The following is a 72,089-nucleotide window of genomic DNA, read 5'->3' as shown; positions in this document are numbered from 1 at the left end:
CCGTCTCTATTATCCCTGATAGGGATGGTAGATTTGTTTCAAGGTTCTGGCAGACGTTGTAACAAGCATTGGGGACTCGTCTAGACATGAGTACTGCCTATCATCCACAAACTGATGGGCACAGCAAAAGGACGATACAAATGCTTGAAGACATGCTACGAGCATGTGTTATTGATTTCGGAAACAGTTGGCGTCGACACCTACCGTTAGCAGAATTTTCCTACAACAACAGTTATCATTCTAGTATTGAGATGGCGCCGTTTGAGGCACTTTATGGTAGAAAGTGCAGGTCTTCGATTTGTTGGAATGAAGTGGGGGATAGACAGATTACGGGTCCGGAGATAATACAAGAAACTACCGAGAAAATCATCCAAATTCAACAACGATTGAAAACTGCCCAGAGTCGACAAAAAAGCTACGCGGACAGTAAAAGAAAAGATATAGAGTTTCAAATTAGAGAAATGGTCATGCTTAAGGTTTCACCTTGGAAAGGCTTTGTTCGATTTGGTAAACGGGGGAAACTAAATCCAAGGTATATTGGACCATTCAAGATTATAGATCGTGTCGGACCAGTAGCTTACCAATTGGAGCTACCTCAACAACTCGCGGCTGTATATAACACTTTCCACGTCTCGAATTTGAAGAAATGTTTTGCTAAAGAAGATCTCACTATTCCGTTGCACGAAATCCAAATCAATGAAAAACTTCAATTCATTGAAGAACCCGTCGAAATAATGGATCGTGAGGTTAAGAGACTTAAGCAAAAAAAGATACCGATTTTTAAGGTTCGATGGAATGCTCGTAGAGGACCAGAGTTCACCTGGGAGCGTGAAGATCAGATGAAGAAGAAATACCCGCATCTATTTCCAGAAGATTCGTCAACACCTTCAACAGCTTAAAATTTCGGGACAAAATTTATTTAACGGGTAGGTACTGTAGTGACCCGAACTTTTCCATGTTTATATATATTAATTGAGATTGACATTTACATGACTAAATGTTTCCAACGTGTTAAGCAATCAAACTTGTTAAGACTTGATTAAATGAAATAAGTTTCATATAGACAATTGATCACCCAAGTTGACCGGCGATTCACGAACGTTACAAAATTGTAAAAACTACATGTTGTGGTATTTATAGACATATATATATGGTTAACATGAGATTATGATGAGTAAGTATCTCACTAAGTATATTAACAATGTGTGATATACATAAGAAATGAGATTACTAAGTTAAGAAACTCGAAATGATATATATAACGATTATCGTTATGATAACGTCTACTAAATATATATGTATCATATTAAGATATTGATACACTATATTTAACATGATAAAATGATATTTAAATATATCATTAAGTGTGTTAACAATGAACTACATATGTAAAAACAAGACTACTAACTCAAGAATTACGAAACGAGACTTATATGTAACGATTATCGTTGTAACGATATTTTAATGTATATATCATATTAAGAGATATTCATAAATCATAATATCATGATAATATAATAATTTAACATCTCATTTGATATAATAAACATTGGGTTAACAACATTAATTGAGATCGTTAACTTAAAAGTTTCAAAACAACACTTACATGTAACGACTAACGAAGACTTAACGACTCCATTAGAATGTATATACATGTTGTGTTTTGATATGTATTCTTACACTTTTGAAAGACTTCAAGACACATATCAAAGTACTTCTACTTAACAAAAATGCTTAAAATTACATCCTCGTTCAGTTTCATCAACAATTCTACTCGTATGCACCCGTATTCGTACTCGTACAATACACAGCTATTAGATGTATGTACTATTGGTATATACACTCCAATGATCAGATCTTAGCAGCCCATGTGAGTCACCTAACATATGTGGGAACCATCATTTGGGAACTAGCATGAAATATCTCATAAAATTACAAAAATATTAGTAATCATTCATGACTTATTTACATGAAAATAAAATTACATATCCTTTATATCTAATCCATATACCAATGACCAAAAACACCTACAAACACTTTCATTCTTCAATTTTCTTCATCTAATTGATCTATCTCAAGTTCCATCTTCAAGTTCTAAGTGTTCTTCATAAATTCCATAAGTATAGTTTCATAAAAATCAAGAATACTTCCAAGTTTGCAAGTCTACTTCCAAGCTTTCTAATCCATTCCAAGTAATCATCTAAGATCAAGGAACCTTTTTTATTTACAGTAGGTTATCATTCTAATTCAAGGTAGTATTCATATTAAAACTTTGATTCAATTTCTACAACTATAACAATCTTATTTCGAGTGAAAATCTTACTTGAACTGTTTTCGTATCAAGATTCTGCTTCAAGAACTTTCAAGCCATCCAAGGATCCTTTGAAGCTAGATCCATTTTTCACATTTCCAGTAGTTTTATCCAGAAAACTTGAGGTAGTAATGATGTTCATAACATCATTCGATTCATACATATAAAGCTATCTTATTCGTAGGTTTAAACTTGTAATCACTAGAACATAGTTTAGTTAATTCTAAACTTGTTCGCAAACAAAAGTTAATCCTTCTAACTTAACTTTTAAAATCAACTAGACACATGTTCTATATCTATATGATATACTAACTTAATGATTTAAAACCTGGAAACACGATGAACACCATAAAATCGGATATACGCCGTCGTAGTGAAACCGGGGGCTGTTTTGGTTTGGATAATTAAAAACTATGATAAACTTTGATTTAAAAGTTGTTCTTCTAGGAAAATGATTTTTCATATGAACATGAAACTATATCCAAAAATCTTGGTTAAACTCAAAGTGAAAGTATGTGTTTCAAAATGGTCATCAAGATGTTGTTCTTTCGACGGAAATGACTACCTCTTTAGTAATTGACATGTAACTTAAATTTCTGACAATAAACCTATACTTTTTCTTTTTGGATTCTTAAATTAGAGTTCAATATGAAACCATAGCAATTTGATTCACTCAAAACGGATTTAAAATGAAGAAGTTATGGGTAAAACAAGATTGGATATTTTTGATCTTTTTAGCTACGGGAAATGTTTAACAAATCTATACAAATCATATCCTAGCTAACTTATATTATATTATACATGTATTCTAATATATTATGTAATCTTGGGATACCATAGACACGTATGCAAATGTTTTGACATATCATATCGACCCACGTATATATATTATTTGGAACAACCATAGACACTCTATATGCAGTAATGTTGGAGTTAGCTATACAGGGTTGAGGTTGATTTCAAAAATATATATACTTTGAGTTGTGATCTAGCCTAAGACGTGTATACACTGGGTCGTGGATTGATTCAAGATAATATATATCGATTTATTACTGTACATCTAACTGTGGACAACTAGTTGTAGGTTATTAACGAGGACAGCTGACTTAATACGCTCAAATCTTTAAAACATAATAAAAATGGTTGTAATTATATTTTGATCATACTTTGATATATATGTACATATTTGTATAGGTTCGTGAATCGATCCGTGGCCAATTCTTATTTCCGAGGAAGGAAATATCTGTGAAAGTGAGTTATAGTCCCACTTTTAAAATCTAATATTTTTGGGATGAGAATACATGCAGGTTTTATAAATGATTTACAAAATAAACACAAGTACGTGAAACTACATTCTATGGTTGAATTATCGAAATCGAATATGCCCCTTTTTATTAAGTCTGGTAATCTAAGAATTAGGGAACAGACACCCTAATTGGCGCGAATCCTAAAGATAGATCTATTGGACCTAACAAACCCCATCCAAAGTACCAGATGCTTTAGTACTTCGAAATTTATATCATATCCGAAGGGTGTCCCAGAATGATGGGGATATTCTTATATATGCATCTTGTTAATGTCGGTTACCAGGTGTTCATCATATGAATGATTTTTATCTCTATGTATGTGATGTGTATTGAAATATGAAATCTTGTGGTCTATTGTTACGATTTGATATATAGGTTAAACCTATAACTCACCAACATTTTTGTTGACGTTTAAAGTATGTTTATTCTCAGGTGAATACTAAGAGCTTCCGCTGTTGCATACTAAAATATGGACAAGATTTGGAGTCCATGTTTGTATGATATTGTGTAAAAACTGCATTCAAGAAACATATGTCGATTTAATATATTTCTATTGTAAACCATTATGTAATGGTCGTGTATAAACAGTATATTTTAGATTATCATTATTTGATAATCTACGTAATGTTTTTAAAACCTTTATTGATAAAATAAAGGTTATGGTTGTTTTAAAAATGAATGCAGTCTTTGAAAAACGTCTCATATAGAGGTCAAAACCTCGCAACGAAATCAATTAATATGGAACGTTTATAACCAATATGAACGGGAGATTTCAGTCACGACCCCAAAATAGTTGTGGTTAATGTGTACGGGCCTCATAGGGATTCAAAAAAGAGAAGATTTTGGTCGAATCTTGATGATTTATTGAAGCTGCCTAATGTAGCTGGGTGATATGCGACGACTTTAACGAGGTAAGATCAGATTCCGAAAGAAAGAATAGCACATTCATCGAAAGCAGAGCTGCACTTTTTAATAATTTTATCTTTACGAACGGACTAATTGAAATTCCATTACTTGGTAAAAGATTCACTAGAGTAAGCGACGATGGTATGAAATTCAGTAAATTAAACCGTTTTCTCGTGTCAGACACTTTTGAACATATGTGGGATGATTTGAGTGTGCTACCTTTAGATAGGAGATTGTCAGATCACTCTCCTCTCCTGCTTCATAATGGTAGTATAGATTACGGGCCAAAACCGGTATGAGTGTTCAATTCTTGGCTAGATGAGAAGCGTGCTGATGTTGTCATTGCCACAGCATGGAGTAAGAAAGTTAAATCCAACATTCCTGATGTAATATTTCGTTTAAAGCTTAAGAATGTCAAAGATGAGCTCAAAGCTTGGAGTAAAACTTCTTTTGGAAAGATCGATGAAGAAGTTAAAAGTCTTATCGAAATATGTAATAATTGGGAATCAGAAGCTGAGCGAAGAGTGCTTGATGAATCCGAAAGAAAAGAGTGGCTATCTTCTAGAGGTAGGTGGGTCGAAAAAGACAGGAACAAACGGAACATGCTACGTGAAAAGGCTAGGATTAAATGGTCAATCGAAGAGGACTAAAATACTAGTTTCTTTCATTCGGTAATTAATCGCAGGAATAATAAAAACAATATCCGAGGCCTTTATGTTAATGGTTGTTGGAAAGAAGACCCCTCTGAAGTTAAAGAAGAAATATATCGTCACTTCAAAAATTTCTATGAAGATCAAGAACATCGAGGATTCTGTTTTGAAGGATCTGAGACCCGCAAAATATCCCAAGAAGATGCATCAGAATTAGAACGTCCATTCTGTCAGGAGGAAGTTTGGGAAGCGATTAAGGATTGCGAGCCATCAAAAGCCCCGGGGCCTGATGGATTTAATTTTAAGTTTTTCAGGAAATTCTGGGGACTTGTAAAAGATGTTCTGATGGCGACTTTAATATTGGTTCTGGGAATTTGGTGAAATCTCTCCGGGATGTAATGCTTCGTTCATTACCCTCATTCTCAAATTAAAGGATCCCATCTCACTTCGAGATTACCGATCGATCAGTCTGATAGGATGTTATTACAAAATAGTATCCAATATCCTATCAAATCGCTTACGGGGCACTATTGCAAAACTAATAGGTACAGAACATAGTGCATTCATTAAAGGGAGGTCAATCTTAGATAGCATCCTAATTGTGAATGAACTTGTAGATGACGTTAAAAAAAGAAAGTCTAGGTGCTTCATCTTTAAAGCAGATTTTAAGAAAGCTTTTGACAGTGTTCGATGGAAATTTATTTTAGACATCATGGGTAGTATGGGTTTTGGTTCTAAATGGATGAAGTGGATCAATTCCTGCTTTCGATCATGTAGTGACCCGAACTTTTCCATGATTATATATTAAAAGAAATTGATATTTACAAGATTAAATGTTTCCAACATGTTAAGCAATCAAACTTGTTAATACTTGATTATTTGAAATGAGTTTCATATAGACAATTGACCACCCAGTTTGCCTGATGATTCACGAACGTCATAACTTGTGATAATTATATAATCGTTTTATTTTTTTATGATGTAAATTTTTATTATATATATATATATATAAGAAGAAATACAATTAAATCAAAGATGTACAAGTAAAACACTATTTGCTACAGTAAATTTTCGCTTTGCTACAGTAAAATACTATTTGCTACAGTAAACACAATTTACTCGTATTCAATCCGTATTCGTACTCGTACAATACTCAGCCTCTAGACGTATATACTATTGGTATATACACTTCAATGATCAGCTCTTAGCAGTCTTATTGAGTCACCTAAACATGTGGGAACCATCATTTAGCAACTAGCATGAAATATCTAACAAAAATACAAACTAATGGAACCTTATATTCAAGGGTAGGATCACGTTTTTCTTCACCAACCATAACACTTTCATTTTTCAACTTTCATGCATCAAACTTATCTCTCTCTTGTTCTCTCTTGATATACTAAGTGTTCTTCATCACCTTCATCAAAATCTAGCTCAATCTAGCTCATAAATCCTAACCTAGATTAACTTACAAAACAACTACTCAAGAACACACCAAAAACACTTTCAAGTTTACTACCTTACTTCCAATCATGCAAATCCATTTCAAGTGATCATCTAATCTCAAGAAATCTTTCTTATTTACAGTAAGATATCTTTCTAATTCAAGTTAATACTCATATTCAAACTTTGATTCAATTTCTATAACTATAACAATCTTATTTCGTGTGGAAATCTTACTTGAACTTGTTTTCGTGTCATGATTCTGCTTCAAGAACTTTCAAGCCATTCAAGGATCCTTTGAAGCTAAATCTATATTTCTCATTTCCAGTAGGTTTACCTACTAAAATTAAGGTAGTAATGATGTTCATAACATCATTCAATTCATACATATAAAACCATCTTATTCGAAGATTTAAACTTGTAATCACTAGAACATAGTTTAGTTAATTCTAAACTTGTTCGCAAATAAAGTTAATCCCTCTAACTTGACTTTTAAAATCAACTAAACACATGTTCTATATCTATATGATATGCTAACTTAATGATTTAAAACCTCGACACACGATGAACACCGAAAAACCGGACATACGCCGTCGTAGTGAAACCGGGGGCTGTTTTGGGTTAGAAAAATAAAAACAATCTTAATCTTTGAATTGGAAGTTTGTTTTCTGGAAAAATGATACTTCATATGAACATGATACTATATCCAAGAATCATGGTTAAACTCAAAGTGGAAGTATGTTTTTCAAAATGGTCATCAAGATGTCGTTCTTTCGACAGAAATGACTACCTCTTTAGTAAATGACTTGTAACCTATATTTCTGACTATAAACTTATACTTTTTCTGTTTAGTTTCATAAATTACAGTTCATTATGAAACCATAGCAACTTGAATCACTCAAAACGGATTTAAAACGAAGAAATTATGGGTAAAACAAAATTGGAAAATTTTACTTGTTGTACCTACGAAAATTTTACAACAAATCTACACTAATCATATTCTAGCTAACTTATATTTTATTATACATGTATTCTAACATATATTATGTAATCTTGGGATACCATAGACACGTATACAATGTTTTTGACATATCATATCGACTCATCTATATATATTATTTGGAACAACCATAGACACTCTATATGCTGTAATGTTCGAGTTCGCTATACAGGGTTGAGGTTTATTCCAAAAATATATATACTTTGAGTTGTGATCTAGCCTGAGACGTGTATACATTGGGTCGTGGATTGATTCAAGATAATATATATTGATTTATTTCTGTATATCTAACTGTGAATAACTAGTTGTAGGTTACTAACGAGGACTGCTAACTTAACAAACTTAAATCATAAAAACGTAATAAAAAAAATGTTGTGAATATATTTCAATAATACTTTGATATATATGTACACAATTGTTATAGGTTCGTGAATCGACTAGTGGCCAAGTCTTATTTCCAACGAAGGAAAAATCTGTGAAAGTGAGTTATAGTCCCATTTTTACTATCTAATATTTTTGGGATGAGAATACATGCAGTTTTATAAATGTTTTAAAAAATAGACACAAGTACTTGAAACTACATTATATGTTGGATTATGAATACCGAATATCGCCCTTTTTAGCTTGGTAACCTAAGAATTACGGAACAGTAACCCTAATTAATGTGAATCCTAAAGATAGATCTATGGGCCTAACAAACCCCATCCGAGGTACGGATGCTTTAGTACTTCAATTTTTATACAGACGAGAGGATTCTGTTATACAGACGAGAGGATTCTGTTTTGGGGATATTCTATATGCATCTTGTTAATGTCGGTTACCAGGTTTTCATCATATGAATGATTTTACCTTAATGCAGACGAGAGGATTCTGCTTGAGGATTATGTTTATAAAATGAAATCTTGTGGTCTATTATTATTACAATTTGATATATATAGATTAAACCTATAACTCACCAACATTTTGTTGACGTTTTAAGCATGTTTATTCTCAGGTGATTATTAAGAGCTTCCGCTGTTGCATGCTAAATTAAGGACAATTTGGAGTCAGCATGCTTGTATAATATTGTTTAAAAACTACATTCGAAGACTTAAGTTTTTGTGTAATATTATTGTAAACCATTATGTAATGGTCGAGTGAAAATGCTATATTTTAGATTATCATTATTTGATAATCTTCGTAATGTTTTAAACCTTTATCGATAAAATAAAGGTTATGGTTTGTTTTAAAAATTAATGCAGTCTTTGAAAAACATCTCATATAGAGTTCAAAACCTCGCAATGAAACCAATTAATATGAAACGTTTATAATTGATATGAACGGGACATTTCATTTGGTATCCGAGCGTTGGTCTTAGAGAACTAGAAATTTGCATTAGTCTGTCTTATCGAGTTCATTAGGATGCATTAGTGAGTCTGGACTTTGACAGTGTTTACTTGAAAAACGATTGCTTAACATTTTATTGTTGAAAACTATATATTGTTAACATGCAAATATGATGTGATATATTAATCTCTTAACGTGTTTGATATTGTGTGATAGATGTCTACCTCTAATACAAATCCCATCGACTCACCTAATAATAATGAAGAGTCGAATATATATTGGGAAGATTCACAAATTCCCGAAGAGGAACCAGAAGAGGAGGAACCGGAAGAAGAGGAACCGGAAGAGGAGGAACCGGAAGAAGAGGAATCGGAAGAAGAGATTCCGGAGGGGGAAATATTAGGAACCACAGAAAAACAGATAAATAAAAGAAAATCCTCAACCAATGGACCAAAGTTAATAATGGTCAATGATGTTTCCGCCAAGGAAGCAAAATATTGGGAAAATTACCAATTTTCTGATGAATCGGATTTCGATGAGGATTCTGATGATGTTATAGAAATTACCTCGACCCAATTTGAAAAAGCAAAACAAAATAATAGGGGAAAGGGCATCAAAATAGAGAAACCTGATTCCAACCCCGATGAATTTTATATGTATCGTCAACACCCGTATTTCTTAAGTTGTAATAATAACCCGGGAACCTCTAAGCCACCTGGTTTTTCTAAACCATTTGTGAAAACAACGGCTCGTATTAGAGGAACATCATATATCAATAGGAAATTAGCGAAACGAACCAAGTCCGAAGAGGAAGAAATGAGTGAGTCGGAATAAAGAGTTGTAATCATGTTGTGTAATATATGTATTGTAGTGTGCTTGTATTTTCATGTTATATGTAAAAATTTCTTGTATTTTTTGTTAATTATCTTTTACGAATCTAATCCTCATCTATTTTACAGTATAAAAACACACAATGGACGTTAAGGATAGACAACCGAATATTTTTGAAGACCTACCCGGGGACATGATTGATGAAATCTTGTCTAAAGTCGGTCAGAATTCGTCGGCATAATTATTTACGGCAAAATTAGTTTGTAGAACATTTGAAGAACGTTTCAGGCGGGCCTTAGTTTATAAAAGGCTTTCATTTGAAAGATGGGGTATATCACATTGGGGACACTATAAGTTACTCCGTGTTTTCTTTAAAGCATTAAATGCAGGGAACCCAAATGCAATTTTACGCTACGGTTAAGAACCTATTTTGACTCAACATATCCCAACGTAGGACTTCGTGAGTTAGAAAGAGCTTCTTACATGCAACATAAAGAAGCATGTTATGCTTACGGGTTAGTGACGTCCAATCACACCAAAGTGAGAAAAAGAACATCAGATTACAACTTTTAAATAAAACCTTCCCACAAGTAACGGATTTAGTAGTTGGGGTGAGAAACAAGGTTTTTAGATTATTACGGGGCTGTTGGACATTACGAAACCGTTTTCCCTTTGACGACATTACAACATGTTGTCTTGTCAATGGCCACAACAGTTATGTTCCACAAGACCAAGGATGGAAAGTAGTCTTAGTAAAACCAGAATGCATGACTTATTTCTAGACTTATGAATTACGTGTTTTTATTGACTTTGCTGAACGACTTACGTATTAACTAGGATTGTTGTCACAACTATTTTGTATCAAAGTTATTGTGTGCTATATTTCATGCTATATGTATAATAGCAGTATTGTAAGTTTGTAAAATATTGTATAAAAGTTTGAACGCGAAATATTATTATAATCAGTTTTTCATATAGAATTGTAGTAGTTGAATTGTATGTTAACTACTAAGTATGAACTTAACGGGTAGGTACTACCCGAATTAAATATTATAAAATGCTAATATGAAGAAAAAACTTTTATAAATAAGTTAATATTATGCTATGAAATACTATTGACTACTCTTAAAATTCTATATGATTAACTCAATTCTTTTGGCTATTTTTGAAGGAAATGGCTCCGACTACTCGTCAGAATTTGAATATGAGCGAGGAAGATTTCCTTGCATTCCTTGCAGCAAACATATATAGCCGTAGTTCAGGCTGCAATGCAAAACAACAACAATAACTCTGTGTCTAGCAGTGGAGTTAACTCCATAGGAGACCGTGTAGGATGCTCCTACAAGGCTTTCACTGCCTGTAAACCTCTAGAATTTGATGGAACTGAAGGACCAGTCGGACTGAAATGATGGACTGAGAAGGTCGAATTTGTGTTTGCTATAAGCAAATTTGCCGAAGAAGACAGGGTTAAGTACGCCACACATACCTTCACAGGTACTGCGTTAACATGGTGGAACACCTACCGCGAACAGGTGGGACAAGATGCTGCTTACTCACTACCATGGCCAGCATTCAAACACTTAATGAATGAGCAGTATCGTCCCAGAAACGAAGTCAATAAGCTCAAGACAGAGCTTAGAGAATTACAAGCGCAAGTATTCGATATTACCACATACGAACGACGATTCACAGAGTTATGATTATTGTGTCCAAGAGTGTTCGAAGATGAAGAAGAGCAGATCAATGCGTTTGTAAAAGGGTTACCAGAGAGAATTCAGGAGGATGTGAGTGCGAGCGCGCCTACCTCAATGCAAAAGGCAATTCGAATGGCTCACAAACTTATAAATCAGATCCAGGGGAGGATTAAAGAGCAGGCGGCCGAGGAGGGAAAAATGAAACAAGTCAAGAGAAAGTGGAAAGAAAACAGTGAAAAGGGTCACCAACACAACAACAGTAACTATCGCTTCAACAGTCAGCCCAACAATCACAACTACAATCGCACCATTTTTTGCAAAAAACGCAACAACAACCATCTCAACAACAACAACTACTACAACTGTTCCAACAACAATAACAACCACAACAACAATAATCCCAGCAATAACAACAAGGGGCAGAAACCGTGCCAGAGGTGTGAAGGATACCATCCGAATTTGTTATGCACGACATTTTGCACCAAGTGTAAGAGAAATGGTCATAGTGCAATGAAGTGTCAAGTCTACTGAGCAATGACTAACAGGATTAAAAGAACAAATAATGTCGGAACAAATAATGTCGGAACAAATAATGCCGCCATTATTTGTTATGGATGTGGGAAACCGGGCCACTTCAAGACTAACTGCCCGAACCAAGGGAATACTAATGGGCAAGGCCACAGAAGAGTCTTCAATATTAATGCGGCAGAAGCACAGGAAGACCCAGAGCTTGTTACGGGTATGTTTCTTATTGATGAAAAACCTGCTTATGTTTTATTTGATTCGGGTGCAGATAGAAGCTATATGAGTAGAGATTTTTGTACTAAATTGAATTGTCCATTAACGCCTTTGGATAATAAGTTTTTACTCAAATTAGCAAACGGTAAATTTATTACAGCGGATAAAATATGTCAGAACCGAGAAATTAAATTAGTTGGCGAAACGTTTAAGATTAATTTGATACCAGTAGAGTTAGGGAGTTTCGATGTGATAATTGGCATGGATTGGTTGAAAAAGGAGAGAGCTGAGGTTGTATGTTACAAAAACACGATTCACATTATACGTGAAAAAAGAAAACCCTTAATGGTGTACGGAGAAAAGAGCAATGCGAAGTTAAATCTTATTAGTAGCTTGAAGGCGCAAAAACTAATTAGAAAAGGTTGCTATGTCATTTTAGCACACATCAAGGAAGTCAAAACCGAAGAAAAGAACATCAGTGATGTTCCCGTCGCAAAAGAATTTCCCGATGTATTTCCGAAAGAATTACCGGGACTACCTCCACATCGATCCGTTGAATTTCAAATAGATCTTGTACCCGGAGATGCACCAATAGCTCGTGCTCCATACAGACTCGCACCCAGCGAAATGAAGGAATTACAAAGCCAATTACAAGAACTTTTAGAACGTGGTTTCATTCGACCAAGCACATCACCATGGGGAGCTCCTGTTTTGTTTGTCAAGAAGAAAGATGGTACATTTAGATTGTGTATCGACTACCGAGAGTTGAACAAAGTTACCATCAAGAACCGTTATCCACTACCGAGAATCGATGACTTATTCGATCAACTGCAAGGTTCGTCGGTTTATTCGAAGATCGATTTACGTTCTGAGTATCATCAAATGCGGATGAAGGAGGATGATATTCCAAAGACTGCATTTAGAACATGTTATGGTCATTATGAGTTTATAGTTATGCCGTTTGGTTTAACTAACACACCAGCCGTGTTCATGGACCTCATAAACCGATTGTGTGCACCATACCTTGAAAAGTTTGTCATTGTTTTCATCGATGACATACTCATTTACTCAAAGAATGATCAAGAGCACGAAGAACATTTGAGAAGAGTGCTAGAGTTGCTGAGGAAAGAAAAACTGTACGCTAAGTTTTCAAAGTGTGCATTTTGGCTGGAAGAAGTTCAATTCCTCGGTCACATAGTGAACAAAGAAGGTATTCAGGTGGATCCGACAAAGATTGAAACCGTTGAAAAGTGGGAAACCCCAAAAACTCCGAAGCATATACGTCAATTTTTAGGATTGGCTGGTTTCTACAGAAGATTCATCCAAGATTTTTTCAAAATAGCAAAACCCTTGACTGCATTAACGCATAAAGGAAAGAAATTTGAATGGAAGGATGAGCAGGAGAAAGCGTTTCAATTGTTGAAGAAAAAGTTAACTACGGCACCTATATTGTCATTGCCTGAAGGGAATGATGATTTTGTGATATATTGTGACGCCTCAAAGCAAGGCCTCGGTTGTGTGTTAATGCAACGAACAAAGGTAATTGCTTATGCGTCTTGACAATTGAAGATTCATGAGCAGAATTATACGACGCATGATTTGGAATTAGGCGCGGTTGTTTTTGCATTAAAAACTTGGAGGCACTACTTATATGGGGTCAAAAGTATTATATATACCGATCACAAAAGTCTCCAACACATATTTAATCAGAAACAGCTAAACATGAGGCAGCGTAGGTGGATTGAATTGTTAAATGATTACGATTTTGAGATTCGTTACAACCCAGGAAAGGCGAATGTGGTAGCCGACACTTTGAGTAGAAAAGACAGAGAACCTATGCGGGTAAAAGCTATGAATATAATTATTCATACTAACCTTACTACTCAAATAAAGGAGGCGCAACAGGGAGTTTTAAAAGAGGGAAATTTGAAGAATGAAATACCCAAAGGTGTCATACCCCGTCCTAATCCATCTGGACGAAGTCACCAACATCTGGTCCCATTGCGATGATCGACTCCAAATAATGTCTTTAAAATGAGCAAATACACAGCGGAAGGTTTCTTTCATACCTGAGAATAAACATGCTTTCAAGTGTCAACTAAAAGGTTGGTGAGTTCATTAGTTTAACATAAATAATCATTTCATAAATTTAATAGCCCACAAGATTTCATATTTCCATTTCTCATAAACATACGTCCCATGCATAGAGACAAAAATATCATTCATATGGATTGAACACCTGGTAACCGACATTCACAATATACATATAAGAATATCCCCATCATTCCGGGATCCTCCTTCGGACATGATATAAATTTCGAAGTACTAAAGCATCCAGTACTTTGGATGGGGCTTGTTGGGCCCGATAGATCTATCTTTAGGATACGCGTCAATTAGGGTGTCTGTTCCCTAATTCTTAGATTACCAGACTTAATAAAAAGGGGCATATTTGATTTCGATAATTCAACCATAGAATGTAGTTTCATGTACTTGTGTCTATTTTGTAAATCATTTATAAAACCTGCATGTATTCTCATCCCAAAAATATTAGATTTTAAAAGTGGGACTATAACTCACGCATATAAATATTGTAAAACAGTTAATAAAGCATTTGCATGTATTCTCAGCCCAAAAATATAATGAGTAAAAAGGGAGCAAATGAAACTCACCTAATGTATTTTGTAGTAAAAATACATATGACTATATTGAACAATGCAGGGTTGGCCTCGGATTTACGAACCTATATCATGTATATATATTAACACATATCACATTTAATCGACTAAGGTTATTTATATTATATAATGTATTAAAATTAATATCTTTATATATATAAGGTTATATTAAGATATGTTTTTATATAACTACTACTTTATTTGGTAAAATAATATTTATAATAGAAAGTTGTAATATTTTTATAAAAATACGGATACTAATAATAATAATAATAATAATAATAATAATAATAATAGTGTTAATAAAAAAATGATGATAATAATATATAAAAATCTTGATAATGATAATAATAATAATAATAATAATAATAAATAATAAATAATAATAATAATAAAAATAATAATTTTACTAATAATGTTAATCTTAGTAAGATGACAATTTTAATTTATAATAATGATAATAATAATAATAATAATAATGATAATAATAATAGCAAAAATAATAAAAGTGCTACCTTAATGGAACAAGCTTTAAAAAGATAAACACCTCGGCCCGGGCTAGAACCCAAGACCTCTCACAAACCCCAAACACACTCAAACCATTACACTGCCTCAGTTTTTCTGATTTAAAAATCAACTGTTACAATACATGACCCGTTTGTTTATTGCTTCTGTTACAGGCCCAATTATATTAGAAGCTTATTAATCTGTTTGCTCAACCAAGATTTCGGCCCAACCAAAAGTAAATAAAGCAGCCCGACAAGAATCTGTACTCGGCCCAAAAATAAATTTTACATATGGCAGTAAAACAAGTAGTCGGTTTCTTTTCTTCTCTTTTTATTTTCTTTAACTCAGACACGTAAACTCAACCTTTTCTTTTTATTCGAGTTTTAATTCATCACGTCCCAAAAGCAAGAAATGGTACACAGCCATCGTTTAAAAAAAAAAATGAAACAGACAACAAAAGTCATCTTTATCTAGTCGAGCCTCATCATAATCACTTTATAATAAATCATCATTTTACAACCCCCTATGGTCGGCCATTTAGAAGTAACCACTAGTTCCACTTGCATCGATTTAATAATGTTTATTCAATTCATCCATAGACAACGCTCTAAACTATAACCCATTAGTGTCCCACCTTTGAAAATCTTTTACAGAATTAATCATAAAACATTAGTTTCAATAATACTAAACCATCCCTCTTTGTCTTCCTTCGTTGACAATAAAAAAATAAAATAACGAACAGAAGCTGGAAGAAATAAAATATTGCAGCAGGTAGTTGTTTAATGGGTGATGTTGGTTTGATGGGTTTATTGATTAGTGAGTTGTGGTGTGTAAACCGAAGTAGTTTATAAATAATGATGGTTTGTTTCAATGGTGATAACCGATGGTGTTAGGAGGTGGTTAAAGGTGATAAGTAGTTGCGATAGTGGTGGTTTTGAGGTTTGTCCGATTAGCAAAAATAAGGAACAATGGTAGCAGAAATTACTAATTGATCGCGACGAGAAGTCTTCATGGTTACAGCAGTCACGGGATAGTTGTTTTGAATGGTTTTGATTGATATGAAACAAGAACGAGTACAATAGCAGAGAAGAAATCATGGTTTGTGTTAGGGTTGGTTTTGTTATATGTCAAGCTGTAATAGTATTACGATGATGTTCGGTTTGAGGGTACTTCGGTTCTATTATAAACCGAACATGAATTAACAATGAACGAATAAGGTGATAAAGTTGGTGGTGACAAATCAAAGAGGTAGTAGGAAGGAAGTGGGTTTATTCTTGTTGGTAGTTCTCGATGATAGTGATGTTGTGGAGGTGGTGAGAGGGGTGTTTGGTGCCGGTGAAGGTTGTGAGGTGATATGGGTGGTTATGGATTAATGAAGATAGTGAAATTTGTTTGATGGTGTTTGCGTTGGGTTTGGTGATGGTTAACCGAGGTTCTCATTGTTGGTTGTGGGTTAATGGTGAATCAAAATAGAATTAGAATAAGATCATAGCAGTAGGTTGATAAGAAGTAATTTGGTTTGTATAAGTATACTTTTGCATATATAGGTATAATATAGATAGATATATCGATTATGAATTTGCAACAATCAATTATGAATTTGTTAATGGGGGACAAGAAAGAAAGGTGAATTCTCGTTTAATGATTTTAATCACGGATAAGACTATTCTTTATCGACAGAAGTCACGGATAAAGTTAGGGGTCATGAATAAATCAACTGAAAGGATACCTAACAGATTATATAATGCGTATTTATTTATTTATTTATTTTTTATATTTTATTTAATTTAATATTAGTAATTACTAACTATGGTAACATTGTTAATATTAATAATAATAATTATCATAATAATAAATATTACTAACAATGATAGTATTATTAATTATTAATAATAGTGTTTAATAATGATAATAACAACTATAAAATTGATAACAATAAATATCATTTTTGATAATATTAATAATACTAATTATAATAATATTAATGTTATTAATGATAATGATAATATTAGTAATAATAATACTATAACAATTTATATTTATTTTATATGAATACACATTTATTTACAAATAATAGTTCGTGAATCTTCTAGAATGGTCGAAGTTAAATGAATGCAAGAAAACAGTTCAAAAGTTTTTGAGACTCAACATTACAGAATTTACTTATCTTGTCAAAAATAATAAATCATATCGAGAGTTTGATTTAAATTTGATCGGAAATTCCCGGGTCGTCACAGTACCTACCCGTTAAAGAAATTTCGTCCCGAAATTTGAGTGAGGTGGTCATGGCTAACAATAAGAATGTTTTCATGACGAATATGAGTTGGTAAATAGAGTTTTACCATCATTGAGTAATATGAATAAAAAATAATTCGATTATTCGAAGAGTACGAATGAAGCTATCACCAAAGAGTGAAATAGAAAAGTAAAGATTCATCTTAACTTTTGACAGAGTCAGGGATGAATTCCGGAATTCAAGGGATTTAAAGAAAATCTATGAAATCTATAAGATCTGATTCTTCTGAATTTATGGAAATTAAGATCTTTTTAATTAAATGCGATCATTTGTCTCAATTGCTCTGTCAGGTATTTCCATTATAAATGAACTTCTTCTGTTCCATTATTTTCACCATTCCAATACTTTCTTTCTTAGTTCGTACAACCAAAGGATTGTGAAAATGCTTAATCCAATTCTAATCCTTGATATTTTCCTAATTATTATTTCTGTCATCCTTATTTTCAATCTTCCATCAGAAGAATCTGTTTATTTCTACTATTACCTTGGGGTGATACTATTCTTAATTATACCGTGTCTTTATATTGCTATTCGTATTAATATCCATGGTTTGTAATTTCTGCGTTGTTGTTGGATTTTATATTTTCCCTTATATTTCAATGTCCCTGCTTCTGTCTCCTATAATTATTGTCATCCATAGTTAATGCGCTCTCTTATTTGCTGCTATTTATACCCTCTTTCTATTTCGGAGCTTCATGCTTTTGTTTTCTTTTTGCAATTAACGGTCCAGAATTCATAGGTGTGGAGCTTCGAATGATATTAATGTTCTAAACAAGAAAGAACGTAATAGCACGATTTGATTTGTCAAATTACCAGAATCACTGAGAATAGAACTATCAAGAATATAGTTTCTTAATATGTTCAGAAGTTAATCAGAATGAAAGAGTTATGTAACATGGCACATGATGACGTTATGATCTGTGAATCATCACGTTCCATTAGAAACTCAGCATGACTTACTGTAATATAATCATGTTGATCAAGTATCATTATATTATACTAACTCATGCATCAGTTCCCAACATTACTTCAATGACATTCATATTTTAAGTTTGAAAGTTTACAGAATATAGAAACTAATAGTTTCTATATGATGTAACACTGATAACACGAAGAGATAAATGATTTCATATAAGATTAGTTATAAAAATATATTCAGAAATATCGAGGATATTTATAATGAAAGATACGATAATATCTTTTAATATCTAAGATCAGAGGATGATGGAGACTATTGTCCGCAAGGGTTTAGAGTAAGGAGCTAGATATTCACTAAAGACTTCAGCAGACATTGAATCATTTAGATTCTTTGAAGTCAAACTTATTCTTTGTGATTTGTCCACGGCTTCCTTCATAGTTTCGCATAATCTTCTTTTCGGTACTAAATTTTCTATTGAGTGTTTCCAATACTCCATTCTTTATCATCAAACTTTCGACGGTTAAGGTCGTGTACCGTTTTTGCTGTTGTATTCAGCTTTTTTAGAATTTGTGGTATTGATTTGTAGACTGGGTGTTTTTCAGAATTTCAGAATAGAAGATCATAATTCTAAGAGATAAATGTTATATGTTTACATATAACTGTTGATGTAGACATGCTGCGAGATTTCAAAATACTGATTGCTGATTCTCGGTATTTGGTACGACAATTCTCGTTATCAGGTGCAGATGAGTAGATGATAGGATTTCAATGAATATAATAACTTTTCATAAAGTCAAGATCAATGATGTTGCTGGTAAGTTTACTGCTAATGTAGTGAGATATAAACGGTTCTCCGGTAACGATGACGACATGCAAACTTATATATCGAGGTTATAATAAGGCTAATTCGAATGGAAGTCGAAGTTGATTTGTTGAAGCTGTGATAAAATTGGCTAATTTGAAAAAGAGTTGCAATGTTATTTTCGGTAATAACAATGCCAAAGGAGCTAATACAGACACGTGTTAAACTTTTACTTAGGTTCCGGGAGTTTTCAGGTGCATAACTATATGCATAAAATTTTTTCTTCTGTAGATGAAGTGCTGTTGGTTCATCCTCTTGATTGAGGTGTTTTCAAGAATCATGAAAGGTTTGAACGCAGATTGTAATCGTCAAGATACAAATGAGGTTTAAGATGAGATCAAGTGGCAAACTTGAAGAATTTGTTAGTTTCATATGTTATAATCAATATTTTATTTCATTTTAATTGTCCAGTGTTATTAGTCCTCAGTCGATAGTCCACAATTGACAGTCCAATAATTCATATATAGTTTAATATATAATATTCAAATTAATTAATACATATCATGACCCGTGTACATGTCTCAGACTCGATCACAACTCAATATATATATATATATTATTGTAGAATTAACCTCAACCCTGTATAGAGAACTCGATCATTACTTTATATAGAGTGTCTATGGTTATTCCAAATAATATATATAAATGCGTCGATATGATATGTCAAAACCTTGTATACGTGTCCCGATATTTAAAGTGCATAAAATAAATAACAAAAATTAAATAACGATAAATAAAGTGCGTAAAGTAAATAACAGAAATTTAAATGACGATAAATAAAATATAATCAGTTAGCTAGGAACAATTAGCTAGAAACAGTTAGCGTGGATTCTTAACAAAATTTCTCGTAGTTAATTTGTTTGTTTCTAAAAATTTTTTATTTTTTATTTATTTTGTCCAATGTTTTCTTCATTAAGCCACTTGTCGGATTCTAATATGTCAAAATCCAAATATGAAATTGGATGAATATGGTTATTCTGTGGTGAACGGATTTGTATATCGGTGGATGTAAGTAGGATAGTAAATGACTATTGAATCTGATTTGAAGAATGTACAGTGTAACTTATTAATGTGAAATCTAAATATTCCTCGGGTATTACCTACCCGTTAAAATATTTTCATCATTAACAGTTTGTACAAAAGAATTTCTAATTACAATCGTTATGAAAAAATATATATACATATATATTTTCTTCAGACGTAAACATGGATTTAATGAGTCAATGCGATATTAAACTCATTAGGTTTATGGCTAGATATAGAGTACATAATATCTAAAACATTAGAGATTACGTAATCGCCATGAAGGACGAAGATAGTTTATGTAGAATGATTCGTAGAACGATGATTATGTTTGAGGTATAAATTGCGAGGTTAAGACGTGTGATGATGTTGCTGTTGTTGGTACTGGTTATGCTGCTAGTGCTGCTGATGGTGGTAGTGTTGCTGTCGGTGCTACAAGTGTTGTTGGTGCTGAGGTTGGTGATGATGTTGGTGTAGTAAGTATAGCTTGTAAATCACGCACCATTCTTGTCAGGGTTTCTATCCTACCCTCTATCATTTCTATCCATCCACTCATCTGATTCGATAGATCCTGATTATCAATTCGAAGTTCCCTAACTTATTCTAATATTCCCCTTCGATTGGTATTCGGAAGTAGAGGTTGAATATTTTCTGAGATTGCAGTAATGCGACCTTCGAGGTGGAAAACTTTAGCAAGAAGGGTGAATACAGTGTTGCGCATAGGTTCACCGGTGAGTACATCGTTTTCTCCGATATTAGGAGGTAAGTTTGGTTCGCTGTAGGGCTCGCCTTCTTCATTTCCCCATCGAGTGAGTAAGTCTCGGACCCACCCCATCTTCTCCAGAAAGAAAAATAACAAAATGGTTGAGGCACTTCTGGTTCATTGACTTCGGAGTCTGATTCAATATACATCTCGAAATCGCTTCCGGAACTAATGGAATCCAAGCTAAGTGTAGGATCCATCTCTCACGATCAGTTAAAGGGTTTTGATATGAAATGATTTTCGAATATTGAATGATATTCTAATTATATATTGAATATCTATACATACTTCCAAAGATCCCGTGAATTACGGAGAAAATTAAGGAAACGTGTCAGATAAAGTCAACAGTGACAGATACGCTAAGATATGGATTAGTAGATATGCTAAGATATGAATTTTGTCTATACACTATTCATGCAGTCAATGCAATAAAACGTGTCTAGACTAAGAATAATGAGCAGGTAATTTTCTAAGGATGATAAGCAGATGATTTTCCGACAAAAATGATAAGCAAAACTTTTGACATGCAGACACGGTCGAAGTCCAGACTCACTAATGCATCCTAAAGACTATCAGTTAGACACACTAATACAAGACCTAGTTCGCTAAGACCACCGCTCTGATACCACATGTCATACCCCGTCCTAATCCATCTGGACGAAGTCACCAACATCTGGTCCCATTGCGATGATCGACTCCAAATAATGTCTTTAAAATGAGCAAATACACAGCGGAAGGTTTCTTTCATACCTGAGAATATACATGCTTTCAAGTGTCAACTAAAAGGTTGGTGAGTTCATTAGTTTAACATAAATAATCATTTCATAAATTTAATAGCCCACAAGATTTCATATTTCCATTTCTCATAAACATACGTCCCATGCATAGAGACAAAAATATCATTCATATGGATTGAACACCTGGTAACCGACATTCACAATATACATATAAGAATATCCCCATCATTCCGGGATCCTCCTTCGGACATGATATAAATTTCGAAGTACTAAAGCATCCGGTACTTTGGATGGGGCTTGTTGGGCCCGATAGATCTATCTTTAGGATACGCGTCAATTAGGGTGTCTGTTCCCTAATTCTTAGATTACCAGACTTAATAAAAAGGGGCATATTCAATTTCGATAATTCAACCATAGAATGTAGTTTCACGTACTTGTGTCTATTTTGTAAATCATTTATAAAACCTGCATGTATTCTCATCCCAAAAATATTAGATTTTAAAAGTGGGACTATAACTCACGCATATAAATATTGTAAAACAGTTAATAAAGCATTTGCATGTATTCTCAGCCCAAAAATATAATGAGTAAAAAGGGAGCAAATGAAACTCACCTAATGTATTTTTTAGTAAAAATACATATGACTATATTGAACAATGCAGGGTTGGCCTCGGATTCACGAACCTATATCATGTATATATATTAACACATATCACATTTAATCGACTAAGGTTATTTATATTATATAATGTAATAAAATTAATATCTTTATATATATAAGGTTATATTAAGATATGTTTTTATATAACTAGTACTTTATTTGGTAAAATAATATTTATAATAGAAATTTGTAATATTTTCATAAAAATACGGATACTAATAATAATAATAATAGTGTTAATAAAAAAAATGATGATAATAATATATAAAAATCTTGATAATGATAATATTAATAATAATAATAATAAATAATAATAATAATAATAATAATAATAATAATAATAATAATAATAATAATAATAATAATAATAATAATAATAATAATAATAATTTTGCTAATAATGTTAATCTTAGTAAGATGACGATTTTAATTTATAATAATGATAATAATAATAATAATAATAATAATAATAATAATAATAATAATAATAATAATAATAATAATAATAATAATAATAATAATAATAATAATAATAATAATAATAATAATAATAATGATAATAATAATAGCAAAAATAATAAAAGTGCTACCTTAATGGAACAAGCTTTAAAAAGATAAACACCCCGGCCCGGGCTAGAACCCAAGACCTCTCACTAACCCCAAACACACTCAAACAATTACACTGCCTCAGTTTTTCTGATTTAAATCAACTGTTACAATATATGACTCGTTTGTTTGTTGCTTCTGTTACAGGCCCAATTATAATAGAAGCTTATTAATCTGTTTGCTCAACCTAGATTTTGGCCCAACCAAAAGTAAATAAAGCAGCCTGACAAGAATCTGTACTCGGCCCAAAAATAAATTTTACATATGGCAGTAAAACAAGTAGTCGGTTTCTTTTCTTTTCTTTTTATTTTCTTTAACTCAGACACGTAAACTCAACCTTTTCTTTTTATTCGAGTTTTAATTCATCACGTCCCAAAAGCAAGAAATGGTACACAGCCATCGTTTTTTTTTTTAAACGAAACAGACAACAAAAGTCATCTTTATCTAGTCGAGCCTCATCATAATCACTTTATAATAAATCATCATTTTACAACCCCCTATGGTCGGCCATTTAGAAGTAACCACTAGTTACACTTGCATCGATTTAATAATGTTTATTCAATTCATCCATAGACAACGCTCTAAACTATAACCCATTAGTGTCCCACCTTTGAAAATCTTTTACAGAATTAATCACAAAACATTAGTTTCAATAATACTAAACCATCCCTCTTTGTCTTCCTTCGTTGACAATAAAAAAATAAAATAACGAACAGGAGCTAGAAGAAATAAAATATTGCAGCATGTAGTTGTTTAATGGGTGATGTTGGTTTGATGGGTTTATTGATTAGTGAGTTGTGGTGTGTAAACCGAAGTAGTTTATAAATAATGATGGTTTGTTTCAATGGTGATAACCGATGGTGTTAGGAGGTGGTTAAAGGTGATAAGTAGTTGCGATAGTGGTGGTTTTGAGGTTTGTCTGATTAGCAGAAACAAGGAACAATGGTAGCAGAAATTACTAATTGATCACGACGAGAAGTCTTCATGGTTACAGCAGTCACGGGATAGTTGTTTTGAATGGTTTTGATTGATATGAAACAAGAACGAGTACAATAGCAGAGAAGAAATCATGGTTTGTGTTAGGGTTGGTTTTGTTATATATCAAGTTGTAATAGTATTACGATGATGTTCTGTTTGAGGGTACTTCGGTTCTATTATAAATCGAACATGAATTAACAATGAACGAACAAGGTGATATAGTTGGTGGTGACAAATCAAAGAGGTAGTAGGAAGGAAGTGGGTTTATTCTTGTTGGTAGTTCTCGATGATAGTGATGTCGTGGAGGTGGTGAGAGGGGTGTTTGGTGGTGGTGAAGGTTGAGAGGTGATATGGATGGTTATGGATTAATGAAGATAGTGAAATTTGTTTGATGGTGTTTGCGTTGGGTTTGGTGATGGTTAACCGAGGTTCTCATTGTTGGTTGTGGGTTAATGGTGAATCAAAATAGAATTAGAATAAGATCATAGCAGTAGGTTGATAAGAAGTAATTTGATTTGTATAAGTATACTTTTGCATATATAGGTATAATATAGATAGATATATCGATTATGAATTTGCAACAATCAATTATGAATTTGTTAATGGGGGACAAGAAAGAAAGGTGAATTCTCCTTTAATGATTTTAATCACGGATAAGACTATTCTTTGTCGACAGAAGTCACAGATAGAGTTAGGGGTCATGAATAAATCAACTGAAAGGATACCTAACAGATTATATAATGCGTATTTATTTATTTATTTATTTTTTTATATTTTATTTAATTTAATATTAGTAACTACTAACTATGGTAACATTGTTAATATTAATAATAATAATTATCATAATAATAAATATTACTAACAATGATAGTATTATTAATTATTAATAATAGTGTTTAATAATGATAATAACAACTATAAAATTGATAACAATAAATATCATTAATGATAATATTAATAATACTAATTATAATAATATTAATGTTATTAATGATAACGATAATATTGGTAATAATAATACTATAACAATTTATATTTATTTTTGTATGAATACACATTTATTTACAAATAATGGTTCGTGAATCTTCGAGAATGGTCGAAGTTAAATGAATGCAAGAAAACCGTTCAAAAATTTTTGAGACTCAACATTACAGAATTTACTTATCGCGTCAAAAATAATAAATCATATCGAGAGTTTGATTTAAATTTGATCGGAAATTCCCGGGTCGTCACAAAAGGATCGAAAAAACATCTTAAAATTTGGGAAGACGGAACCAGGTATAGGGCTGAAAGAATTTGGGTACCAAATTTTGGAGATGTGAGAGAAATGGGTATTAAGGAAGCACATAAAACCAGATATTCGATACATCCCGGATCGGGGAATATGTACAAAGATCTCAAGAAACACTTTTGGTGGCCGGGTAAGAAAGCCGATATTGCTAAATACGTAGGAGAATGTTTGACGTGTTCTAAGGTCAAAGCTGAACATCAGAAACCATCAGGTCTACTTCAGCAACCTGAAATCTCGGAATGGAAATGGGAAAACATTACCATGGATTTCATTACTAAATTGCCAAGGACTGCAAGTGGTTATGATACTATTTGGGTAATAGTCGATCGTCTCACCAAGTCAGCACACTTTCTGCCAATGAGAGAAGATGATAAAATGGAGAAGTTAGCACGACTATACTTGAAGGAAGTTGTCTCCAGACATGGAATACCATTCTCTATTATCTCTGATAGGGATGGCAGATTTTTCTCAAGGTTTTGGCAAATGTTACAACAAGCATTGGGGACTCGTCTATACATGAGTACTGCCTATCATCCACAAACTGATGGGCAAATTGAAAGGACGATACAGACTCTTGAAGACATGCTACGAGCATGTGTTATTGATTTTGGAAACAGTTGGGATCGACATCTACCGTTAGCAGAATTTTCCTACAACAACAGTTACCATTCGAGTATTGAGATGGCACCGTTTGAGGTACTTTATGGCAGAAAGTGCAAGTCTCCGATTTGTTGGAGTGAAGTGGGGGATAGACAAATTACGGGTCCAGAAATTATCCAAGAAAGTACCGAGAAAATCATTCAAATTCAATAACGGTTAAAAACCACTCAAAGTCGACAAAAGAGCTACGCGGACAGTAAAAGAAAGGATATAGAATTTGAAATTGGTGACATGGTCTTGCTTAAGGTTTCACCTTGGAAAGGCGTTGTTCGATTTGGTAAACGGGGGAAATTAAATCCGAGGTACATTGGACCATTCAAGATTATTGATCGTGTCGGACCAGTAGCTTACCAACTTGAGTTGAAAGGACCCGTCCTAATCCATCCGGACAAAGTCCACATCGATTATGAACGATTCACAACAGTTGATTACATCGCGAGGTACTTGACCTCTATATAATACATTTTACAAACATTGCATTCATTTTTGAAAAGACAATATTTCATTACATCTACGGTTGACGACATGCATACCATTTCATAATATATCTTACTATAATTGACTTAATAATAATCTTGATAAACTCAACGACTCGAATGCAACGTCTTTTGAAATATGTCATGAATGACTCCAATTAATATCTCTAAGATGAGCAAAAGCACAGCGGAAGATTTCTTTCATACCTGAGAATAAACATGCTTTAAAGTGTCAACCAAAAGGTTGGTGAGTTCATTAGTTTATCATAAACAAACATTTCATAATTTTAATAGACCACAAGATTTCATATTTCCAATTCTCATAAATAAACGTCCCATGCATAGAGACAAAAATATCATTCATATGGATTGAACACCTGGTAACCGACATTAACAATATGCATATAGAATATCCCCATCATTCCGGGATCCTCCTTCGGACATGATATAAATTTCGAAGTACTAAAGCATCCGGTACTTTGGATGGGGCTTGTTGGACCCGATAGATCTATCTTTAGGATTCGCGTCAATTAGGGTGTCTGTTCCCTAATTCTTAGATTACCAGACTAAATAAAAAGGGGCATATTCGATTTCGATAATTCAACCATAGAATGTAGTTTCACGTACTTGTGTCTATTTTTTAAATCATTTATAAAAATTGCGCATGTATTCTCAGCCCAAAAATATAAAGGGTAAAAAGGCAAATGAAACTCACCTGACAACTTCAGAAATAAATCACAGAGATGTGACCGAAAATCGGAATGCAAGTAACCGTAGACCCCAACCTAGAGAACATATGTTGGTCAATAAGTGTCTAATAAGCTAGGTCGGTCTATAGGGTTCGTATAGTCTTATTGCTCAAGTCCTACTCATAAATTTAGCAAAATTTAGCAAAAGTCAACAAAAGTCAAATTAAGTCAAATGTAAGTCAAACGCAAGTCAAACACAGTCAACATAGTCAACACCAGTCAACAATCTCATAATATTACTCAAGTTGGTCAAATAGTCAAACATAGGTCAAACTTAAGTTATACATTTTTATTTAGTAAAAACAATATTATTTACATATATGTATATGTAGTAACTTTACAGCTGATTTCGGGTCCCACCAAATCCGATATAATACTTTGGGTCGTGACCGTTGGAAAGTATGTCATCCCACCTTTCTATAGACAGTTTATTTGACAAAGACGGAGTTACAGTTTGAAAGTTATGACCTCGCGAAAACAGTCCTTCAAAACACTAAATGCTGAGTTTTGATGTTGTTAACAGCATTGGATCAGCCCTGATGTTCCATTTTCGTACTCGTTTTAGACCAGTTTAGTCTCGACAAAATCATACATATAACATATCGTTTTAAAGCTTGTCGTAAATACTTTCAATATCAATTAATGGTTTTTATCCAAACTTAACCAATTTCAACTTATGAGTCCGCAAAGTAGGCTCGAGAGTCATTTTTGACACTTTTGTTAAAAATGCTAAAACTTTCGGTTAACGATCCAAATTTGAATCCGGCTGACCTGAGTTAACCAAATTTGTATCACAGCTCAAAAATGACATTTTAGATGTGTTGGTGACTTCCGTTTTCCAAAATTATGCATATGGGTTAATTTATTCACGTTTGACCCGAATAGGTCATAAATCTCTCTTTAAACCAAAATAGACCCAAAACTCATTTTTAAAGCACCAAAACTTGCAGGCATACTTAAATCAACATATAAAATTTGTTTACGCTGACCGTTATCCCTTTTGACATTTTTAGACTCAAACGGGTCAAGTGTCCAAATGGACGGTCCAAGTTCGGGTGTCCATTTTCGCATGCAATTATCTCAAAATCTAGAAACTTTTAAGATACAACACCTATATGAAAACTTAACTACTAATCATGAACTTTTCAAATATAAAATCTACATTTTCCAGAACTTAAGTTAATTAAACATATTGGCCTGTTTAGTTTAGAGTTAACACGTATTGTCACAAATTTTCACGCGCGTCATACAAACATCGGACATAATTCATAACACATAAAACATGGTAACATGGAAAACTCCAGATCAAAAGTAGACTCAAAATCGATTCCAAAAAATCCAGCCAGGGCCTCATACGATGTCTACAAGTCGGGTTTCAGAAGAGGTACATTTATGGTTCGCTAAATCAGTTTCTGACTGCGCACCAATCTCGTAATGGCTATAACCGGAGCTAGGGACATGCAAATCAAGCTAGGTCAGTGGTCTTAGTTCAAGGACAAGTCAAATTACCACATATCCTTAAATGAGAAACTTTTGTTTAGCCAATTGGTACAGTTTATTCAATCAAATTGGACATTCTGTTTCAGCTCAATTCAGAAGTTACCAAATCTACGGCCTTAGTGTGCACAATGTATCGGGTTTCAGAGGTTTCAATAAACTAGACATTTATCACATAACATACAAAGTTCGATAATCCAGAAGGCCAAGGTCTCAAAAGGTGTACAACTCTTACTATAAAACTATAGGTACATACGTTACAGATTTGGACAGAATGCATGTTACCATTTCGACACGCACATTACTCAAGCTTCACAAATCCAAATGATGCAAGGCCTAGATGAAACGTTAACTACAACATATGAAATTTTCAGATATGCAAAGTCCTAAATCACTATCATACTTCAAATAAATTTAAAAGTCAGTTTTATAATACTGAGCAAATCAGTTTTTCATATACGATCAATTAAGCATAACGGGAGTATTACAAATCCAAATAGCATGATAACCTAGTCTAACTTGAGTGTTTTTAAATCCTCTACACAATTATGATCAGTTTAGAATTCAATTCTATGTCCATTTTTCCAGAATTTGACATAATCACATATTCATCACAAAAACTTCAATCAATCATATCTTAAGCATACGGTAATGAAAATACGCGAATCTAAAGCCTAAAATTATTAATTTTTCGAGAGGATTTTAATTATATCATAATATTTAACATTCAAGAAAACCAAGTTTCTGTAACCACACAAAACAAATTCGGGATTAAACATAAACACATCAAACGAGCAATATAACACATACAATCATGTATAATCATATAGACTTGAGCAATAGACACTATATCTACCCTAATATGTAACAAAAACATGAAAACCCAAAAATTTGAGTTTTTAAAACTTACACAAATCATGAAATTATTGGTATGGATGTGTAGAGCTCTTCGAGAGGAATCCGAATATATAAACGATTTTATGATCCATCAAGTTTTTAAGGTGTTCTTGAGTGATAAAAGATTGATGATGATGATGAATAGTAGTGGGTGTTCTTGAGAGAAAAATTGGGTGTTTGATAAAATGAATCTGGAATATAGATAGATTAGATAAGGTCACGGGTGTTTTACTGGTTAATCACGGGTATAGATATAACACGGTATAATAATTAAATAAACTCGGGTATTAAATGTGTAGTCACGGGTTAGTATTTAATTTTTATCTGTTATCTAAAACCCAATGTATTTTAGTTTAATATGATTCAATGATTGGTTAATTTTATATTTATAAAAATTATATATATATATATCTATATTGTTTTAAACCTTTTAAAATTCTTGACGTCATACCTAGTTGGTGTGTTTCATTATTTATTATATTTTTAATAAGCCTATAATTTATAAAACTCATTTTCGGATCATCGTTTATTTTAAAATCACATAAGTTCCTTTTTAACTCGTTTACTATCAATTGAATGACAATTGAGCGTTACCGTTGTTTACTAAATAACTTCGAAATCACTAAATATATATTCTATACACTTTATTTATATGTATATATACTTTCTAAATAATATTTATTATATATTATTATTATTTACGTAATTAATTCTAACAATTACAATATATAATATTTCATTTTATTATTTACATATATATATATATATATATAATTATATACATATCTATTTACAAGTAATCGTATTATGCGTCGTCGGGAAAAGTCAAAGGTCAAATGGATTCATAAAAATAGTTCAAAATTTTTGAGATTCAACTTTACAGACTTTGCTTATCGTGTCGAAATCAAATAAGAATTAAGTTTAAATTTGGTCAGAAATTTCCGGGTCGTCACAGTACCTACCCGTTAAAGAAATTTCGTCCCGAAATTTGAGTGAGGTGGTCATGGCTAACAATAAAAATGTTTTCATGACGAATATGAGTTGATAAATAGAGTTTTATCATCTTTGAGTAATATGGGTAAAACAATTCGATTTTTCGAAGAGCACAAATGAAGCTATCACAAAATAGTGAAATGAGAAAGACAAGTTTCATCATAACTTTTGACTAGTCATGGTTGAATTCCGGAATTCAAGGGATTTAAAGAAAATCTTTGAAATCTATAACATATGGTTCTTCGTGATTTAAGGAAATTAGGATCTCTATAATTAAACACGGTAATCTTCCTCGATTGCTCTGTCAGATATTTTCACTATAAATTTATCTCTCCCGTTTCATTATTTTCATCATTCCAATACCTTCTTTCTTAGTTCATATTTTCAAAAGATTTTGAAAATGCTTAATCCAATTCTAATCCTTGATATTTTCTTGATTATCGTATCAATCACTCTTCTTTTTCAACTACCACCAGAGGAATATGTTTACTTCAACTATGATCTAGAAATTATTTTATTTCCCTTCTCCCATGTCTTTATTTTGCTATACGCATTGTTATACACGGTTTTTAATTTCTGTGTTTGTGATCAGCTTTATATTTCCTTTTATATTTCGGAGCTCCATGCTCTTGTTTTCTCTTCCCGACTTTAAGTCAAGCGAATACTGGTCCAGAATTCGTAGGTATAAAGTTTCGATTGATCATAATGTTCTAAGTAGGAAGGATCGTAATAGCACGATTTGATTTGTTATATTATCAGAATTACTGAGGATAGAGCTATCAAGAATATATTTTCTTGATATGTTCGGAGGTTAAGTAGAATGAAAGAGTTATGTAACATGGTACATGATGAGGGTGTGATCTACTGTGAACCATCATCATGTTCCATTAGAAACTCAGCATGACTTACTGTAATATAATCACGTTGGCCTGACGTCATTATATTATACTAACTCATGCTTCAATTTCCAACACTTCTCCAGAATTCATTCATAATTTAAACTCGAATTTCAATGAACTTTAGAAACTAAAATAGTTTCCTTTATGATGTAACATAGATAGCACGAGGAGATAGATAATTTTTGGACAAGAAGAGTTATGAATATATCCTCAGAAATATCGAAGATATTTATGATGATATTTTCAGAATTTCTAAGATCGAAGGTTGATGAAGAAAGATTTTCCACAAGATTTAACATGAGTACAGAGCAAGATATTCTCTAAAAATTTCATCGGATATAGAATTATCTGGATTTTTTTTTTTTTTTTGAATATAGGGTTTGGTCCTTGTATTTGTCCTCTGTCTCCTTCATGGTTTGCTCAATCCGTTTTTCAGTACCAAATTTTCTATTGAGCGTTTCCAACACTCCATTCTTTATTATTAAGCTTCTGGTCATTAGGACCATCTATAGCTTTTGCTGCTTCATCAGCACTCTCATATATGAATCATTGGTTATCAATCCGAGGTATTTTCAAGAGTTTGAAGGGTTTGAATGAAAATTGTTCGCTAAGATACAAAAGATTGTTTAAGATGAAATCAAGTGGCAACCTTGAGAAAATTATTTAATTGTAGAAGATGTAGCTTATTAACGATATTTTAAATCAGAATGTGTTATAATTGACATCTCCTATTCTTTTAATGCTTTTTAGTTGTCCAAGGTTAGTAGTCTAATAGTCCAATATAAAATCTTAGAATTTAAAATATTTAAGATTTGAAGATGATGAAGAAAATTTTACGTAGTTAATTAATTGGTTACTAATCAATTTTTATTTTATTTATTATTTTCTCCATTATGCCACTTGTCAAATCTTGACTTGGATTTTGATCGACAGAAATTCGTATATGAAATTGAATTGGAATGAAAATAGTTATTCTTTGATGAACGGATACGTATATCTGTGGTTGTAAGTAGGATAGTAAATGACTGTTGAATCGTATTTAAAGAATGTACAGTATAACATGTTAATGTGAAATCTAAATATTCCTCGGGTATTACCTACCCGTTAAAATATTTTAACCATTAACAGTTTGTACACAAGAATCTTTGATGTACAACGATACGTAGAACGAATATATTCGATGTAGAACGAATATGTAGAACGAAGATAAATGGTGTAGAACGTCATGTAGAACAAGATTATGCTTGAGGTACAGATTGTGAGGTTGGGGCTTGTGATGCGGATGTTGAGGCTTGTGTTGGTGGTATTGGTGCTGTTGGTACTGATGCTGGTGGTGCTGTTGATGTAGGTGATGTTGCTGAAGCTGGTAATTTTGGCACCATAATTTCCAAAGCCACTACTAGAGCGCGAAGTTTGGTGACTTCTTCTATTACTCTGGGATGATTGGCGGTTTTAACAAGCGGATGAATAAGGTTCAGAGTTTGGGATATCATATAATTTGTTGTGAAATATCCTGGTAATGAGGGTGAATATGGTGTTTCGAATAGGTTCGCCGGTAAGTACTTCAGGTTCTTTGCCAATAGGGCAATATGGTTGGTGAGAGGGATCACTTCTTCTCACCTCCATTGATTAAGTCGACTACGAACCCATTCTCAATTCATCCAGAATTGATGATGGCTGATTGGTTGATTCATTCCGATTACACCACTTTCGAAGCTCGAGTGGAAACCCATATCGAAATCCGAGGAACTTGAACTTGTTGCAGAATTCATCTTACACGGTTAGATAAAAGATTTTTGATATGAAATGATTTTCGGATATCGGATGATATTCTAATTACATAGAATACCTATGTATAGTATAGAAGATTCCGTAGATTACGAAGGGAAATAAGGAAACGTGTCAGATAAAGTCTACAGTAACAGATACGTTAAGATGTGAATTAGCAGATACGCTAAGATATGAATTTTTGTCTATACACTATTCATGCAATCAATGCAGTAAGATATGTCTAGATTAAGAATGATAAGCAAGTGATTCCCCGCAGATAATTTTCGACACGAAATGATAAGCAAAACTTTTGACATGCAGACACGGTCAAAGTCCAGACTCCTAATGCATCTAAACAACTATCAGTTAGACACACTAATGCAAGACCTGGTTCGCTAAGACCACCGCTCTGATACCAACTGAAAGGACCCGTCCTAATCCATCCGGACAAAGTCCACATCGATTATGAACGATTCACAACAGTTGATTACATCGCGAGGTACTTGACCTCTATATAATACATTTTACAAACATTGCATTCATTTTTGAAAAGACAATATTTCATTACATCTACGGTTGACGACATGCATACCATTTCATAATATATCTTACTATAATTGACTTAATAATAATCTTGATAAACTCAACGACTCGAATGCAACGTCTTTTGAAATATGTCATGAATGACTCCAATTAATATCTCTAAGATGAGCAAAAGCACAGCGGAAGATTTCTTTCATACCTGAGAATAAACATGCTTTAAAGTGTCAACCAAAAGGTTGGTGAGTTCATTAGTTTATCATAAACAAACATTTCATAATTTTAATAGACCACAAGATTTCATATTTCCAATTCTCATAAATAAACGTCCCATGCATAGAGACAAAAATATCATTCATATGGATTGAACACCTGGTAACCGACATTAACAATATGCATATAGAATATCCCCATCATTCCGGGATCCTCCTTCGGACATGATATAAATTTCGAAGTACTAAAGCATCCGGTACTTTGGATGGGGCTTGTTGGACCCGATAGATCTATCTTTAGGATTCGCGTCAATTAGGGTGTCTGTTCCCTAATTCTTAGATTTCCAGACTAAATAAAAAGGGGCATATTCGATTTCGATAATTCAACCATAGAATGTAGTTTCACGTACTTGTGTCTATTTTTTAAATCATTTATAAAAATTGCGCATGTATTCTCAGCCCAAAAATATAAAGGGTAAAAAGGCAAATGAAACTCACCTGACAACTTCAGAAATAAATCACAGAGATGTGACCGAAAATCGGAATGCAAGTAACCGTAGACCCCAACCTAGAGAACATATGTTGGTCAATAAGTGTCTAATAAGCTAGGTCGGTCTATAGGGTTCGTATAGTCTTATTGCTCAAGTCCTACTCATAAATTTAGCAAAATTTAGCAAAAGTCAACAAAAGTCAAATTAAGTCAAATGTAAGTCAAACGCAAGTCAAACACAGTCAACATAGTCAACACCAGTCAACAATCTCATAATATTACTCAAGTTGGTCAAATAGTCAAACATAGGTCAAACTTAAGTTATACATTTTTATTTAGTAAAAACAATATTATTTACATATATGTATATGTAGTAACTTTACAGCTGATTTCGGGTCCCACCAAATCCGATATAATACTTTGGGTCGTGACCGTTGGAAAGTATGTCATCCCACCTTTCTATAGACAGTTTATTTGACAAAGACGGAGTTACAGTTTGAAAGTTATGACCTCGCGAAAACAGTCCTTCAAAACACTAAATGCTGAGTTTTGCTGTTGTTAACAGCATTGGATCAGCCCTGATGTTCCATTTTCGTACTCGTTTTAGACCAGTTTAGTCTCGACAAAATCATACATATAACATATCGTTTTAAAGCTTGTCGTAAATACTTTCAATATCAATTAATGGTTTTTATCCAAACTTAACCAATTTCAACTTATGAGTCCGCAAAGTAGGCTCGAGAGTCATTTTTGACACTTTTGTTAAAAATGCTAAAACTTTCGGTTAACGATCCAAATTTGAATCCGGCTGACCTGAGTTAACCAAATTTGTATCACAGCTCAAAAATGACATTTTAGATGTGTTGGTGACTTCCGTTTTCCAAAATTATGCATATGGGTCAATTTATTCACGTTTGACCCGAATAGGTCATAAATCTCTCTTTAAACCAAAATAGACCCAAAACTCATTTTTAAAGCACCAAAACTTGCAGGCATACTTAAATCAACATATAAAATTTGTTTACGCTGACCGTTATCCCTTTTGACATTTTTAGACTCAAACGGGTCAAGTGTCCAAATGGACGGTCCAAGTTCGGGTGTCCATTTTCGCATGCAATTATCTCAAAATCTAGAAACTTTTAAGATACAACACCTATATGAAAACTTAACTACTAATCATGAACTTTTCAAATATAAAATCTACATTTTCCAGAACTTAAGTTAATTAAACATATTGTCCTGTTTAGTTTAGAGTTAACACGTATTGTCACAAATTTTCACGCGCGTCATACAAACATCGGACATAATTCATAACACATAAAACATGGTAACATGGAAAACTCCAGATCAAAAGTAGACTCAAAATCGATTCCAAAAAATCCAGCCAGGGCCTCATACGATGTCTACAAGTCGGGTTTCAGAAGAGGTACATTTATGGTTCGCTAAATCAGTTTCTGACTGCGCACCAATCTCGTAATGGCTATAACCGGAGCTAGGGACATGCAAATCAAGCTAGGTCAGTGGTCTTAGTTCAAGGACAAGTCAAATTACCACATATCCTTAAATGAGAAACTTTTGTTTAGCCAATTGGTACAGTTTATTCAATCAAATTGGACATTCTGTTTCAGCTCAATTCAGAAGTTACCAAATCTACGGCCTTAGTGTGCACAATGTATCGGGTTTCAGAGGTTTCAATAAACTAGACATTTATCACATAACATACAAAGTTCGATAATCCAGAAGGCCAAGGTCTCAAAAGGTGTACAACTCTTACTATAAAACTATAGGTACATACGTTACAGATTTGGACAGAATGCAGGTTACCATTTCGACACGCACATTACTCAAGCTTCACAAATCCAAATGATGCAAGGCCTAGATGAAACGTTAACTACAACATATGAAATTTTCAGATATGCAAAGTCCTAAATCACTATCATACTTCAAATAAATTTAAAAGTCAGTTTTATAATACTGAGCAAATCAGTTTTTCATATACGATCAATTAAGCATAACGGGAGTATTACAAATCCAAATAGCATGATAACCTAGTCTAACTTGAGTGTTTTTAAATCCTCTACACAATTATGATCAGTTTAGAATTCAATTCTATGTCCATTTTTCCAGAATTTGACATAATCACATATTCATCACAAAAACTTCAATCAATCATATCTTAAGCATACGGTAATGAAAATACGCGAATCTAAAGCCTAAAATTATTAATTTTTCGAGAGGATTTTAATTATATCATAATATTTAACATTCAAGAAAACCAAGTTTCTGTAACCACACAAAACAAATTCGGGATTAAACATAAACACATCAAACGAGCAATATAACACATACAATCATGTATAATCATATAGACTTGAGCAATAGACACTATATCTACCCTAATATGTAACAAAAACATGAAAACCCAAAAATTTGAGTTTTTAAAACTTACACAAATCATGAAATTGTTGGTATGGATGTGTAGAGCTCTTCGAGAGGAATCCGAATATATAAACGATTTTATGATCCATCAAGTTTTTAAGGTGTTCTTGAGTGATAAAAGATTGATGATGATGATGAATAGTAGTGGGTGTTCTTGAGAGAAAAATTGGGTGTTTGATAAAATGAATCTGGAATATAGATAGATTAGATAAGGTCACGGGTGTTTTACTGGTTAATCACGGGTATAGATATAACACGGTGTAATAATTAAATAAACTCGGGTATTAAATGTGTAGTCACGGGTTAGTATTTAATTTTTATCTGTTATCTAAAACCCAATGTATTTTAGTTTAATATGATTCAATGATTGGTTAATTTTATATTTATAAAAATTATATATATATATATCTATATTGTTTTAAACCTTTTAAAATTCTTGACGTCATACCTAGTTGGTGTGTTTCATTATTTATTATATTTTTAATAAGCCTATAATTTATAAAACTCATTTTCGGATCATCGTTTATTTTAAAATCACATAAGTTCCTTTTTAACTCGTTTACTATTAATTGAATGACAATTGAGCGTTACCGTTGTTTACTAAATAACTTCGAAATCACTAAATATATATTCTATACACTTTATTTATATGTATATATACTTTCTAAATAATATTTATTATATATTATTATTATTTACGTAATTAATTCTAACAATTACAATATATAATATTTCATTTTATTATTTACATATATATATATATATATATATATATATATATAATTATATACATATCTATTTACAAGTAATCGTATTATGCGTCGTCGGGAAAAGTCAAAGGTCAAATGGATTCATAAAAATAGTTCAAAATTTTTGAGATTCAACTTTACAGACTTTGCTTATCGTGTCGAAATCAAATAAGAATTAAGTTTAAATTTGGTCAGAAATTTCCGGGTCGTCACATGAGTTACCTCTACAACTCGCGGGTGTACATAATGCCTTCCACGTCTCGAATTTGAAGAAATGATTTGCTGAAGAGGATCTCACCATTCCATTAGACGAGATTACAATTAACGTAAAACTACAATTCATTGAAGAACCCGTCGAAATAATGGATCGTGAGGTTAAAAGACTTAAGAAAAATAAAATACCAATCGTTAATGTTTGATGGAATGGTCGTAGAGGACCCGAGTTCACCTGGGAGCGTGAAGATCAAATGAAGCTGAAAGACCAGCACCTATTTCCAGAAGATGCGTCAACACCTTCAACAACTTAAAATTTTGGGACGAAATTTATTTAACGGGTAGGTACTGTAGTGACCCGAACTTTTCCATGATTATATATTAAATGAAATTGATATTTACATGATTAAATGTTTCCAACATGTTAAGCAATCAAACTTGTTAAGACTTGATTATTTGAAAGGAGTTTCATGTAGACAATTGACCACCCAGTTTGCCTGATGATTCACGAACGTCATAACTTTTGATAATTATATAATCGTTTTATTTTTTTAAGATGTAAGTTTTTATATATAAGAAGAAATACAATTAAATCAAAGATGCACAAGTAAAACACTATTTGCTACAGTAAATTTTTGCTTTGCTACAGTAAAATACTATTTGCTACAGTAAAATACTATTTGCTACAGTAAAATACTATTTGCTCGTATTCAATCTGTATTCGTACTCGTACAATACCCAGCCTCTAGATGTATATACTATTGGTATATACACTTCAATGATCAGCTCTTAGCAGCCTTATTGAGTCACCTAAATATGTGGGAACCATCATTTGGCAACTAGCATGAAATATCTAACAAAAATACAAACTAATGGAACCTTATATTCAAGGGTAGGATCGCGTTTTTGTTCACCAACCATAACACTTTCATTTTTCAACTTTCATACATCAAACTTATCTCTCTCTTGTTCTCTATTGATGTTCTAAGTGTTCTTCATCACCTTCATCAAAATCTAGCTCAATCTAGCTCATAAATCCTAACCTAGATCAACTTACAAAACAACTACTCAAGAACACACCAAAAACACTTTCAAGTTTACTAGCTTACTTCCGATCTTGCAAATCCATTTCAAGTGATCATCTATACTCAAGAAATATTTCGTATTTATAGTAAGATATCTTTCTAATTCAAAGTAATACTCATATTCAAACTTTGATTCAATTTCTATAACTATAACAATCTTATTTCGAGTGAAAATCTTACTTGAACTTGTTTTCGTGTCATGATTCTGCTTCAAGAACTTTCAAGCTATCTAAGGATCCTTTGAAGCTAAATCTATATTTCTCATTTCCCGTAGGTTTACCTACTAAAATTAAGGTAGTAATGATGTTCATAACATCATTCGATTCATACATATAAAACCATCTTATTCGAAGATTTAAACATGTAATCACTAGAACATAGTTTAGTTAATTCTAAACTTGTTCGCAAATAAAGTTAATCCCTCTAACTTAACTTTTAAAATCAACTAAACACATGTTCTATATCTATATGATATGTTAACTTAATGATTTAAAACCTGGAAACACGATGAACACCGAAAAACCGGACATACGCCGTCGTAGTGAAACCTGGGGCTGTTTTGGGTTAGAAAAATAAAAACTATCTTAATCTTTGAATTGGAAGTTTGTTTTCTGGAAAAATGATATTTCATATGAACATGATACTATATCCAAAAATCATGGTTAAACTCAAAGTGAAAGTATGTTTTTCAAAATGGTCATCAAGATGTCGTTCTTTCGACGGAAATGACTACCTCTTTAGTAAATGACTTGTAACCTGTATTTCTGACTATAAACTTATACTTTTTCTGTTTAGTTTCATAAATTACAGTTCATTATAAAACCATAGCAACTTGAATCACTCAAAACAGATTTAAAACGAAGAAATTATGGGTAAAACAAAATTGAAAAATTTTACTTGTTGTAGCTACGAAAATTTTACAACAAATCTACACTAATCATATCCTAGCTAACTTATATTGTATTATACATGTATTCTAATATATAATGTAATCTTGGGATACCATAGACACGTATACAATGTTTTGACATATCATATCGACCCATCTATATATATTATTTGGAACAACCATAGACACTCTATATGTTGTAATGTTCGAGTTCGCTATACAGGGTTGAGGTTGATTCTCAAAATATATATACTTTGAGTTGTGATCTAGCATGTGACGTGTATACACTGGGTCGTGGATTGATTCAAGATAATATATATTGATTTATTTCTGTACATCTAACTGTGGACAACTAGTTGTAGGTTACTACCGAGGACTGCTAACTTAACAAACTTAAATCATAAAAACGTAATAAAAAAAATGTTTTGAATATATTTCAATCATACTTTGATATATATGTACACAATTGTTATAGGTTCGTGAATCGACCAGTGGCCAAGTTTTATTTCCAACGAAGGAAAAATCTGTGAAAGTGAGTTATAGTCCCATTTTTACTATCTAATATTTTTGGGATGAGAATACATGTAGTTTTATAAATGTTTTACAAAATAGATACAAGTACTTGAAACTACATTCTATGTTGGATTATGAATACCGAATATCGCCCTTTTTAGCTTGGTAACCTAAGAATTAGGGAACAGTATCTCTAATTGACGCGAATCCTAAAAATAGATCTATGGCCCTAACAAACCCCATCCGAGGTACGGATTCTTTAGTACTTCGATTTTTATACAGACAAGAGGATTCTGTTATACAGACGAGAGGATTCTGTTTTGGGGATATTCTATATGCATCTTGTTAATGTCGGTTACCAGGTGTTCATCATATGAGTGATTTTACCTTAATGCAGACGAGAGGATTCTGCTTGAGGATTATGTTTATAAAATGAAATCTTGTGGTCTATTATTATTACAATTTGATATATATAGATTAAACCTATAACTCACCAACATTTTGTTGACGTTTTAAGCATGTTTATTCTCAAGTGATTATTAAGAGCTTCCGCTGTTGCATGCTAAATTAAGGATAATAATTGGAGTCAGCATGCTTGTATAATATTGTTTAAAAACTGCATTCGAAGACTTAAGTTTTTGTGTAATATTATTGTAAACCATTATGTAATGGTCAAGTGAAAACGCTATATTATAGATTATCATTATTTGATAATCTTCGTAATGTTTTAAACCTTTATCGATAAAATAAAGGTTATGGTTTGTTTTAAAAACGAATGCAGTCTTTGAAACACGTCTCATATAGAGGTCAAAACCTCGCAACGAAACCAATTAATATGAAATGTTTATAATTGATATGAACGGGACATTTCAGATCAGCCTCTATTTCTATATTGGTAAATGGTTCCCCGACCAGGGAGTTTAGCCTACAAAAGGGTATTCGTCAGGGTGATCCGCTATCGCCTTATCTCTTCATCATTGCCAGCGAGGGCCGGAATGTTTTGGCGAATATTGCAATAAGGGATGGGTTAATAAGAGGTGTGGGTGTCGGGGAAAATAGAGTTAGGATATCACATCTACAATTCGCAGACGACACCATATTTTTTGGTGAGTGGGGTAATCGAAATGTTTCGAATGTTCTTAAAACATTAACATGTTTTAAGAAAGTGTCGGGATTAAAGATTAACATGAACAAAAGTCAGTTATTCGGGATTGGGATTTCGCTAGCTGATGTTGAAGCCATGGCACTCAAATTCGGATGTGAAGTAGGAAAAATCCCTTTTTCTTACCTAGGAATGCCCATTAGGAAGAAATCTTATAATAAAGACACGTGGAATCCGGTGATTGAGAAACTTAACAAACGATTCACGGATTGGAAGGCCCGATCGATGTCATTCGGGGCTAGGTTAACTCTTATTAAATTTGTCCTTAGTAGTATCCCACTTTATTTCTTCTCGTTGTTTCGTGCACCCATCTGCGTTGTCAACCTTCTCGAAAATTTACTCCGTAAGTTCTTTTGGGGAGGGTCGGGTGAGGAATCAAAATTATCATGGGTCAAATGGGATGTAATTTTGTTACCTTATGGGGAGGGGGGATTAAATGTGGGTTCGCTGAAAGTTAGGAATTGGGAGCTTTTGGGAAAATGGTGGTGGCGATTTTGAACCGAAATCGAAGCGCTATGGGTCAAAGTCATAAAAACCATTTACGGGCGGGACGGGGGGTTGGGGCACTCTACTTCTAACCTTTATGTTGTTCGCAATACAGTTTGGAGTAACATTATTCATATCGGTATTGACTTGATCAAGATCGGTCTGGATATTAATTCTTTTTTCGAGAGGAAAATAGGTGACGGACGTGACATTCTCTTTTGGAAAGACATATGGGTTGGCGACACTTCTTTAAAAGAAAAGTTTCCAAGACTCTTCAGGTTAGATATCAATCAAGACACCTGTGTTTACGAAAGAATTCAAGTGGCTAACGGGTCGTGGCAGTTTTCATGGGGTTGGTCAAGAACACCTTGGGGGCGTTTAGTGGGGGAATTGGAATAGCTCGTGGGTCTGATAAAAAAACAATGTCTCTTTGGGTGATGGAAACACAAAATGGCAGTGGGTGCTTGATAACTCAGAAGGTTATAATTCAAGGTTAGTATCTACAAAAATTGATGATATTATTTTTGAGAAATCGGGTCATTTACAGGGCACAATGAAAAACAATTATCTCCCTCAAAAAATTGGTATCTTTTTTTGGAGAGCCCTACGTGGTAGAATCCCGATTAGAGAAGAACTCGATAAATGTGGAATAGACTTAGACAGTCTATTGTGCCCTATGTGTAACGACTTCATTGAATCGGTGGACCATGTACTCATCTCATGCAAGGCGGCAACCGACGTTTGGAAAGCTATCTATAATTGGTGGGGATCCTCCCCTCCCAATTTCGACAGCTTACATGAATTGTTCTCGGGTTCGGGACGGGGAATTTTATAGGGAGAAGACAAAAAGATTTGGCAAACAATTGAGTGGGTAACGGGTTACTATATTTGGAAGAATAGGTATCAAAAGGTATTTCGGAATGAATCATGGGCGTGTTCGAAGATCGTAAGTGATATCCAAGTGAAAACGTTTGAATGGATCACCAACCGTTCAAGATACAAATCGATGGATATGTTACAATGGCTCACATGTCCAAGCTCCTTGAGCTTTCCACGCAACAACAATCGTGATCCAGGATGAGCACTTCCTTAGTATAGACATTGTGAATGCGATTGTATAGAAAGTGTACATACTTCCTTCTGTTGTCATATAGATTCGTGTTGTAAGCCTTCCATGGCTCACAATCTGTGACTCAATTTGTACATTTTGTATAGTTTTCAATATAAATATAAAGTTGGCTTTTCAAAAAATAAATAAATAAATAAAACTGTTTCATTTAAACAAACTCGTGATTTCACGGGTCATTTCACTAGCATTAAATATTACTCTTAAATCAATTTCGAAGTCCATTTTGAACACCGAAATCGACCTTGACAAATGGACACGGACATCTCGTGCTTTGATTAGTTATTCATTTTATTTTATTTATAATATAATTATTTGATTGTACAAATTGTTTTATGTGTATTAAGAACAACCACATATATGTGGTGATTATAAATCAAAAAAGATAAATACTTTTACTCCGAAGTTAGTTTTTTTTTTACTCCACCGTAGTTATTGATTTGGTATTTGGTAAAACTGAACATTATTAAAATATACTCCGTGTAAAATTACGTTACACGGATTCAATATTAATTGACTTTAATACATCGATTTCGGATTGATTTGTCTGTTTTTTGTAAAAGAAAAGAACTCAAGATTGTCGAAATGCAAGTCTTCTAAATCTAGAGTTAGTCATTATTTTTATGTGTGAACGTGTATAACATAAATAACTAGAGTATGACAGTGTTAAATTCTACACTTTAATGATGTCAGTTAAGATACTTTCTAAACTCTAAAGCGTTAGATTGGATAGACACAAAGGTAACATTAATTAATTCAGTGTTTGTGTCAACTTGTGATTAAAAAAATATATCAGCGTAGATTGAACCAAAACATTCCACTAATTTTGCGTTATAACTTTCACATATACATGAATGCTAGCAATTTTCAGTCTTTTTAAAGGCAACCTGTCATTTGATAAAGTTTATGGATAAACATGTTGAGGTTACATCGCAATAACATAGGAAATTATTAACATTAGTACAGTACCATGTGTTTTATTAAAGGTTTTGTTAATAATCTCATAACACACGTTAATCTATATTTATTGACTGGCGATATTTTCAACACATAGTTTGATTTTTTTTTATTTTTTTTTAAAGCAAGCGTTTTATTACGAACCACAAAGATACAACGACGATAAGAACGGTTGCAAAGAGGGCAACCAATTACTAACTACAAACTGCAAACTAGCCTACGAACAACATTACACAAGGAAATATAAATGCAAGTTACAACTTTTACTAAGGCTACGATGCTGTTAGAAGCCCGCACGGGCTCGAAATCCACTCTAGCCAATCGTACAAATGTTTTTTGTCTCGCGAAGATACCCACTCGAACGCTTTGAAATGAATCTTACTTAGGGCCATCGGAGTGTTTCAAGATTTGTTTTGGAAGACGGTTTTGTTCCTAAGACCCCAAATGTGATATAGTCCAATCCAAACAATTGCTTGCCATAAACCTTTACCCCGATCCGTCATCGAATTTGCAACTAAAGAGTGCTCCACCGATCACAATTTTCATTTAAATTGGTAGGACTAAAGTTAAGGATCCCCCACCATTTAAATACTCGAACCCATAATTCTCGAATCCGATCACAAATAACTAAAGAGTGCTCCACCGATTCCAACCCGTCATTACACAAGGGACATCTCACACTATCAAGGTCGACGCCTCTTTTGTCAAGTTCAACAAGTACCGGAATTCTCCTTTTTTGTACTGTAAGACCCTGAATTTTAATACATCAGAATCTGACAGTTTCAGTCTGAATTTCTAGAACTGTGCTGTCTCCCTTTTATGTTGTAGTGCGCGCCGCGCAAGGGGAAGCGTGCCGTGCAAAATGAGGTGACAGACCTCATTCGTGATTTTTAATATTTTAGAAAGGCATTTGGGTCTTTTCACTTGAGGGTCGGTTTTTGAGCCACAAAACTGACCCAATGCTTATCTTATCTCATTTTTCACCTCTTCCACCCATTTCCATCTAGAGAGAAAGAGAGAAAGAGAGAGAGAGAGAGAGAGAGAGAGAGAGAGAGAGAGAGAGAGAGAGAGAGAGAGAGCTCGGTTTGAGGAAAAAAAAGAGTGAATCGTGTCAAGTCTCAAGTATTAAAGTTGTTCATCTCGTTCACGGCTACGTTTTGGTTATGGTGGTAAGTTCTAACTCCGAATTTTATTGTTTGATTTGATATTCAAAGTTAGGATTTGAACTTGATTTGTTTAGAAACTCATTTAAACCCTTGAAGTGAGTTTATTGATGCTAGTAATCAGGTTTATTGTTGTTGTTGGTGGGTTTTGGGTTGAAAACCAACTTGGCCATGGTTAGGGCTTGTAAATTGGGCATAATCACTAGTGTTAGTGATTATGGAAGTGTTGGAACCCATTTTAGTGTATTTGGTTGACTAATTTTGAAATGGATCAAAATTAGGGTTTATAGTGTCAAATTGGGTTGGTTTATAAATCCACTCTAATTGTGTTGTTTGTAATGTGATAATGGAATAGGTATTTTCCATTGACGTGTTGCGGATTGTTCGGTTGCATTCATCAAGGCGTTAAAGTGAGTGTAAATATATTATATGCGTATGTATGCATACGATGGGTGCGGGTCGGTAGAGTGATCTTTTCTCGGATTCACTCTACATGTGATGGGATGATGGATTCTTGGAGTTTTGAGTCCATGTTGTACGCTTATGCATTTTGGGTTACCACCCTTGGGGTAGTGAATCTTTTGAGTATACGGATTCACGTTGGCGTATTGGGCCAACCCCGTCGATGTTGATGATGTTGAGGAGACGAATCTCGGGTAGTTCGGATTCACGATGACGCGGGTAGTTCGGTCATCCCTATTGATGAGGTGGTGAATCTTGGGTAGTGCGAATTCACTAAGGCACGAGTAGTTCGGCCAACCTCGATTGTTGATGCGATGAAGGTAGTGAATCTCGGGTAGTGCGAATTCACTAAGGCCCGGGAAGTTCGGCCAACCTTTATATGTTTAAGGTTAAGGGGTTAACCTTGTCGGACTTGGTTATATACTATATATGCGTATATATATATATATTGTTGTGTTTTAGCAAATCTTGTGGCGTTAGCTTGGTGTTATGTGGTGTGTAGTTACCTTGTGTATGTGCTTATCGTATAGCTTGCGTATTTTATACATGGATTGCGGTATGTGTTTATTAATTGTGCTTGTGGTGGATGTATTCATTTTATGCATATGTATGTATATAGTATGTTTATACTCACTAAGCTTTCATAGATTACCCTCTCGTTGTTTACATTTTTATAGATTCGCGTGGAGGTGGTGGCTCGGGTAAGCGTGGGAACTAGTGGACTTGCGTAGGTTGCTTTAGAAGACGTGCTTTTGGTTTGATTAGGATTGTGTAGCGTATCCCCAATCACCATGTTCGGTCTTTGTTTTGTGTTAAACTAAACGGGTCGAAATTGTCACTTTCATGTAATTGTGGGTCGTTGGAGTCCCATGGGTCGTAACATACTTTCGTCAATTAAAAACCCCGTTGTTTAATGTTAGAAAAGTGTTGGAATTGGTTTTGGGGTTTAACGGAACTTGGGTTGGGCGAAAATGGTTTGTCATGCTTAAAATGGGCTGCAGTGACTTCCTAGCTTTAACGCGCGTCGCGCGTGGCCTTGCACACCGCGCAAATGGCCAATTGCTGGTGGTCAGCTCAGTTGTTAACTTCTGACATTGATTCGTGTTGTAATGCGCACCGCGAACCCATATGCGCGTCGCGCATATGGTCAGGCTGAAACTGTTTGTTGTAAAAAAATGCGTGTTTTCTCGTATAATATTTTAGGTCGTTACAAGTGGTATCAGAGCATGGTCTAAGGGATTTAGGCGACTTGAGATAGGTGCCTAGACTTAGACTTTTATGTGTGATTATTTTTTTCGGGACTTGTAGGAGTACGGGTCAGAGGGGATTTGGTTAGTGCCTTAGCGTGTAGGTGAACTAACTAGGATTATGGCTTGTATCGTCATATTATTTTGTGCGTGTTTATATCGCGTTGTATTTGTGGTTGCGTTTGTTAATATCATCGAGCAAGATAGTCGTTGTACTAACAAGTTGATACATCGTGCGCGCGTAATAATGAATAGCTACCATTATTACGGGTGCAAATAGTGTTGAACGAGTGATGTAAGACGAATGTTGAGCAAGATGGGGCGATGTTGCGTGTGTGGTTTTACGCGTTCATTGTTTAATCGTTTGCATTCTTTAGAATGAATACGAGAAACGGGACTTCAAGGGCGAATCGAAGCGACGACGATGAATTTAATGCTAGAGTTGCAGCCGCCGTTCCGAAGCAATCGGGTGCTTTGTGAGAAGAAATGGATAGGAAGTATTCCAAGTTTCAAAGTAGTGGTGAAATGGAGCGTTGTCATAAAAGCTTCATGAGGACTAAACCTCCGATGTGTGACGGAAAACTGGATCCTTTGGTGAGCACAACATGGATCTCGAATGTCGAAGGGTGTTTTCGCACTATTGAATGCCCTCCCGAGAAGCGGACAATACTCGTTGTTAGCTAGTTGCGGGATGGGGCGAAGGATTGGTTGGATGGTAAGGTTGACATTGTTAGTGATGAGTCATTTATTGGATTATCGTGGGACGATTTTAAGAAAGAGTTCTTTGAGGAGTTCCGGACACAAGCCGATTTGTTGGAACTGCGTGATGAGTTGCGAAATTTGCGACAGGGTACTATGGACTCGAATACTCTCAAGACGACCTTTTTGTCTAAGACTCGATTTTGCCCCGAGTATAATAATAATGATAGGATGTTGATGGAGGACTTCCTTAACACTTTGAATGATGATTTATGTGGGAAACTTAGCATTGGTCAATTGAACTCGTTTGCGGAGTTATTCGCCGTGGCTAGCGGTTTCGAATCATATTCGCGATCGATGGTTAGTGAACCTTCAAGTAAGAGAAGGGTTGATTCGTATGGTGTTCCAAGTAAGAAAACTAAAGGTGCAAATGCGAGTACGGGTAATGTGGGGAAAGGCACGACGAGTTCTCGTGCACCTAGATGTTTCAATTGTGGTGTTAGGGGCTACAAGTTATGGGAGTGCACAATGCTGAGAAGTGATGACGGAATGTGCTACTATTGTCATAAAGAGGGACATCGCAAGCCGGATTGTCCCGAGTTGGCGGCGGCAAATTCCGCGAGGAGACATTAAGGTACTTTTCATTTTTAATAAATATGTCCTTTCATTATTTATTATGTGCCGATGAGTTCGGGCTTGTTGAATATATTGTGTTGTGCGTATTAATGTTATGGGTGACATTCCTAATGGAAATACTCTATGGTGACGTTTTGATTGATAGACGAAGGGCGTAGAGTTGGTGCAACCAAGCATTCCTTAGTGTTTGGGAAAATGTTTCTACCAAGCCATGGAAATGGGCATTGGTGTTCGGATGTTAGCGCGTGTTTGCTTTCGTGTTGAAGTTGATGAACCGTGAGGTTCGTCGGGTGGATGGAACCCATGAGATCGAGTGTTTTGATCTCGATGAATGTTGGTAATGTAGTCTACGGGACGCAATGATAGGTGCCTTTTTCATACCTATTAGCGTGGTATTCGACTCCGATGGTGTTGCGATTACATTGAACTTAGGGTACCAGCAAGAAATCCTTAGGTGTTCGAGTGACGGTGTGGAAGTTACAAGTGATAGCAACTCGATGATTGCTAGAGTGATACTTGTACGGTTTGGTAAGTACTTCGTTTGAAGTAGCGAAGGATAATCCGAAACCCTTCGTATGCTCAAGGATAGAGCAAGGTATTGCGATGTGTATATTGTGAGATACTATTATCTCAATGATGTGGTTATGGATTGGAGTTCTAAGTGGGGGAGTTTGTACTCCCGCACGAAGAGGTTTTTAGTGAGTTGATGTTGGACAGAGCCCGTATAGATTCGGGGCTAGTGTTGACATCTACGTTGGTCGATTGTGGTAAGAGTACGGTTTGGATTAAATTGTACATATTAAATTGGAGTTAAATTATTACCGAGGTGGTAATATGGTGAATATCTTTGAGAGATAATGGACGTGTTCGACAAGCAAGGTGGGATCCCTGGTTAAGGGATGTGCGTGTCGGATTCTCTTCTAGAGAATTATGATTTTGTGTCTATGTGCGATATAGGTGGTTCTTGCTCGATTGTGATGGCGTTGTGCACGCGTACGTATAATGCGTGTGCAAAGATTCCAAGTGAGTGGAATAATTATATGCTTATGTATATAATGTATTTATTTGTGTGGCGTGAAATGTGGGTTGGTTGCGGTGTTAAGACACCACTCTGGGGTTAGTGACAAGTGGGCTTGTCGCGATGTTAAGACACCACTCTGGGGTTAGTGACAAGTGGGCTTGCCGCGATGTTAAGACACCACATTGTCGTGATGGGTGGATTAGTCACGGTGTTAAGACACCACCCGGGGGTTAGTGATACGCGGTGTTAAGTGTACTAACAGATGTTGTGAACATCAATGGTTTGTGTATTGTGTTGGGAGTAGTGTTATATCGGCATGGTATAGCATTATCGGGAACTGAGAGTACCGGTGTGAAATGAAAGTACCATTCCTTCTATTGTGATTTGGGAAGTGAATTTCAGTTTCCACATATTCACAATGACTCGGATTGTTGCGGTCATCCCATTTGTTGGAAATATGGAATGGGTTGATGAATTTTGGGTTGTTGCGAATTCATTAAGGTTCGGGTTGTTTTGACCACCCTCCATATATGTTTAGGCTCGGGTTGTTTCAGCCATCATTTGTGTGATTAGTGATGCGATAGCCGTGTTTCGCTCACATGATTATTGAGGGTGTGATAATAGCCATTTTTGTACACCTTGGGATTAGCGTTGCCATAGTCGTTTTGGACGCTAGCGGATTTAGCCGTTTGCTTACGATTTTACGATAGTTACATATTAGCCGTGTTTGCGCACTACAAGGGATGTTAAGTGGTAAGTGTTATCCGTAAGGATTTGCTTTTATTCCTTCTTCATCGTTTTGGCTGTTGACCTTATTTTGGGACGTGGTTACTATTAGCATTGTACTTGGTAAGGGTACGCTAAAGGGTTGAAATCTCGGTACGAGATTGGTTGAGTTCTTCCCGATGTAAGGGATAGAGCAAGTTTTAGTGCTCGGATTCATGGATTTGATAAATCGCGGGTGACGATTTAGTGTCAAAGGTGATTGATAATGCTAAAAACGAACATATATTTCATAGCATTATCCCTCAAGAAAGACAAGCTTTTAGTTGCAACTGTTCTATTTACAAGTGATATTCGTTTAAATAATAAAAGGTGAAGACAAAAGACAGATTCGACGAATTGAAGACGCAAACGACCAAAAAGCTCAAAAGTACAAAATACAATCAATGAGGTTCCAATTATTGATAAGAAACGTCTCAAAATTACAAGAGTACAAGATTCAAAACGCAAAGTACAAGATATTAAATTATTCACAAGGACGTTCGAAAATCCGGAACCGGGACCAGAGTCATCTCTCTGCGCTCGACGCAACAGACTAAAAATTACAAGTCAACTATGCATATGAATATAATATAATATATAATTAATTCTTAAAATTAATATATATATATTATATTATATTTAAATAAACGTCGGTAGAAGAAAACAACCAAATGTGGCTCTCCCCAGCTGGCCATGCGATCGCATGGTCTGGAAGGCATAAATCCATGCGATCGTATGGTGCACAGTTCCAGCCCACATGCCTATAAAAATCTAGCTTTGGTGTAACACAAAACACATCTTTTTCTTCTCCTCATTCATACGTAGTATATATTTATATTTATATTTTAATTTTAATTTTAATTTTAATTCTAATAATAAGGGTATGTTAGCGAATGTTGTAAGGGTGTAAGTCGAAATTCTGTCCGTGTAACGCTACGCTATTTTTAATCATTGTAAGTTATGTTCAACCTTTTTACATTAATGTCTCGTAGCTAAGTTATTATTATGCTTATTTAATCCGAAGTAATCATGATGTTGGCTAAAAATATTAAAATTGGGTAATTGGGCTTTATACCATAATTGGGGTTTGGACAAAAGAACGACACTTGTGGAAATTAGACTATGGGCTATTAATGGGCTTTATATTTGTTTAACTAAATGATAATTTGTTAATGTTAATATAAAGATTTACAATTGGACGTCCCTATAAATAACCATATACACTCGATCGGACACGATGGGCGGGGTATTTATATGTACGAATAATAGTTCATTTAACCGGACACGGGAATGGATTAATAGCCACTAGAATTATTAAAACAGGGGTGAAATTATGTACAAGGACACTTGGCATAATTGATAACAAAGTATTAAAACCTTGGGTTACATTCAGTCGACATCCTGGTGTAATTATTAAACAAAGTATTAAAATCTTGTTACAGTTTAAATCCCCAATTAGTTGGAATATTTAACTTCGGGTATAAGGATAATTTGACGAGGATACTCGCACTTTATATTTATGACTGATGGACTGTTATGGACAAAAACCAGACGGACATATTTAATAATCCAGGACAAAGGACAATTAACCCATGAGCATAAAACTAAAATCAACACGTCAAACATCATGATTACGAAAGTTTAAATAAGCATAATTCTTTTATTTCATATTTAATTTCCTTTATTTTATATTTAATTGCACTTCTAATTATAGCACTTTTATTTATTGTTATTGTATTTAATTGCACTTTTAATTATCGTACTTTTTAATTATCGCAAGTTTATTTTATCGCACTTTTATTTATCGCAATTTCATTATCGTTATTTACTTTACGCTTTAAATTAAGTCTTTTATTTATTTAATATTTTACATTTTGTTTTAACTGCGACTAAAGTTTTAAAATCGACAAACCGGTCATTAAACGGTAAAAACCCCCCTTTATAATAATAATATTACTTATATATATTTGTATTTTTATAAATTTAAACTAATATAGCGTTAAGCTTTGTGAAAAAGATTTCCTCTGGAACGAACCGGACTTACTAAAAACTACACTACTGTACGATTAGGTATACTGCCTATAAGTGTTGTAGCAAGGTTTAAGTATATCCATTCAATAAATAAATAAATATCTTGAGTAAAATTGTATCGTATTTAATAGTATTTCCTTGTAAAATATAAGCTATTTTATATACCCCTTAGCTTTAACTATCAAGTATTTTTGGCGCCGCTGCCGGGGAACTTTCTTGCTTAAAAGCCGGAAGCGCAACGCTAAAAAGAAAAAAACAAAAAGATTTTTATTTTTAGTTTACTTTTATTAAAATACGCTTTTTTTAAAAATACGTTTTAATATATTCGAAAATATAAAAAGAAAACAAAAATATAAATATTTTTAAGAGTTTGTTAAATATTTAAGTTCTATAAAAGTTTCTTTATATTTATTTTATAAAAATATAAGTTTTATTTAATTTATAAAAATATATTATATAAATATTTAAAACAGAAAAAAATAAACACAGCAAAATAAAAAAAAATAATAAAATAAAACATTCGGCCTGCTACTGTAGCAGCCCGTAACCTGGCCCAAAATCCTGGCTCATGCGATCGCATGAGCCCGAAGGCATAAACTCATGCGATCGCATGAGATCGTCTGACACGCCACAGTTTACCCTAATTCAGCATTTATTACGGGTATTATTTATTATTATTAATTTAAAACCCTAATTAGGTTATATATATTATATTATTTAGTTTAGTTATTTTATTATTTGTATTATTTAGTTTAATTAGTTTAATTAGTTTATAAAATTAATAGTTTTATAAAATAAATAATATAAAAATAATATTTTTATAAAAATTGTTCTTTTTACAACTTTTAGTATATTTTTATATTTTGTCCCTTTTTAATAGTTTTAGCGTAATTTTTTGTATTTTTCGCTCGTATTTAGTTTTAATTCATAGTTTTTGCCATAGTTATTTTTATTTCTAGATTTTTAGTCTTTGCCGTAAAATTTCTTAAGTGCTTTTTCTTTAGACTAAGATTTAGTTGATTTAGAATTTTGCGACGCCTTTTTAAGTTTTAGTACCTTTTTAAGATATTGCCATTTGCGATATAGTTTTACTTGTAAGCTTTAATATTTTTAGACGCCTTTTACCTATGTGTCAATTATCATTCCAATTAGTAATCTCAATTTGCGATTATAATTTTAAGTTAGTGATAGTAATAAGGTTGAGTTAGTCGAGTGTTTTTAAGTTCTATAAGTCATTTTTTTTATTATTTCTTATTTTTCGACGCCTTTTATTTTTTCGATCTTTTCTTTTTCGACCTTTTTCGACGCGCTCTTTTTCTTTCTTATTTCTCGCTATTCTAGTTTTAGGACATAGATTTTTTTCTCTTCTTATCTATATTTCTTAAAATTACGAAAATTTATTTTAAGTAGTTAAATTGATAGACATCAAAATTTTCTGGTTCGTAGTAATAGTTGGATTTGTACGTGGACCGGGTTATTGGAGCCAAACAGTACTCAATTATATTGAGACCAAACGAATCCTGCCCCTCTGCTGCATCTTTTGGCTATTCGAAACGTGGGCAAAATCAGAAAAGTCTATTAATTGGATAACTTATATAATTTTTCTTTCCTTTTAAAAACTAATAGGATATTCAGTGAATGCACCGAGCAAGACGTTCACCACCTTTTGTACGTTCACCACCTGTAACTAGATCAAGACATCTAGCAAATATTACCGCCGTTGGTTTTTCTTTAGAATCGTCATCCAGTCAACCAAGTACTCCAGTTCAAATTTTCAATAATCCATTTTTTGAACCCGACCTCACAATTGAGAATCCGGAGAATATTCAGGGACGATTCATAGATCCTGAACCATTAAATTTTCCTCCGGAACCACCAATCATTCAAACAGAGATTGTTGAGGAACGAACCATTAAATCAGAATCCTCTAGTGATTCCGATTCAACAAATTCAATTATGGAGAATCTAGAACCTTTAAGTATGGAAGACCGAATGAGAACTAAACGCACTGGCCAAGGTCACGCAATTACTCATCCTGACATTAATGCGCCAGATTATGAAATCAAAGGACAAATTCTACACATGGTGACTAATCAATGCCAATTTAGTGGTGCGCCGAAGGAAGATCCAAATGAACATCTTCGTACCTTTAATAGGATCTGCACACTATTTAAAATCCGAGAAGTGGAGGATGAACAGATATATCTCATGTTATTTCCCTGGACTTTAGAGGGAGAAGCCAAAGATTGGTTGGAATCGTTACCTGAAAGGGCGATTGATACATGGGACGTTTTAGTTGAAAATTTTCTTAAACAATTCTTTCCGGCATCTAAAGCCGTAAGACTTCAAGGAGAAATTGTTACGTTCACACAGAAGCCAAATGAAACTCTATATGAGGCGTGGACAAGATTTGGAAAGTTATTAAGAGGATGTCCGCAACATGGTTTAGACACCTGTCAAATAGTACAAATATTCTACCAAGGATGCGACATCACTACAAGGAAAGACATCGACATAGCAGCTGGTGGTTCTATTATGAAGAAAACCGAAACTGATGCTTACAAAATTATTGATAACACTGCTTCTCACTCACATGAGTGGCACCAAGAAAAAGATATCGTTAGATCATCTAAAGCAGCTAGAGCCGATTCTAGCCATGACTTAGATTCCATTTCTGTAAAGATAGATGTTGTCGAGAGACGAATGGAAAAAATGACTAAAGATATCCACTCAATAAGAATTAGTTGTGAGCAGTGTGGAGGACCACATTTGACAAAAGATTGTCTCAGTATTGAATTAACTATGGAACACAGAGAGAATATTTCATACATAAACCAAAGGCCTGGAAATAATTATTAGAATAATTATCAACCGCCAAGACCGATCTATAATCAAAACCAGAATTATAACCGAAATATTTCATACAACAACCAACAAGGTCCTAGCAATCAACAAGTATCCAATAATACTTACAATCAGCAAAGACCTAATTTTCAAAACAAACCACCACAAACCGATGATAAAAAGTCGAATTTAGAAGATATGATGACGAAGCTAGTTGAAACTCAAACGCAGTTTTTCACATCTCAAAAACAAACCAATGAACAAAATGCTCAAGCATTTAGAAATCAACAAGCTTCTATTCAAAATTTGGAACAAGAAGTAAGTAACCTAGCAAGGTTAATAGGTGAAAGAAAATCGGGAATTTTACCTAGTGATATAAATGCTAACCCCCGGAATGAAACAGCTAAAGCCATTACCACAAGAAGTGGTACAACACTTAAACCACCTGAAATACCTGTAACTTCTGCTGAAGCTATTCCTACTTTACAAGAACCACAACCTGAACAAGATAAGGAAAAAGAACCGGTAGTTGAAAAGGTTAATGAAGATAACACAGTTAAGGATAAACCTTATGTTAAACCATACCAACCACCACTTCCTTACCCGAGTAAAATGAAGAAAGAGAAACTTGAAGCCGAGCAATCCAAATTCTTGGATATGTTTAAACAGATAAATGTAAATCTTCCTTTCATTGATGTGATTTCAGGAATGCCTAGATATGCTAAATTCTTGAAAGATCTAATCTCAAATAGAAAGAAAATGGAAGAACTCTCGGCTGTTACTATGAATGCTGATTGTTCAGCAGTGCTGTTGAATAAGATACCAGAAAAACTATCTGATCCAGGAAGTTTCACAATTCCATGTTTTCTGGGTAGTCTTAGTTCAATAGAAGCATTGGCAGACTTAGGTGCTAGTATAAATTTAATGCCGTATTCACTATACACTAAACTAGACCTTGGAGAATTGAAACCAACCAGAATAAGTATACAAGTAGCCGATCGATCAATAAAATATCCTAGAGGGATAATGGAGAATATGCTAGTTAAAGTTGGTACTTTAGTATTTCCAGTAGATTTTGTTGTTCTGGACATGGAAGAAGATTCTCAAGTTCCTCTCATATTAGGAAGACCATTCTTAAACACAGCTAAGGCAATGATAGACGTGTTTGGTAAGAAACTGACCCTAAGTATAGAGGACGAGAGTGTTACCTTTTCAGTTGATAGAGCAATGCAACAACCGCAATATGCAGATGATACATGTTATTATATTCAAACTATAGATTCACATGCAGAATTATTAGAAGAATTTCCAGAATTACAAGGAACAGGAGAATGTTCTTTAGGAGAAGGTAATGAACCAATTGATGAAGCTGAAATGTTAGCTACACTAATAGCTAATGGATATGAACCAACAACAGAAGAAATTCAAATGCTAAAAGAAGAAGACAGATATCGATATAAATCATCGATAGAAGAACCTCCGAAATTAGAGTTAAAGCCACTTCCAAACCATTTGGAATACGCTTATTTATATGGTGAATCTGAATTACCTGTAATAATATCGTCTTCTCTTACTGAAAATGAAAAATCACAACTCATTTCTGTGTTGAAAGCTCATAAACCAGCCATTACATGGAAAATTCATGATATTAAAGGAATAAGTCCTTCGTATTGCACACATAAAATCCTTATGGAAGAAGGTCATAAAACGTATGTGCAACGCCAATGAAGACTAAATCCTAATATGCAAGATATAGTTAAAAAAGAAATTATTAAACTGCTAGATGCAGGTTTAATTTATCCAATTTCTGATAGTCCATGGGTAAGCCCAGTTCAATGCGTGCCTAAGAAGGGTGGCATGACTGTCATTACAAATGAGAAAAATGAGCTTATTCCTACTAGGACTGTAACAGGATGGCGTGTATGTATTGATTATCGAAAATTAAATGACGCCACCAGAAAAGATCACTTTCCCTTACCTTTTATTGATCAAATGTTGGAAAGATTAGCCGGAAATAGTTACTATTGTTTTCTTGATGGTTTTTCCTGATATTTTCAAATTCCAATAACACCCGAGGACCAAGAGAAAACCACGTTCACGTGCCCTTATGGTACTTTTGCTTACAAACGCATGCCATTTGGACTTTGCAACGCCCCTGCAACCTTTCAAAGGTGCATGATGGCGATTTTTCACGACATTATAGAAGAATGCATGGAAGTTTTCATGGTTGACTTTTCAGTCTTCGGTGATACATTTGAATCATGTCTAGTTAATCTGGAACGAATGCTTATTAGATGTGAACAATCAAATCTAGTACTTAATTGGGAGAAATGCCATTTCATGGTTAAAGAAGGCATCGTTCTTGGACATAAAATTTCAAAAGAAGGAATTGAAGTGGATAGAGCTAAAGTAGATGTAATTGCTAAACTTCCACATCTCACCAATGTTAGAGGAGTTAGGAGTTTTCTAGGGCATGCCAGTTTTTACTGACGTTTTATAAAAGATTTTTCTAAAATTGCCACTCCTATGAATAAACTCCTAGAAAAGGATGCTCCATTCATCTTTTCAGATGAATGTATCAAATCTTTTAATATTCTTAAAGAGAAACTTACTAATGCGCCGATCATGATAACACCAAATTGGAATCTACCGTTTGAACTAATGTGCGATGCAAGTGATTTTGCAATGGGAGCCGTTTTAGGACAAAGGATTGAAAAACGATTTCAACCTATATATTATGCTAGTAAGACATTACAAGGAGCACAAACGAATTACACAACTACTGAAAAAGAACTCCTTGCTGTTGTCTTTGCTTTTGACAAATTTCGTTCATATCTCGTTCTAGCAAAAACAGTGGTCTATACCGACCATTCTGCTCTTAGATACCTATTTTCGAAACAAGATGCCAAACCAAGATTAATTCGTTGGATCTTACTCTTACAAGAGTTTGATATTGAAATCCGAGATAAAAAAGGAGCATAAAATCTCGCCGCTGATCATCTTTCTCGTCTTGAAAATCCCGAATCAGAAGTTCTAAATGAATCAGCCATACAAGACAACTTTCCTGATGAATATCTGTTGAAGATAGATTATAATGAAATTCCATGGTTTGCAGACTATGCACACTACTTAGTATGTGGATTCCTTGAAAAAGGATTATCGTACCAAAAACGAAAGAAATTCTTTAGTGATATAAAACACTATTTCTGGGAAGATCCACATCTGTTTAAAAGTTGTCCAGATGGAATAATACGCCGATGTGTATTCGGAGATGAAGCTAGTAAAATTTTAAACCATTGTCACACAGGACCAACAGGAGGGCATTATGGGCCTCAACTAACAGCACGAAAAGTTTATGATGCTGGATTCTATTGGCCTACAATTTACAAAGATGCACACCTTCTTTGCAAATCCTGTGATGCTTGTCAAAGGGTCGAAAAAATAAGTCAACGTGATGAAATGCCACAAAATGTCATTCAAGTATGTGAAGTATTTGACATTTGGGGCATTGACTTTATGGGTCCATTTCCAAAATCTCATAATAATCTCTATATTCTCGTAGCCATTGATTATGTATCTAAATGGGCGGAAGCACAAGCTTTCCCAACTAACGATGCACGAGTTGTAGTCAACTTTTTAAAACGTCTTTTTGCAAGGTTTGGAACACCGAAAGCTTTAATAAGTGATCGGGGTACTCATTTCTGTAATAATCAACTTGAGAAAGTTCTCAAAAGATATGGAGTAACTCATAAAATCTCCACCGCATATCATCCACAAACAAGTGGACAAGTTGAAAATACCAACCGAGCTTTAAAACGTATTCTAGAAAAAACCGTAGGATCAAATCCGAAGGAATGGTCCAATAAATTGGAGGATGCACTCTGGGATTTTAGAACAGCCTACAAAACTCCAATTGGAACCACACCTTTTAAACTCGTCTACGGAAAAGCATGTCATCTTCCAGTAGAAATTGAACACAAAGCATTTTGGGCTTTGAAGACATGTAATCTTGATTTACATGAAGCTGGACGTCTACGGTTAAGTCAATTAAACGAATTAGAAGAATTAAGACATGAAGCATACAAAAATTTGTTAATCTATAAGGAAAGAACGAAGAAATGGCATGATAAAAGAATCAGAAGTTCAAAAGAATTTAAAGAAGGAGACAGAGTTCTTCTTTTCAATTCACGATTCAAGCTATTTCCTGGAAAATTGAAATCAAGATGGTCTGGACCATTCATAGTCAAAAGATTTTTCCCATATGGAACAGTAGAGTTAATAAATTCAAATGGGATTGAATTTAAAGTTAATGGTCACAGAGTTAAACACTACATAGATATTCCAATGGAAATCGACAATGAAGTTAATCACAATTTCGATACCACAGCTAACTAAGTGTGGGGAGAATCAAGTCTTTAAAGGATAATATGTATTTCTGTTAGAGTTAGATTTTCTGTTTTCGTGTAGTTCTCGAAAATGGAACCCGAATGGTCTTTCCCTAGCAGACCCTAAAGAACTAGTCTTCTCCCCTCATTCTGAATTTTTATTTTTTTAGGTTTTTACGAAATGAAGACTGCCTGTGAACTAAACCATGGTCTAATGCTACACGCTTTGATCACTAAACGTAATAATGACACACTTCCGAGTGATCTAGTATCAATAATCAGAGAAAGATTGGACGGAGTAAGAAAAGAATCCAGATGCGAATATAATAAGTTACAATTTGGTAAAGTAAAATCAAAATCCGCAGCGAAAAGAAGAGCACGACACCTTGAAAGATGTCACAAATGCGGAAAATGGTCACATGGAGGTAAATGTTCAAATAATCAAACCTATTCAAACACCGAATTTGTTACTTTATGCAGAGACGGACCGTTCATATGTTTAGAAGAAAAAACACTGAATGCTCGAGGTTACCCCTATGTAGCCATGGAAAATCAATTAAACCGACTATCTTATGAATGGGATAGATCATATAACTAAGAATACTATCTCACAGGTAAGTCTGTACAGTTTTTATTTTTTATTTTTATTTTTAACCTTTTGATAATAAACGCTAAATTGTTCGCTATAAAGTATTAAATTGGTATTGAATAAAATTAGCTTTGGCGACCGAAATTATTGATATCAAACAAAAATTTATTACATCACTGCGAAATTTAACGTTTATTCTTAAGGTATAAATATCTTTAATCAATCAACCCAAAATATTTCAAAAATTCGTCATGAGATAAATTAGGTCATGGAACCGAAATTACTTTACCGAAAAGAGGGGCGTATATTTTTGATAATATTTGATTGATTAAAGTGAGATAAAAGCCAAAAAGATTTTTAATTTTATTTTTACCATGTTTTAAAATTAATATATAAATCTTAAATTAATATTGTAAACTTTTTAAATTAATTGTAAATATTTGAACAATTGATATTTTTAAGTTTGTATGTATAAAAATAAAAATATAATATAAGTTCGGTGTGAATTTTTAATTTTTAAAAAAATGTGAATTTTTAATTTTATGCATATTTTAAATTTAAGATTGGTGTGAATTTAAAAACAAAAATTTACTTTATTTCGCTAAGTTAAAAATATGTTTTTTAAAATTCGTCGTGAGTTGAAGACTAGGTCGTTGAACCGAAATTGCTTTACCCAAGGGAGGGACGAGAACTTTTATTATCATTATTTTTAATCTTATTGAATTAAAGTATGCCAAAAACATTAAAAAAATCCAAATCTCTTTACATTTAAAACCGCGCTTTGATTTGACAAATTTTAAAAATTTTGTCGAGGGACAGACTAGGACATCGATCCGAAACGCCCTCATCCTAAAAAGAAACAAATTTTTAAAATTTTATTAATTTTATGTTTTATAAAGTATAACCTTAAAAAAAAAAAAAAGCCAAATCACTGTAGCCGGCACCCCATGCGATCGCATGGGGTTTGCACTTGGAACCCATGCGATCGCATGGGGACCAAATGCAGGCCAGACTCAAAACAGACAGCAGGTCTGTTTTCTCCACACAACACACACACAAACACGAAACTCTCTCAAATCTTCACCAAATTTCGCCAATTTTCCACCGTAATTCGTCATTTTTCTTGCTCTAATCATGCCTAGATTCTCATTCTTCAGCAAAATGGTAAAAATTACACCCCTAAACTCTATAAATTCCTAGTTTTTGTGATAATTACCAATTTTTTACCTAATGCAATTTTGTTAATTTCTAGTGTAATTAGTGTTAAATTGTTAGTATTTTATGCATGTATAACCTAGATTGATGCTATTTAACATGATTTGAAGCCAAAAACTTCAAAAATTTTAGAAATCTAGGGTTTGTGTTCTTGAGCAATTTGGGGCTTTTTGATATAAACAGGTTATGGCCGATTTTTGTCATGAATTATTGCTAAATTGAGTAGTGTAACATGTTTAGATAGTTAAATGATCCAAACATTGATCCTAAACATGATTTTTGGAGATTAAAGTGGACTTTTTAAGTCCAAAATTCATGAACTTGATTAATTTGATGTAATTGCCATTTGAGACTTGTTTAATTATTAGTAATGACTATTTTGACATGTTATTTGAGTTAAAAGCTTATGAACTTTGTATACATTTTCATATGTGCTTATTTGAAAAGTGTAGAATTGTGAAAAATTGTGAAAATGTGTATAAGTTTAATTTTGATTTAACATGTTATAGTGATTGTTTTAAGTTGTTATTTTGCTAACACTAATGCATATTTGGATGCACAAATTTTGTGTTTAATGTGTTTTGCAGAAAGCCGATACTGGAGGTTCAGGAGCATCATCATCTAGACGACCAGCACCAGCACCAGAACCAGAACCAGAAATGCAACACGAACAAGAACCACAACAAGAACCACAACAACAGCCTGATCAGCACATACCTTATTATGATTCGGTATAGTTTGTTGATGAATTCATAGTATTCCCAATGAGACCGCCAGTAGAATTCTTAACGATTCCTGAGCACACTCTGCATCCTAATCTAAGATTTGATAGGAGATGGAGAGATTACGAGACATATCAAAGGAACAAATTCAAATTGGTAACAAAAATGTAGAGGTGCCAAGGGTAATCGATTGGGCCCCTTTGGAAACGGTCCATCTAGCTGACCGTGTTAGACAGCTTTTGGTACAAAGGTATGGCAGTTCTTCTTTTACAGATTGGGAACGTCTTTTCACCATTCGTAGGCCTGTATATAAGGAATGGTGTGTTGAGTTGATGAGTACTGTATCACTTGATACAAATATAGTTAGAATAGATGATAGAAGATTTCTTAGGTTTATCCTTGGCGGTAGGATGTACAGAATGTCCATGCTGGACATGGCCAGGGGCTTACAGATATATACTCCTGGTGAGTTGCTATTACCCGATTGTACAAATTTGATTCATTATGGTGAAAGGGTAGATAGTAACTTTGACGCTGATGCCATTTGGAGGCGTATGTCACATTTTGATGTTTTTACACGAGCAGGAGGACACTCCTATACACATATTAACAGAGCCGAGCTTCGTATTATTCATAGATTTTTGGCTAACTCAATTACACAGAGAGGTCATAATAAAGAAAAAATTACCTTACATGATTTATTCTACCTAAAGTGTATTCGGGATCCTAGAAGCTTTGTCAATATCCCTTACTGTGTTGCTTTTTATTTATCTAAAATGGTAGAGGGAATGCAGGACGGGAGTATAATAGGAGGAGGTATTTTTGTTACTCTCATTGGAGAGTATTTAGGTGTTGATAGGAACCAAGGGGGTCCATTACAACTTTGTAGAGAACATGTTGAGCCCTTAGGATTGAAAGTTTATGTGGGTGCTAAGGTATTGAAAAGTAGACGTAGCCAGGTAGTACCCTATGAGGGATCTCATCCTCAGGTAGAGAGAGGCTCAGACGAGGAAATGGAGGAGGCGAAAGACATTAGGGATGTCTTTCGAGATGCTATTCTTGACGTCCACGTTCGTATAGATGAGGAAGCAATGACGAACGCGGCCAGACATAGTATGTACGAGCAGTGGAACTCCGAGCGAGTATACGAGGATTATAGGTGACGCCAACACGATAGCTGGGTAGTTCATCAGCACCAAATCATGAGCCAGCTATCATATCAGGTACCAAATAACTATGTACCTACTCGACCTGCTCATTTTCCGCCACACAGGCCCGATATCCGACCACCCTTTAACCGGTATGACTATAACCAAGCCTATGAGAACACCTATAACCAACAATGGAACCCACCTGATGAGATGAACTGGAACCCCTATCCAGACTGATTTGGTTCCATTTGGTTATTTATATGATTTTTATGTTTTTATCTTTTTACTTATTCATGTTTAAACTTATGTTATTGAATATACTTATGTAATCTTTATCATTTTTATTATTATTGTGTACTAATATTTCACATTTAGGATTTGAAATTGGGATATTAAGTCCCATTTCAAATTGCCATGCATGTTTATATTCGTATGTATGTATATTGTAAATTGTACAAAACAGGGTAAAACAGCGCATTTTCAAAGACTGGCATTAAGTTCAGCAAAAGCTACTAATTTTGACGACAAGATGACAAATAAATGTGATGTAACAACAGACGGAATGAACAAATGATATGCACCATTTATCATTCAGCAAACAAACGCCAATATGTTTGGAAACTTTAGTAAAATTTAATCATTTTTCTACGCTAATCACCCTCAATAATTTAAATTGTTACTGATTTCTTGCAAATGAGGGCATTGCAAGATCTTAAGTGTGGGAAGAGGTTAAATTCTTTCGGATTTTAAAATTTTTACTTTATACACTTGGTTACCATTAGAAATACTAGTAAAGTAGTAGTTGTATTAGAATCTAGTGCTCTCTAATAATAATGAACAGCCCTAGTCTTATATACTGACTACCAAATTATAGTAAAATTTTTCAAAATTTTAAATTAAATGAACTCAAAATCATGTTTATACATATTTATGAACGATAAAACTAGGTGTTAACACCGAAATTATTGTTACCTCGGAAAGGACATAAATTGAGAAACAAACCAAAATGTTAGAATTCATTTAAAATGGAATAGAGGACAATAAAAAGGAAAATAAAAGCCAAGTGTGGGAAATTTTCACCGAGTTATTCAAAATATATATCACATATTTTTGTACAAATAATTGAAAATACTTTTGTTTTGGACGAGAATTAACTGTTTTACCCGATGAAAGAAAAGAAAAGATGGATCTACACGATGAATCAATTCCATCATTAAAAGGAAGTAAAGTCTTCCGAAAAAGACACGCGCTTCTTGATTTAGGTCATGAAGTTGTCGTCCAGACCAGCTGTAGGTTGATGAAAAATCTAGAAATGTCATCTCTAAAATCAGCAGGAAATCCACGGACCTCAGCATCAAACAGGGTCGCCAAGTGGTCAGATTTATCCTAACCATGAGAAGGATTTATCTCATACAATGGGGGGCACCGTGCAAATTTGCTTGATAAGACTAATAAATCATATCCCCAGTAAGGATAATCTCCTTTAAAGATCAAAAATCAGCTTTTAAGACTGATATTACTCAATCCTAGAGATTGACCTTAAAGATTGAGAATTACAAACTCATGGAATTCAATGATATCTAAACTCGAGCTTGAACGAGAAAATATTTTGATCAAATTAAAACCGATTTGTTTTCTGAAAACCCTATTTTCAATGCGTTCATTACCTTTGAACGTAAAATCCTAGGAATTCACCTGGAATTCATTAGGTCTCCTGAACCAAATCGGGTGTCAACCGTAAGAACGGTGGTTGCATAGCATGGTCGAAGACAGGACCTTGTGCCAGACTGAAAAATCATAAGGGTGATCTTTACTATTGCTCCTACCAAGGATAGTAATTGCGTCCGACACGTTATAGACCATAATTAAAAGCATGTCAGGGGACATTGCCTTAACAGTTGCTTGTTCAACGCTTTCCTTTACAACCGGACGGAAGTTTATCAAAAGGTAATATACGGAGCAAGTAAACTGGACGTGTTGCTTTCCCAATACAAGGTTAGCAAGTGGGTGACACAAAACCGCAAGTTTTGAGCTAAAATTTTCAAATCTGAAACCCACCAAACCCACAAAAAAAAATATTTTGCAAACACCGGTGAAGGGTTATTTCGGAAAACTTATCTAGGGTAAAAGGTAGATTTAATTTTCAAAAAAATCAAATGTTTTCATAAAGATTCAATTTCCTAAAGGATCTAAATTTTCATAAGTCATGTGAGACTGTAAACCACATCGTTACTACCATTGTTTATACTGCCGTAAAGAAATCACTGATGTACAAAGTGTGAAGAATAAAGAAGTGATTCTAGTATTTCAAGACTATATTGCTTGAGGACAAGCAAAGCTCAAGTGTGGGAATATTTGATAATGCTAAAAACGAACATATATTTCATAGCATTATCCCTCAAGAAAGACAAGCTTTTAGTTGCAACTGTTCTATTTACAAGTGATATTCATTTAAATAATAAAAGGTGAAGACAAAAGACAGATTCGACGAATTGAAGACGCAAACTACCAAAAAGCTCAAAAGTACAAAATACAATCAATGAGGTTCCAATTATTGATAAGAAACGTCTCAAAATTACAAGAGTACAAGATTCAAAACGGAAAGTACAAGATATTAAATTATTCGCAAGGACGTTCGAAAATCCGGAACCGGGACCAGAGTCAACTCTCAACGCTCGACGCAACGGACTAAAAATTACAAGTCAACTATGCATATGAATATAATATAATATATAATTAATTCTTAAAATTAATATATATATTATATTATATTTAAATAAACGTCGGCAGAAGAAAACAACCAAATGTGGCTCTCCCCAGCTGGCCATGCGATCGTATGGCCTGGAAGGCATAAATCCATGAGATCGCATGGTGCACAGTTCCAGCCCACATGCCTATAAAAATCGAGCTTTGGTGTAACACAAAACACATCTTTTTCTTCTCCTCATTCATACGTAGTATATATTTGTATTTATATTTTAATTTTAATTTTAATTTTAATTCTAATGATAAGGGTATGTTAGCGAATGTTGTAAGGGTGTAAGTCAAAATTCTGTCCGTGTAACGCTACGCTATTTTTAATCATTGTAAGTTATGTTCAACCTTTTTACATTAATGTCTCGTAGCTAAGTTATTATTATGCTTATTTAATCCGAAGTAATCATGATGTGGGGCTAAAAATATTAAAATTGAGTAATTGGGCTTTGTACCATAATTGGGGTTTGGACAAAAGAACGACACTTGTGGAAATTAGACTATGGGCTATTAATGAGCTTTATATTTGTTTAACTAAATGATAATTTGTTAATGTTAATATAAAGATTTACAATTGGACGTCCCTATAAATAACCATATACACTCGATCGGACACGATGGGCGGGGTATTTATATGTACGAATAATCGTTCATTTAACCGGACACGAGAATGGATTAATAGCCACTAGAATTATTAAAACAGGGGTGAAATTATGTACAAGGACACTTGGCATAATTGATAACAAAGTATTAAAACCTTGGGTTACATTCAGTCGACATCCTGGTGTAATTATTAAACAAAGTATTAAAATCTTGTTATAGTTTAAGTCCCCAATTAGTTGGAATATTTAACTTCGGGTATAAGGATAATTTGACGAGGATACTCGCACTTTATATTTATGACCGATGGGCTGTTATGGACAAAAACCAGACGGACATATTAAATAATCCAGGACAAAGGACAATTAACCCATGAGCATAAAACTAAAATCAACACGTCAAACATCATGATTACGGAAGTTTAAATAAGCATAATTCTTTTATTTCATATTTAATTTCCTTTATTTTATATTTAATTGCACTTCTAATTATAGCACTTTTATTTATTGTTATTGTATTTAATTGCACTTTTAATTATCGTACTTTTTAATTATCGCAAGTTTATTTTATCGCACTTTTATTTATCGCAATTTCATTATCGTTATTTACTTTACGCTTTAAATTAAGTCTTTTATTTATTTAATATTTTACATTTTGTTTTAACTGCGACTAAAGTTTTAAAATCGACAAACCGGTCATTAAACGGTAAACCCCCCCCCCCCCCTTTATAATAATAATATTACTTATATATATATTTGTATTTTTATAAATTTAAACTAATATAGCGTTAAGCTTTGTGAAAAAGATTCCCTGTGGAACGAACCGGACTTACTAAAAACTACACTACTGTACGATTAGGTACACTGCCTATAAGTGTTGTAGCAAGGTTTAAGTATATCCATTCAATAAATAAATAAATATCTTGAGTAAAATTGTATCGTATTTAATAGTATTTCCTTGTAAAATATAAGCTATTTTATATACCCCTTAGCTTTAACTATCAGTGATTCATTGAGAATAATTGCCTAGAGAAGTTGGAAGAACAAATGACGATTCAACGTATGCTAAGTGATCGTAGTAGACCACGGATGTTGTGTGCATTGCATGTCTCAGAATGCATACAAGTGTGTATTTGGTAAATGGAATAATCTTCCAGATTAATGTTAAATGTGGTGGAAGTCAGATTGGAACGTATGTTTGAGGACCATAGAGTGTGGGTCCAGTCAGTTACGTGATGAGGATCACGGGAACGTGATCGAATTTAAGTGGGGGGAGTTGTAACACCCTGAATTTTAAAACATCAGAATCTGACAAGTTCAGTCCCTGAATTTCTAGAACTGTGATGTCTCCCTTTTAGGTTGTAGTGCACACCGCGCAAGGGGAAGCGTGCCGCGTAAAATGAGCTGGCAGACCCCGTTCGTGATTTTTAATATTTTAGAAGGGCATTTGGGTCTTTTCACTTGAGGGTCGGTTTTTGAGCCACAAAACTGACCCAATGCTTATGTTATCTCATTTTTCACCTCTTCCACCCATTTCCATCTAGAGAGAGATAGAGAGTTAGAGAGAGAATGTTCGGTTTGAGGAAGAAGAAGAGTGAATCGGGTCAAGTCTCAAGTATTAAAGTTGTTCATCTCGTTCACAACTACGTTTTGGTTGTGGTGGTAAGTTCTAACTCCAAATTTCATTGTTTGATTTGATATTCAAAGTTAGGGTTTGAACTTGATTTGTTGAGAAACCCATTTAAACCCTTGAAGTGTGTTTATTGATGCTAGTAATTGGGTTTATTGTTGTGGTTGTTGGTGGGTTTTGGGTTGGAAACCAACTTGGCCATGGTTAGGGCTTGTAAATTGGGTATAATCACTAGTGTTAGTGATTATGGAAGTGTTGGAACCCATTTGAGTGTATTTGGTTGACTAATTTTGAAATGGGTCAAAAATAGGGTTTATAGTGTCAAATTGGGTTGGTTTGTAAATCCACTCTAATTGTGTTGTTTGTAATGTGATAATGGAATAGGTATTTTCCATTGACGTGTTGCGGATTGTTCGGTTTCATTCATCAAGGCGCTAAGGTGAGTGTAAATATATTATATGTGTATGTATGTATAGGATGGGTGCCGGTAGGTAGAGTGATCCTTGCTTGGATTCACTCTACATGTGATGAGATGATGGATTCTTGGAGTTTTGAGTCCATGTTGTACGCTTATGCGTTTTGGGTTACCACCCTTGGGGTAGTGAATCTTTGGAGTATACGGATTCACGTTGGCATGTTGGGCCAACCCCGTCGATGTTGATGATGTTGAGGAGACGAATATCGGGTAGTTCGGATTCACGATGACGAGGGTAGTTCGGTCATCCCTATTGATGAGGTGGTGAATCTTGGGTAGTGCGAATTCACTAAGGCACAAGTAGTTCGGCCAACCTCGATTGTTGATGCGATAAAGGTAGTGAATCTTGGGTAGTGCGAATTCACTAAGGCCCGGGTAGTTCGACCAACCTTTATAAGTATAAGGTTAAGGGGTTAACCTTGTCGGACTTGGTTATATATATATATATATATATATATATATATATATATATATATATATATATATATATATATATATATATATATATATATATATATATATTGTTATGTTTTAGCAAATCTTGTGGTGTTAGCTTGGTGTTATGTGGTGTGTAGTTACCTTATGTATGTGCTTATCGTATAGCTTGCGTATTTTATACATGGATTGCGGTATGTGTTTATTAATTGTGCTTGCGGTGGATGTATTCATTTTATGCATATGTATGTATATAGTATGTTTATACTCACTATGCTTTCATAGCTTACCCTCTCGTTGTTTACATTTTTTTTAGATTCGCGTGGAGGTGGAGGCTCAGGTAAGCGTGGGAACTAGTGGACTTGCGTAGGTTGCTTTAGAAGATGTGCTTTTGGTTTGATTAGGATTGGGTAGCGTATCCCCAATCACCATGCTCGGTCTTTGTTTTGTGTTAAACTAAACGGGTCGAAATTATCAGTTTCATGTAATTATGGGTCGTTAGAGTCCCATGGGTCGTAACATACTTTTGTCAATTAAAAACCCTGTTGTTTAATGTTTGAAAAATGTTGGAATTGGTTTTGGGGTTTAACGGAACTTGGGTTGGTCCAAAATGGTTTGTCATGCTTAAAATGGGCTGCAGTGACTTCCTAGCTTTAACGCGTGTCGCGCGTGGCCTTGCGCGCCGCGCAAATGGCAAATTGCTGGTGGTCAGCTCAGTTGTTAACTTCTGACTTTGATTCGTGTTGTAATGCGCCCCGCGCACCCATATGTGCATCGCGCATATGATCAGGCTGAAACTGTTTGTTGTAAAAAAATTGTGTGTTTCTCATATAATGTTTTGGGTCGTTACATGTACCCGCCAAATAAATATTTCCACTTTTTTTTGGTACTAATGCATTTTTTAATGTACCAACTCGAGAAGAAAATTGCTCCAACATGTTTGACTCTAGAAGATTGGTTAATTTTTTTACCGTAAACATACCATTTGAAGCTAAACACCACGACCACTTGTCTCTTGGACTGCTCGCGAAAGAAAAACCAGAAATTAGCTCGATTAGAACCTGCAATTCACTGTTGGTTCTTCCCTGCGGTTCCCTGCTCCAGCACCATTCGAACATTAAACTAGACTCAACAGCTTTCACACGATCTCTGATGCTGGCATCCTTCTCTGTTTCTAGTCGAAAAATTCTTGGAAAAATATTCCATTATTTATCCGTTCCAATCCAGTATTCCAACCATAAAGCCTTCGAATCACCACTTCCAATTGTTTTGATGAAAGAACGTTTGAACAAAACTTGATACTCTTCCATGGCATGACCTGCATTAACGATGTTATACCAAGTGGTTGACGATTTGGAGTGATTAAAATCACTCCCCACCATCAAACCACCACAATTCCCGTAAATACTTTTTATTAGTTTTACCCAAAGTGTTACAGTTTCGGTTTTAAACCTCCATCACCACTTTCCGAGTAAAGCTAGATTTTTACAATTCAAGGAACCAATATTTAAACCCCCCGGTCATAAGTGTTCATGGCATTTTCCCATTTTACCTACGCTATTTTTGAGCCCGCACCCGACCCGCCCCAAAAGAAAGTTCTTCTCAAAGTCTCAAGAATTTTTATAACACTCGACGGAGCATGAAATATCGAGAAATAGTACAATGGTAGACTATTAAGAACTGATTTCACTAGTACTAATCTTCCTCCAAAAGACAGAGAACGCATTTTCCAACCGGAGAGCCTCGATTTAAATTTCTCAATCACCGGTGAACAATCTTTCACCTTTGTCATTTTTGAACCTATAGGTAATCCCAAGTATGTAAATATGAATTTACCTACTTGTCATCCAAGGTAATGTGCAATAAGATTAATTTTCAAGTTCTCTACTTCAATCCCGTATAAGCAGCTCTTCTTAAAATGTATTTTTAGACCCGAAGCAAGCTCATAACATTTTAGAAGGTTTCTCAAATTCAAGGCATTCGTTCTACTCCAATCACTGAAAAAGATGGTATCATCCGCATATTGAAGATGCAAGATTAATATCTTATCGGAACCAACTTCTACACCTTTAAATAAATTCCTTTCTATAGCTGCCTTTGTCAAAATATTTAGGCCCTCTGCCGCTATTATGAAAAGAAAGGGCGAAAGTGGATCACCTTGTCTCATGCCTCTACCAAGTTGAAACTCGTTTGTCGGGGACCTATTAATTATATTTGAAATAGAAGCCGAAGATAAGCATGAATTAATCTATTTGATCCATTTTTCCCCGAAACCCATACATCTCATTACCTCGAACAAAAATTTCCAATTTAGACTATTGAAAGCCTTCTCAAAATCTACCTTGAATATTATCCTTTTTTTATGTGTAGAATTGAGATACTCGATTGTTTCATTGGTGATTAATGCCCCATCTAGAATATATCGACCTTTGAGGAACGCACTTTGTTCCGGACAAACCAATGAGAATAAAACTTTCCGCATTCAATTTGAAAGAACTTTTACAATTATTTTGTAGTATCCTCCGATTAAAGTAATAGGTCAGTAGTCACCAAGTCCCAACGGATCATTCTTTTTCGGGACTAAAGTCACAAAGGATGCATTATATCCTCTTGATATTTTTCCCCGCTCCCAAAACCAACTCAAGGCGGCTATCAAATCATGCTTGATTATACCCCAATACTTTTTATAGAAACGGAAATTGAACCCATCAGTTCCTGGCACTTTTGGACTACAACAATCATTAAGCGCCTCGTGTATCTCATCTTCCAGGAAATAGGCTTCAAGAGCAGCGGATTCTTCTGCAGATGTCGAAGGGTATCTTAACTCTTCCAGTGAGTGTCTATTGTTATTAGGTTCAACGAACTGGGCCAGAAAGTGATCATGGGCTGCAACCTTTATTTCAAATGGGCTTTCGGTCCATACCCCATGAACAATAAGGC

General features: G+C 34.1%; 1 protein-coding gene across 1 annotated transcript; it reads left to right on the top strand.

Moving 5' to 3' along the window:
• Nucleotides 1-16,258: 16,258 nt before the first annotated feature.
• On the top strand, nt 16,259-43,078 carry LOC139849246 (uncharacterized). The gene is made up of 7 exons (XM_071838905.1): nt 16,259-16,327; nt 16,606-16,737; nt 16,947-17,014; nt 41,469-42,199; nt 42,359-42,521; nt 42,626-42,722; nt 42,791-43,078. The coding sequence occupies exons 1-7, from the start codon at nt 16,259-16,261 to the stop codon at nt 43,076-43,078; spliced, it is 1,548 nt and encodes a 515-aa protein (XP_071695006.1).
• The last annotated feature ends 29,011 nt before the right edge of the window (nt 43,079-72,089 follow it).

The sequence above is a fragment of the Rutidosis leptorrhynchoides genome, chromosome 5, assembly GCF_046630445.1.
Source record: "Rutidosis leptorrhynchoides isolate AG116_Rl617_1_P2 chromosome 5, CSIRO_AGI_Rlap_v1, whole genome shotgun sequence".
Taxonomy (NCBI): domain Eukaryota; kingdom Viridiplantae; phylum Streptophyta; class Magnoliopsida; order Asterales; family Asteraceae; genus Rutidosis; species Rutidosis leptorrhynchoides.
Note: the sequence above shows the minus strand (reverse complement) of the source record. Positions and strands in the feature narration are given on the sequence as shown.

Coding starts and splice junctions, on each gene's coding strand:
- LOC139849246 (XM_071838905.1), top strand. CDS start 16,259: ATGGTGATAACCGATGGTGTTAGGAGGTGGTTAAAGGTGATAAGTAGT. Junction 17,015..41,468: donor ATGGGGGACAAGAAAGAAAG/GTGAATTCTCGT, acceptor GGGACATTTCAG/ATCAGCCTCTATTTCTATAT. Junction 42,200..42,358: donor GGAGGGGGGATTAAATGTGG/GTTCGCTGAAAG, acceptor TTCGCAATACAG/TTTGGAGTAACATTATTCAT.